The 72,089-nt window shown below is 34.1% G+C and overlaps 5 protein-coding genes across 7 annotated transcripts in view; 2 read left to right on the forward strand and 3 right to left on the reverse strand.

Annotated features, from left to right (window-relative positions):
- Positions 1-10,956: 10,956 nt before the first annotated feature.
- On the reverse strand, positions 10,957-21,238 carry LOC147388702 (ABC transporter G family member 42-like). Its single transcript, XM_086417760.1, has 19 exons — positions 21,079-21,238; positions 20,910-20,986; positions 20,740-20,793; positions 19,888-19,978; positions 18,850-19,151; positions 16,882-17,480; positions 16,233-16,393; positions 16,043-16,152; positions 15,354-15,507; positions 15,100-15,252; positions 14,817-14,992; positions 14,350-14,682; positions 13,478-13,768; positions 13,316-13,399; positions 13,074-13,207; positions 12,396-12,623; positions 12,125-12,296; positions 11,606-11,860; positions 10,957-11,481 (listed from the first exon to the last, which is right to left on the reverse strand). The coding sequence occupies exons 1-19, from the start codon at positions 21,137-21,139 to the stop codon at positions 11,212-11,214; spliced, it is 3,705 nt and encodes a 1,234-aa protein (XP_086273886.1). The 5' UTR covers positions 21,140-21,238; the 3' UTR covers positions 10,957-11,211.
- LOC147388703 (ABC transporter G family member 35-like) lies at positions 21,100-26,562 on the reverse strand. The gene is made up of 4 exons (XM_086417761.1): positions 25,905-26,562; positions 22,589-22,798; positions 21,844-21,927; positions 21,100-21,238 (listed from the first exon to the last, which is right to left on the reverse strand). The coding sequence occupies exons 1-3, from the start codon at positions 26,249-26,251 to the stop codon at positions 21,846-21,848; spliced, it is 639 nt and encodes a 212-aa protein (XP_086273887.1). The 5' UTR covers positions 26,252-26,562; the 3' UTR covers positions 21,100-21,238; positions 21,844-21,845.
- Positions 26,563-35,540: 8,978 nt separating this feature from the next.
- Positions 35,541-40,766, forward strand: DTA4 (downstream target of AGL15-4). Its single transcript, XM_086418794.1, has 3 exons — positions 35,541-36,218; positions 39,265-39,607; positions 40,171-40,766. Exons 1-3 carry the CDS (start codon positions 35,683-35,685, stop codon positions 40,390-40,392), a joined length of 1,101 nt encoding a protein of 366 aa, XP_086274920.1. The 5' UTR covers positions 35,541-35,682; the 3' UTR covers positions 40,393-40,766.
- Positions 40,767-46,554: 5,788 nt separating this feature from the next.
- On the forward strand, positions 46,555-55,686 carry LOC147388705 (aspartyl protease family protein At5g10770-like). Of its 2 annotated transcripts, none has more exons than XM_086418098.1 (2): positions 46,555-46,841; positions 54,265-55,686. In XM_086418098.1, exons 1-2 carry the CDS (start codon positions 46,649-46,651, stop codon positions 55,545-55,547), a joined length of 1,476 nt encoding a protein of 491 aa, XP_086274224.1. In that variant the 5' UTR covers positions 46,555-46,648; the 3' UTR covers positions 55,548-55,686. The 2 variants fall into 2 exon arrangements, with proteins under 2 accessions (XP_086274224.1, XP_086274225.1); XM_086418099.1 differs by lacking the exon at positions 46,555-46,841 and adding an exon at positions 51,156-51,427.
- An 11,612-nt stretch (positions 55,687-67,298) lies between these two features.
- The window catches only part of LOC147388706 (Protein kinase family protein), a 5,737-nt gene continuing 946 nt past the window's right edge, over positions 67,299-72,089 (reverse strand). Inside the window, exons 2-16 of one of the 2 annotated variants that reach the window (XM_086418097.1) lie at positions 71,346-71,480; positions 71,181-71,254; positions 70,985-71,054; positions 70,821-70,876; positions 70,646-70,717; positions 70,403-70,497; positions 70,239-70,305; positions 69,964-70,093; positions 69,661-69,879; positions 69,412-69,554; positions 68,874-69,048; positions 68,671-68,761; positions 68,426-68,583; positions 67,753-67,941; positions 67,299-67,660 (exon numbers count right to left, since the gene is read on the reverse strand). In XM_086418097.1, the coding sequence (XP_086274223.1) occupies positions 67,601-67,660; positions 67,753-67,941; positions 68,426-68,583; positions 68,671-68,761; positions 68,874-69,048; positions 69,412-69,554; positions 69,661-69,879; positions 69,964-70,093; positions 70,239-70,305; positions 70,403-70,497; positions 70,646-70,717; positions 70,821-70,876; positions 70,985-71,054; positions 71,181-71,254; positions 71,346-71,480 (1,734 nt within the window). In that variant the 3' untranslated portion in view covers positions 67,299-67,600. Of the gene's footprint in view, positions 67,661-67,752; positions 67,942-68,425; positions 68,762-68,873; positions 69,049-69,411; positions 69,555-69,660; positions 69,880-69,963; positions 70,094-70,238; positions 70,306-70,402; positions 70,498-70,645; positions 70,718-70,820; positions 70,877-70,984; positions 71,055-71,180; positions 71,255-71,345; positions 71,481-72,089 lie in introns of both variants that reach the window. The other variant, XM_086418096.1, reaches the window with a different exon arrangement.

The raw sequence follows: 72,089 nt of genomic DNA on the forward strand, positions 1-72,089 counted from the left end.
ATTAGTTGCTCATAGAAGACCATATGGATATATCGAATATGCACCCAAAGTCCTAAACCCAGAAGAGTATATCAAAATTAATCTAAATTTTACCAAAAAAAAAAACCTTAAAAAGAAGAAGCAGAAGAATAACAATAATTAACACTGTAACTGATACATTTGGGGGTCAAACTCAAAATCAATTGGCAATGAATGGAGAGGCCCAAAATCTTATAAGTAGAAAGACAAGACAATTTGTGTTCGATGTGGGACTAAACTCAATACACCCCAAAGAAAGGCCCACTCTAATACCATGATAATATTGGCGGTCCAACTCAAAACCAATTGGCAATGAGTGGAGAGGCCTAGGATCTTATAAGGAGAGAAACAAGACACTTTGTGTCTGATGTGGGACTAAACTCAACAGTAACTAATAAATATGATTCTTACAAATTACAAAAAGAAATTCAAAATTTAGTCTTCTTCAATTCCCAATTTTTCTTCTTTTGCACATACTACCGCCATTAATGGAGTACTTCTCGCGATCAAACTTGCGCAAAAGGACAAGTTGGTTTCTGTCTTACCCACTCTGAAATACAATTAGAGTGAAACGTGTGAAAACATCCCATAGCTTTGGCTTCATTCCCTTCTTCCATCTCTTACAAACAAGCAACACAACACATCTCCACCATCAATAACAAACACATTTGTTGTTAAATCTTCAACTTCTAATTCTCTTTGAAGCCGACCCATCACTGCAGGTTCAGTTGTACTCAGAAAATATTCAAAAACACCCAAAGTAGTTGTTTCTCTTAATCTCATCAACCTCATCGCCAATTCTTGCAAATATGCAAGCCGACTTCCTTCTCTGCCCAATGTTGCAGAATTCCAATAAAAACTCATGTCTCTAGCAATCAAAATCAAAACTTGAAGAAATTAAATGAATTGAAGTGAAGTGGTTTTTGGATCACTTGAGTTTTAATATCAGTAGGCGTTTGAATAGGACTCCTTGGCTACTTCTGACTCTTGCAGGGAGTTAGAAGTCGTTTGGATGCGTTTGAATGAGCAACTCCTTCGAAGAGTTACTCCGCGTAAGAGCAAGAAATTACTCTTTGTGAAGAAGTCGAGAAAACCTATTTCTCAAAACTCATCTTGCAGGGAGTCAAAATTTAACGATTTGTTTTACGAAGATACCCTTAACTTTATTAATTTTCTATGACATATCCTTAATTTATTTGTCCTAAATCAAACGAAAGAAACTCTTTCTTCTCTATCGTTCTTTCGGCCTCCAAGCCCTCCATTGCTGATTTTCACTTGTTCAACTCTTCTTCTCCATTGTTCATTCGGCCTGGTTGTGTTCTTCGCTCGTTCAACCCCTTCTTCTCCATCGATCAGCCTCCATTGTTGACTGTGTTCTTCGTTCGTTCAGCCCTCCATCGTTCGACCTCCATTGCTGTGTTCTTCACTCATTCGGCCAACCAGGACACCGTCGTCTTCTTCAATCTCTTTCTCTCTCTCCACAGACAAAAAGCCAAGGTATGAACCTTTTTCATCGATTGCTATTGCTCGTATATCTAAGGTGAACATGGCTGCTATAATTTCTGTTTGATTTTTTATCTTTATTGAGTTGAAAGAACAGGATTCAATTAAGAAAACCCATAAATTTTTTTCTTTTACTTTCATGGTGATTATTAGATCAGTCAGATACTCTGAGGTGATGAAACCCACATTTGTTCTAGCTTTTTTATTTTAGAAAATTATTCTGTTGTTGTTCTTTATTTTCATTGGGTTGAAAGAACATGATTCATTAGTAGATCAGAGACAAGTTGTGTGATGGTGAGTCTAGCAAATGAAAAATCGAGAGGGATAGAAGTTGATTGGGTGAGTGAAAAATAAAAAAGAATAGAGGTCAGTTGGGTGTTAATGGCTAATGATAGAAGCTGTTTTGGTGGTGAAAATAGAAGTGAATGTGAGTCTTTAATTTCTGCAAAACACAGTGAAGGTGAAGCTTTAATGGCTGCAAGATGAAGGGGAGGTGAGTGGATTGATGATGATCTGTAGGGCAGAAAAATCGAGAGAGATGAAAGGATTTTGTTCACAGAAAAACGAAAGAGTGAGGGGGCTTAATAGAAACTGAAAAACAGATGGAAGAGGGGTTGCTTGGGCTATAAAAACAAAGGGAAATATGAGGTTTATAAATTTAGTACTTTAATTTAAATGTTGTTAAACATTTGACTTGTTATTCATGTAAGTTATTTTAAATTTATCTATTTTGATTTTTCATGCATTTGAAATCTTTGATTATAGTTTTAATGACACTTTGTTGTTCGTGTGGTCGGGAGTTAGTTATTATTACTGTTAGAACCAAAGAAAACAAAGGTAAAATTTTTATCGGTGTCCATCTTGGAAGGTAATAATTGTTAATAAGACATACATGAACTTATCAAATTTCTACTATATATATATATATATATATATATATATATATATATATATATGTGTGTGTGTATATTTATTTATTATAACCTGATGAAATTTATTTATTCTTTAATTCTAGAATCATACTGGAGGATTTTTATGGGTTGACGAAGTTAATTCAATAGGTGATAAGTTAAAACATCCAATTTTTAAAGGATGTGCTGTCAATTTTTTATTTTTATTTTGAGTATATTGGATTAAAACATATTATATTAATATTTATTATATTATAGTATATTAATATTTATTATATTATATTATATTAATATTTATAGTTAAAATGTCAAAAATAATATAGTTTGAAGGCATATTATGACACTAAAAGACAAAAAATAGTAATTGGTATAATATTTGTATTCTGATCTTTTTTCTAGAAGTCAGTATGGTTCCCAAACAGACTTCCAGCACAAAAGTACTTCTGCCAGTACTTCACATAGTTGATTGCCAAATGCCCTTTCTGTACAGAACTACTTTTCCAGCTCCTCCACAGAGTATTCCAACAAGGTCTCTCCCTTGTTAACTAAGCAACGAAGTACAACGGCTACTAAAGTTAAACTTGACTTGAGGTTGGGACTGACTAGTTGCACACCACTAAGGGTTGGTTGCACATCAACTTTAAAAAATCATTTGTTTTTGGTATTTTATAACCTTTATTTTAATCTACTGCTTGCACTCCAATACCTAATCTTTCAAGGTTTAAGTTTTATTTTAACTTATAACTTTGTATTCTCTGCTCGTGCTCTACTTTGATTGTGTTATCTTTAGCTTCAATTTAATTAAGGCAGTAATTTTCTAATCTTTGTTTATAATTTAATCTGAACTTTTGTATTTCAAGAAAACGTAACTTTGCAAACATGGTTATGAAATGAAAAAATATTTCTTGTAAAAATGACTGAAGTAAGAATAATTTCTTATATAATTGAGGAAGAACAATTTTTTTAAAGAAAAGAGTGTAACATTTTTTTAAAATTATTTTTGAAGTGTAATTATCCAAATGAAGTGCAAAGGGGAACTTTTAAGTGGTGGAATGCAATTGATAATGGGTGATGTGCAACTAGCTGGTCCCTTTGAGGTTTTCCATCAAATAAAAAGTATGGTTAAGATTAGACATTTTGTTTTAGAGATACTCCCAATAGAATCTATCTTGTCCAATTTGGAGTTGTACTTTGTTTTTGAAGTTAAAATCAGGATTTAAAACACCCGACCAAGCCAATGGCCCGACCCAATTTTGTAATAAAATTGATCCAATTAGTGAACCAAGTTCCAAATACCTGTTTTTGTTAATGTAACTTAAGAAAAAGAAATTATAAATTGTTAAAAGTGGAAAAAAATTGTGAAATTTCTGTTCCACTGCACTTTTCATTTTATGTTATTTTATTTTTTGTTGTTGTTTATCATTGAATGGTTTTCATTTTGAGAATGAGAGATTTCCATTTTTCAAATTAAATTTTTTGATTAAAAAGTAAAAAGAAAACTGTTAAATTACTGAAATGCTCACTAGTGTTTATCATTAAATATCACATTTTTGGGGAGGGTATTTTTGTAATTTACATTAGATTTTTCTATTTCGTGAAATATTTTACTTTTAAATGAATAGTGCTCTGAAATAGCTAGAGAATATAACAAATTTCAATAATTATTTTACTAAAGTAATAAAGGAAATTTTAGAAATCCCTGTTTCAATGCAAAATTCTTATTATTAATTCCAAAATGGGTAAATTACCATTTCTGGATTAATTTTTTTACCAAATAGCAATTTAAAAAAAATAAATTATTATACATCCATCAGGGTTTATTATTAAATGACACATTTTTGAGAGGGGTATTTTTATAATTTCACTTTAAAATAAATAGTACCCTAATGCTTGGGAATATCAGACATTTTTTAATTTTTAATCAATACCAATTGGTCCAACCAAAATTAATAAAGGTTCGATCATGATTGGATCAATTTGATAAACTTTTGGCCCTTTGGCTCACTTTCTAAAACAATTGGTTCAAAATTAATCCATTTTTCCAAAGAGAACTGCTATTGGCACCCCAACTTTTACTTAGTACACTCTAATTTCTTAAATTATTTCACTCCCCAATTATTTATTAAAACACACCATTCAACTATTACAAAGGCTTGACTCAAATTATTACCTGAACGTTAGAAAAGATTATAACACTTGGTTAAACAATTTCTGTAGTTGTTTACAATATGATCTGGGGTGGAGTTAGGATTTTTTTTTAGTGGGGATAAACTTATAGTTAAATGGGAGGGGGGCAAACATTGGTTGGAAGATGAGGGAGTGGGGGCGACAGGGTCAAATGGGGCATGTCAGTAGTTCAAAATATAAGGGTATCTCAAATTTAAGCATAAATTCAAGGGATCTAAAATGCCCAAAATAGTTGAGATGTCTCCTTACTGGCTCCGCCCCTGATTATGATTAGGTTCATATAAAATCTCCACTCAAAAGAAAAAAAAAAAATGAAACATAATTTGTTTTGGCACCCCAACTTTTACTTATTCTCAATTGTATATTTATTTTCTTGGTTGAATCTCCAAATTGTGCATTGCATGTACAGAATTTCCAATTTCAGTACATTGTTCATTTTAATTCTAAAACATGCATGAGTACATTATTCACTTTTTATGTGTCTATGAACTCATAAGTTCATCAATTTTAATATCTACAAAGTCGTAAGTTCATCACTTTTAAACTTAAGAGTTCGTAGATGTGTAAAAGTGAATAGTGTACCGTTAGCATATTTTTGTAAATAAAATGAACAATGTATTGAAACTGTAATTAGAACAAAAGTCGTGCATGTTTTCGTAAATACCTCTATTTTCTTTATTTTTAATTGAGGTGGAATAAGTAAGAATTGGAGTGCCAATAGCAGCTCTTTTAACTTGGTCTTTTCGTCCCATCCGAATTAGAAACAATCCGTTATAATAGGTAAAACTAAAACCATATGTAACAACTCTTAAGTGAGAACAAGACGGCTTCAACTTATTAACAAAGCAACTCAAACTCTCCCAACATTAATGGATTCACTCCAGGAAGAAAGAAGTCGGGTTGACCGAGTTCTTGAAAGCTTACAACACGATTCAATGGTGGAGGCAACAATGGAAGAACCCAGGACAAGTAATCACTCGAACTTCACGGGTACACGACAATTACGACTCATCAATTTACAAATGATGGCATGGTTAGCAGGAGCAATGGAATATGGTTTGCTGAATCCAACAACAACAACACAACAACAACAACAACAACAACAACAAAGGTGTTTATGATCGATGGAGGGGAAGTTTGTTCGATTTGTTTAGAAGAGATGGAGGAAGGAGAAGAGGCCAAAGCCATGGGGTGTCACCACACGTATCACTCACATTGTATCTCTAAGTGGATGACACACAAAACTACTTGTCCTCTATGTAGGTATAATAATTCTAATCCCTAGTTGAGATCTCTGTGAAGAGAAGAAGATTAGACTCCTAGAAATTCTGTCTTGTAATATATTTTTAAAATATGACTAATTATTATTTTCAGTTTATTTACCATAATAGTACTGTTTCTTTCTTGGATCTCCTTCGTTATAGTTAAAACCTAAAAAAGGCAGATTTCTAGTAATTTTACCGATTTAGAAATATGAAATTGGGAATGGGTGATGTTGGGGAGGGAATTTTGTTAATTTAAAAGGGGCATTTTGGTCCCCAATGTTACTACTTGCGTGGTAAGTATTCTTGCTTGGCAAGTAATTTGCTATAAAAATCTCACTCCAAAGGAATGAGAATGTTAAGGGTGGATAATAGAGAAGACTTCTAATGCTAGTCATGACAGATGGTATCTGAAAAGAATCGAAAACTTTTTTGGAAAATTATTAAAATATTAGTTTATTTCGTCCAAATTATTAAATTAGTTATATTTTATAATGAGAAACGCTTTCCTTTACTCGTTAAGAATTTGAGTCTTACAAGAGGGTAGTGGATTACCAAATCAGCAATTAATCCAACACCATAGCTCTCCAGATTTCTTGAAAAAACTCAAATTAAAAAAAATAATATTAATAAATAAAAAAAATCTTTTTCTAAGTTTGATCTAAAATATATTTTAAAAATGGATGGCCATGAACTTTCAAATTTAAAATTAAAATTTAATTGAGAAAAATAATTTTTTTTTAAGTTCATATAATTTTATCCTCTAAATCCTATGGCACCGAATTATGTTTTTAGATGCCACGAGGTAAGGCTAGATTTACTCTTTTCTAATCAGTCATTTCTTGATTTAATTCTTTGATAAAAAAAATAAAATTATGTGATGTATAATATCACGAGGACAATTTGATGAATTTATCTTTTAGGCCGTCGAGTTGAATATGCTCAATTTACTAGAAAATTAAATAGTTGCACATTACATCATCACGTAAACGAATAAGGAGTTCCATGGGAATTAAACCTTAGACAGCTAAATTTCATGGCCTAGATGGCTAGATTAGATTTAAAAAAAAATTAATCTTTTTTATCATGATCAAAGACTTTGAAATTATATAATCATTGAACTCCTGAATTTAAAATTCAAATTCAACCGTGAAAAGTTACTATTTTTAAAAATTATTAACATTTTGTACTCTACATATGACCCCTCCCATAAATGTGTAAATTAAATTAAGACTCGTGCTGGAGTGACCTCAAGTTAAAACCTCATATCGCACTTCTTGACATGAAAACGTATGGAAATGATAGATGCTTTTCATCGAGAGTTAAGAAGTGCGATATAAAGTTCCAACCTGAGATATTTCATTATTATTCTTAAATTAATTTACCAATAGAGCTTAAAGATGATTGGTCTTATTAAAAAAAAGGGTCAAAGGCAACAAGGGGTGGTGGGGGATGAGCTTGGACAAAATTGGGCCAAGTAAGGCACGGCCACGGGCTCACATGGCAAATTTGCATTCCTAAAAATGACCAAAATACCCCTATTAGGGTATACTCCTATTTCTGAACCAAAACCTTTTGAAATACATGAAATGATCATTTTTAGTTAAAGATTGGGAAAAATCATTTTGGAATATTTGAAAACCCTAGAAAGCATTCTCGGATTAAAAAACAAACGTTTCCCCCCAAAACCAGTGGATATTAAAAAAATGAAACACCCTAAATCTAATTGTATTAAAACTCCTAAACTTTCTTTGTTGAGTGGTGTTATTGTAAATATTTCAGATACTTTATAATGTTTTCAAACTGATGACACCTCCACCTTGACCTCAGTCTTTGTTGAGTGGTGTACTTGCCAAGTCAACCGAGTACAGACCCTTACGTATTTTCGAGAGATTTACTGGGCGTCTCTATTTGTTGCAATTCTGTTACAAAAACTCCCTTAATTTATCATGTTTGTTACTTTAACAAACTGCTGCCATGACTAACTTAGTAAGATTTTAAATCTTACTAACAATCATTGGGTCCACATGGATTATCAAATTAACAATCCAACGACACATCCTTCTAAATTTCATGGAAAAACTCAGATTCAAAGGAAAAAGTTCATATCTTTTTAGCTTTATCTTAAGTATTGAAAATAGATGGCTACCAAACTCTCAAATTTAAAATTAAAATTCAAGGTTGAAAATTAACTTTTTTTTTTTTAAATATATATATATTTAATATTTCTTAGAATTTTATCCTTTATAACCTTGTGGCATTGTTTGGTTGTCAAAATTAAATATGGTTAGAATCTACTCCAATGTAACAAATTAACAGTATAAATTTAAATGTTATGGCTTGGATCCCACCTTAGGGTTTGCCGAGAACAAACTTGATAAAGTGAGGTTTGGTGGGTAATAATCTTCACAAAGTAAGGTTGTTTGGAGTCGTCAGAACTCCTAGTGAGTTTTTGTAATAAAAATGTAACCGTTAAGTCTACCGGGTAAGAGTCATGTTGTAGTAACATCGAAACATTGTACATCACGGGGAACATTTCTTACGTGGATATGTTAGAACCATAGATACTTTTCATCGAAATATGAGTGGGATTTCGATGAAAGCATCTATGATTCTAACAGACATCCATGTTATAAATTCCCCCCACGGCCTACATTTTAATGTTGAGTCGTGTTGGGGTGACATAGTATTTATTGTGATTCTCACAATTCTGACGTGGACATGCATATATAATCGTAGATGGATTTTACTCGTATCACGAGGAAATACATCTATGATTATGATTATGTGCACATCCCACATCAGACTTGTGAGTAAATAATTTATGTCATTTCAGCATTTTCCTTTAATGTTATTACTTCACCATTATCCACCGGGTAAATCTCTCTTCTGTTTTCTAGTGAATCCTCGACCCTCCAAAGAGAAGTAGGACTTCTCCTAGAGATTCTCAATTGGATCCCTAGTATGCTATTCTTCCGTAGAAGAGCAAAACTTATCCTTACGAAATTACAGGCCTTCTCTACTCGATTGAACCAACATCACCACCAAAAATCAATTAAACTTAGATTGAAAGAGAGAGAGAGAGAGACCAACTAAATAATAATGAGTAATATTGAGGAAGAACAACAAGTTGGTCGATTTCATGAGAGAGAACGACACCAAATAATAAGGAACTTTGTTCAGGTAGAGGAGGCCGTCATTGGTGCTGAGATTGAAAGAGGTAGAGAACCAATTCTCGAAGCCTCGTCACAATATAATATAATCATGGAGAGCTTCAATTACACAATATCATTAACAAGAAGAAGAGATTACAACCAATTCTATTATATGATGCAACAATATTATCTTAGAATGGATAGACCAATAGAATATACAATTAATCATCGACGACGTGCGAGCGAGTACTTAAAGCAAATCGAAGACGAATTAATGAGAGAGGTGTTTATCTTAGATGGTGGGGAAGTATGTGCCATTTGCTTGGAAGAGATGGAGGCAGGACATGATGGTAAAGCCATGGGATGTTACCACACCTTTCACTCAAATTGTATCTCTAAGTGGGTGAGACGAAAATCTACATGTCCTATTTGTAGGTATGACAAATCTATTAATGGTGGTAGATCCAAGAGAAGAAAAAGTAGGCAATTGAAGACTTACAATTTGTAAAAGAAAAACATGATTTCATAGATAGGCATTATTTATTTACAAGAGTTAAAGGTTTTTTTTTTTTTTTTCCTTCAAGGTTTTCTAATTCTTTTTCAATCTTGGATATTTGTTGGATTCAATTTTTGCTCCAAGGGTTTCATAATCAAAATTGAAACCAAGGTTTGATTTACGTTCCAATTCTAGGTATATGTGGAACCGAACTGAACCAAAATCGACCCATTGACCACCCTAGTCATACCTAGGGCTGCAAATTGGGCGGACTGGCCCCAGCTCAATGAGATTGATGGTCGAGTATGGGTTGAGTTACGTAGAAATTGAGTTGAGCCTGGGTTAGAATAACTCAACGCGACCTTAATTCGAGTTGAACTTAGGTTGAGGGTTCAGGCAATCCAACTTAAACTGAAGTCAAGGCTATATGGTTCTGTGCACATAAATTAATTTGAGCTTAATTTATGTTCGCAATCTGTATAACTGTCTTAAGATAGATGGAAAAAAAAAAAAATCTATGGCTCTGTGCACAATACCACGTCAATGCAGCGTCGAACTCAATGTCATAAGAAGTTCGTTAATTTTTCAATTAAAATTAATAAAATATTCTTCCAATTTTTATTCCTTGTAAAGAACGGTTTAGATTCAATCTCGCATGCATCTTGATGAATAATTTCAATTTTATTCCCTTTTCCTTCCTCCCTTTATAAGTATATCCTCCAATTTTGTTACATTTTCTCTTCTAATCCCTTTTTAATAATACCCTTCTAATTTTATTATCTTTCCTCTTTTACTATCTTAATCTCTCAAAAGAAGATGGCCTAAGACATGGCCTAACTCTAGTCTACTAAACATAGGATTACATACCCTTCACTGGATTGACCCGAATGTGATCAGTTGGGTTTAGGTCCAACTGATTGATCATTTTGACCAAGTCTGGATCCTTCTTTTCGGAAATAATTTCAAATTTGTTGCCTTCCAAACACAGAAAAGTTTGCTGTGTACTGTCTCGTGGAATACTTTCAGAGCTAACATTTGGTTTGATATCTTTATGATCAGTATCTTATCGGATAAAAAAATTGGAACTAAATTGAAATCGATCCAATAAGAAATTTATTAGACCCAGACTTGATCCATACTCAATCGAATATGTCATTTTAAGTTTAGACTCGATCCAATATAATATTTGTTGATCTCATCCAAATCAATCCGAATTCAATCTGACTGGATTTGATTATATATATATATATATATATATATATATATATATATATATATATATATATATATATATATATGTAACACACATTATAAATTTAAATAGAATATATAACCTAAGTTATCAAATCTTTTATGAAATTCTTGTACCAGACCTATTGCATTCCAAAGGAACCATATATATGAAAAGAAAAAAGACAAACAGAGAGTTTCACTTCCTTTGATCAGAAGCAAATTTTGGCAGAACTTTATATATGTACAAATATACTCTTCTAAGCTCATTATTTCAAAGTATGTAACACATCTGTTTATATCCTCTAATAGTAATCCACAACTATAAACCCAAAACATCATCTTGTTTCCTAAAAAGACTAATGCAAGACTGAATCCCAATTTTTTTTTCCCGAAATATTCAAATGTACGTCGTAGAATTACATTGTTCAAAATAAGCCAATGTAAGTCTACCTCTGTTGGAAGTTCAATACCTTGATACAAAATGCAAACAAGAATGCAAAGAAGACGGTGAAGCCAACCAAAACTCCTGCGACTGGCCCCATGAAACTAGTGTGGTACCCGAAGTGATCTTCCACGAAAAATTTAATGCTCTGATCTTCTGATCCAGGCACCTTGATTATGTCCTCTACGTCTCCGTACTGTGACACTATGAGCCCGTAAAGTGTCCATGACACCGGGCAAATCCAGTAATACCATATCCACCACTTGGGTATTTTCTGCAATTTTAACAATGAACTATTAGCCCAACGTGTTATAACTCGTTAAATCAAATATATTTGTTAGAACAAATTGGTCTCTTTTAGTAGAATTATATGATGCCCATTGAAGAGATGAACTTACAGGTATAGGAATGAAGAAGCCCGAGAAGAGGTTGAAGATTCCATAGAAAGCGGCGGCTAAGATAGATGCAACTTGGTGATTAGGTGTTAAGGAAACAGTCATCATTCCGTAGTAAGTGAAGTAGAGGAAGGTGAAGAAGCTTATGAAGAAGAACCAGAAGAACTTAGCTGCCGTCAATTCGAAACCCACCATGACATACACGATAATTGAATAATATGTTGTTTGGATGAACACATACGGTATCTCCATGATCACCTGCACCACAATGTAAATTAATGTTCACAAACAGAAGCTTTACTATAATGTTTTGCCCATCTTTATAAATTCTTGGATCTATAACGGATTGATGAGCTCTGGAAGTACACAACTAAGTCAATTTGGAAATTGAAAAAAATCAAATTGAGTCCCATAAGAGTCCCAATTTTATAACATTGGATTGATTTTAATCAAACCCATGTCATGACTTATTTAGCCTTTGTTTTTATCGATATTATTTAGTAAAATCAGTTCTCTTCAAACCTGTGCTATGGCATACGGTAAGGCTGAGTACATCCCAGCTGCTTTTTCTCGATAAAATACCGTTCTTTCAACGGCAACAATTGGTTGCACAGATGAGCAATTGTTGATGCCAATGAACAGGACAGCAGCATTCAAGGCTCCGAGCATGATTGACAGATCATTTGAGGTCTCCCTGAACCATAACGAAAACGCGCTTTTAACTCAAAGATTCACGTGCATCATACGAAGATAAAGTTGGATTAGTCCCATAAGTAGAAGAATCGACACAGACCTTTTTTGGCCCACCCTCCAAAAGATTGTCCCAAGCAAGAGGCCAGCAGCCAAAGTGAAGAAGAATCTTACAAGGTTGTAATTGGGGCTTCTCCAATAAGTCCACCATTGCTTCCAAAGGCAAGACTTAAACTGCCCCCATGTTGGTTGAGAGTATTTTGTAGCAAAATAGAGATCTTTTGATCCTGGAGCCGGCGAGCTCAGTTCCTTAACTAGCTCCTTGTTTTGCCTGGTTTATAATCACATTGACACATTTCTACTCAAATACAAAAGATGAAAATAAAAGGCAAGAGCAACTCCAATGGAGCCATTAAAAAACAGCCACTAAAAGGTGTCACGTAGGCATGTTTAACACCCACTAACAAACAATTCCCCCCCTAAATAAATATGAGCTCCATCGTACATGTTAAAACCCCCACTTCTTCTACACCAGTCCCACACCCTCACCCCCCAAATTATTATTGTATTTTTTAAATTTCGTGGCTAGCTAAATTGCTAACCGCAGTTAACGTCTATGAAGCCTGAAAGGTATTTTTGGTGAGTCCATTGGAGCTGAAAAAAAAAACGTTAGTGGGTCTGATACAAGCAAACCCACAAATAGCTCCATTGTAAATGCTTTAAAGGAGTAACCGGTTATTGTTATAACATTTTCATCTGAAAGGAGTTACTTTTCACTTACATATACAAAGATGACGATCTGTAGTACTCAGCAAAATCTATGCCAAGTCTAATTTCGGCTGAGATTGTGCTCTCTTCTAGCATCCACGTCGCTGGGTTGTATTTTTCTCTAATTTTATTTATACCAGGAATTGCCTACAAAGAATTTTAAACCAATGGTAGTAAGAATTGGAAAAAGAAAACGAAATCGTACAATGAGTATATTTACTATTAACAGAAAGGAAAATGAAATTAATTGAATACCTCAAAGTATTCTATAATCTTGTGAGAATTACGACCCAATGGTCCCAAGTATATAATTTGTCCCCCTCTTTTCATTAGTAAAAGCTGGTGAACAACCATTTCAACATATTAACTCCATCACAATTAGAGATTTAGAGATTTTGAGAAAGTGAGAGTAGTAACCTCATCGAAAGCTTCGAAGATATCGATGCTAGGTTGATGAATTGTGCAGATGACAGTTCTTCCAGTATCAACTGTGTTCCTCACAGTTCTCATGACAATAGCAGCGGCCCTTGCATCAAGACCCGATGTTGGTTCATCCATGAAGATAATTGAAGGATTAGCAACGAGTTCCACAGCAATTGTTAACCTCTTTCGCTGTTCTGTTGATAGCCCAGTAATCCCTGGAAGCCCCACTATAGCATCCTTCAAGTTGTCAAGCTCTACAAGTTCCATAACTTCCTCCACAAAAGTCTGAAAATCAATTTCAAATTCAAGTTAGTTTTGAGAAAAAACCATTGTTTTTTTTACATGTTGAATGTTTATTTTCCTCCACTCTTGTGTGTGTCACTCCAGTTAAGCCCCGTGATCCTCTTATATTCATAGTTCTCCCCCTCTCCAAAAGATCGGTCTTTTGGATTAGTTGGTTGGTTAACATGGCATTATAGCGCTAGGTTCGTATAGGTCACGGGTTCGATTCTTTCTACCCTTATGGGTGAGGGGGAGTGTTGAGTGTATATTTTCCTCCACTTTTGGGTGCATCATACCCCCGTTTAAGCCCCGTGACCCTCTCATATTCATTGTTCTCTCCATCTCCAAAAGTTCGGTCTTTTTTAGTAGTTGATTGGTTAACATTGAATCAGAGCGCTAGGTTCTTATAGGTCACGGGTTCCAATCTCAGGTGTGTCATACCTCCATTATGCCCCATGACCCTCTTACATTCATAGTTCTCCTCCTCTCCAAATGATTGTTCTTTTGGATTAGTTGGTTGATTAACATTACACTTCATGCTGCAATGTTGAAAGTAAAAAAATAGAAAAGTCATAGTTATATACCATCTTTTCCTTGTTGCTGACTTCTTTGGGCAGTCGAAGGAAGGCGGAGTAGATCAATGATTCCTTTACAGTGACTTGGGGAGAATGGATATCGTTCTGTTCACAGTAACCTGAAATTCTTGCAAAGGTCTCTTGGTTTTTGGGGAACCCAGAGATTCTAATATCTCCTTCGATGTATCCTCCTGTCTTTCTTCCAGCAAGAACATCCATGAGTGTTGTTTTTCCAGCTCCACTAACTCCCATCAATGCTGTTAGTACACCGGGCCTAAAAGCCCCCGTCACTTCCTTTAGTAATTTGAGTTTGTTCTCTTGCACGCCTTGCGCTTTCATTTCCTATTAGATTCAACAGAATTGGTTTCTTTTAGCCCTTACTACTTCATACTACTTAAGTTTTTTTTCTATAAATTTATCAAGATTCAAGATCAAATAAAAACAGCAAAGTAAACAAACAAAAAAAATAATCTTACCGGAGGCATGTCGACAGAGTAAGTTACGTGATCAAAGGACATTGCTAGAGGTGTGAAAGGAAGAACCATTCCTCTCTTGGGAGCAATCCCACTTGCTAACTCAAGAGCCGAATCAGCATTTTTATCAAGTCTGTTAGGATTACCTCGACTACTTATTCGTTGTATTGCCATTTCTCCTGAAGGATCCGAAGCCCATGTCAAGATCACTCTAAATGCTTCATTAACCACTCTATAATGGAAAATCGAGGCAACATTAAAAAGTGTATAGTGTCATAATTCTTACTTGTATTGTTTCCATCAGCAGCCGATAAAGATCGAGGAAGCTCTCTTTTAGACCTTGATGTGCGTCTTGGCAGCTGTTCCATAGTTTCGTCATGGGTATCTTCCATCTCTCGTGCTGCTTCTTTGGATATGACCGCTTGTTGTTTTTCAATAGCTATTATAAAGTAGAAAAAAATTAATAATTTGTGCCCCAACTTAATACGAAGAGGATTTACAAAGTCCCCTTAACACAAAAGAATGGAACCGAGTACTTACGGTTTAAATACATAAGTGCAAAGGTGAAGAGAACATTGAAGAGGATAGTGAAACCAAAAAGGGCTGCAGCCCCTATCCAAAACCAGTGACTCTCAGGGAAGACACCAAAATTTTCAAGCACGGCAACTCCCAACCTTGTAGAATTATCAGATGCCTGTAAATTCAACAAAATCATGTTAGAAACTCGATTATTGTTACTATGCAAACATATACCCACCTCAATTTTTAGCCACCAACAAACATGTAAAATGGTGTTTTTTGGAACATTTTATTGTGTTTATGAAACAAAAGTGTAAAGCCACCACCCTTGACTGGGTAATATTATTGTCCACTTGGGTTTCCCCTTCACGAATTTAAAATGTGTTGTTATCGGGTAAGGGAGTTGTACTACCAATAGACAATAATCTCAAACATTTCATGGTCAGTATGGGACTAACTTCACCCCCCTCCCTGCTATTCCACCCTGCAACCACGACCCTAGCCACACATGCCTGATCGACCATGGGTCAAGCCTGTAGCACACTGGCGAGGGTATGCCAATCTATATGATTAAGCAGGATGGATTTCTATCACATTGTAGAGAAACAATGTTGTTTTTTTTACTTTTTATATTTATTTTCATGCTTTTTGCAAAAGATGGTCAGGAATGTTTTCCATTGAAAAAAGGAAGAACAATAAATGTAACACACCAATTTGTTCGTCCACCTTGGAGCGAGCATCTCATTGACGGTTATAGCATTGAAACTATATGATAAAGGAGAAATCCAGTAACCCCATGTCCACCAATTTGGAATTTGACCTGTTAAAGATATATACCTCTTTAAATACATATTAGAACTGAAAATTCTTGATGTAGTAGAGTATAGAAATTATGCTAACCTCGAGGGAGGGTGAAACCACCGAGTGTAAACACGACAAGAAGAACAAGAGCTCCACCAGTGTTGGCAATGGTCAGGGTCCTACTCACTCCAGCTGTGAGCCTAAAGAGCCCAGCTGCCATTTGTTGGATCAAAAATATCAACAAGAATTGCTTGAAAAACCTGTACAAAAGAGTTAAAAAAAAAAAAGGAAGATAAAATCATTCCCATTTCTTCAAGTAGTCCAAACTGAGAGAAAACTATGTAGTATGTAATAGTTAAAAATTTGTCATAATTGTACTGTTTATGCTACCACTTTAACTTGTAACCTTTCATAACTAAGGACTTCATCATCATTGTTCAATGGCATTTTTGTTGAAGTTTTGTAGTATTTACAAAAACAGTAATGATAAACCAATTAAAAAAAAAAACTCAAGTGACTTGGAATGTGCACATAACAAAATCTACGGTTTTGTGCACATGCCATGTCAATTGAGTATGTTTTTTTTAGTCATTTTATCACGACTCTTACAAAAATGCTATTGCATAATGACAATAAAACACATTAGAAAATGATAGTTTTTTCTGAAAAAGACACGGTATTGGAGGTTGTTAACCTATCGTGCTTCAATTGAACGTTAGTATATATATAAACAAATAACTAAGTTTACCTGCTCGCTTCCGGGGCAAATCCAATGGCATAATAGGAGACTACTATCCAAGCTAGGGACTCAAGGATTGATATCGGAATCCGAAGTAGAAAGTTGGGAAGTGTGAAGGTCCATACAGGATGGAAAAGGAGATCTCTTTGCTTATAAAACACAGGAAGCCTTGAAATAGTGATAGAAACCTCCGCCATCCCATTAAACATGTTAGTGATTAAGGTGAAGATAAGTGCGCCAATGTAGAGGCCCGCATCTTTTTCATTCCTTTGATGCAATTCAGTCCTCAAGAATACTGTCGCTCCGATAATTGCCACGATGATGATCTGAACAGTCTTGAAAATGTAGACAAATGAGTTCCTCTTGAGGAGTAGCCACTCCCTAGCAAAGTTAGCCTTAAGAAGCTCCATTGTTGGGACTGAATACTTGGTGAATACTAGAGCTGCTTTGTGGCTCTTTCTCTTGTTGTATGGGTGAGTTAACTCATTACTTAGCTGTAGCCCGACATGGAACCTCTTGAACCGATTTGCAAACTCAGTAACTGATATGTAACGGTATGGCTTGCTCTTGTCTACCCAGTATTGCTCTTGATCCTTCCTCGACGTTACCTGGACCCATACATACGTGAAGCTTTGCATTATGGATGAATGAAATTGCTTGCATATGTGCTACATTTGGTTTGGATTCTAAAATCTGATTCTTGCTCATACTCAGCAGAAATCATCTAAGTAAAAAAAAAACAAGATAGGATCCTTTTCTTGCATTTTTCGGGTACTACATTAACTTCTTGGATTTGGCTATTCCAAGGTTTAAAATATCGTATCGATTGAATGTTTCATTTCATTAAAAAACCAATGTGGTATCGGCTGATACATTCGGCACAAACCGATACATTCTGTAACATTCCTGAAACATTCAATGATTCGAGGTCAATGAATTGACCGATACATTCCAATTTTTAAACTATGGGCTATACCAATGAAAATAGATTCTGATTCTAGATTTTAAAATCAGTTTTTTGGAAATAGTGAAGCAATGAAAATCATTTCTATAGTCTGATTCTCACAATCCAAAAGTAGAATTTGAAATCACAATCTAAAGTGCCAAACAAAAAGCCAATGCATCATATCTGTCTTAAGCGAAACAATGCCATAAGGTCTGAGTGGTTTAAACTTTGAAGTTGCTTCACTAAAATGTGACCTAGGCACATTTTACCTATATTTTCAAGTTCCTTAAAATAGCCTAATCATAGTTTAGGAGCCTCTATAACAGTTACGGTCACGATTTAGGCTTAAAAATAAATGCTCAAATCGGACATCTAAGAGTTATCAATCAGATTTAGTTTTGTTGTGCAAATGTGCACAAAGAATGTGCCATCTGGCATTTTGGATCTGAGTTAGCTCGGTTGGTAAAAAAAAAACATTTGATCTAGTTATGAGGCTATCTTAATATTGAACGAACTTAACATAATTATTGATTTTAAAATTTTAAATGACTATTTTGTTATAATTTATAAACTGTAACATACATTTATTTGACTCATCTAGATTGCTCATGATTAATCGACTTGTCTTGACTCGATGAACTTACAACTCAATTTGAGTTTATGGGTTTTAATTTTAAAGTTGTTGACAGGGGAGAAAAGGAAAGCCAATAAATACACTTTGGAAATTCGATAGTGTATAAAAAATGCCTTTAAAAAAATATTTTTTACTAAAATACCCTCAGATTCCAATTTCCAAAGTGTATTTATTGCACTTTAACACGACCCTATTATTATTATTATTACGTTGAATCTGATATTATTGGAGTGGATATTTTTATATTCTCATCCGGTGATGATTAAAATATAAAATTTTATTAAAATTCAAATCCAATATTTAATTTTTTAAATAATATTTGATTAATTGAATATGAATTCGGAATATCGACTATCCATTAACAAGCCTAATTCCAAGAAGTTGAATGGTTTATTACCTCTTGCAAGAAATCAGCTGTGCCCTTCCTCTCAGGGCACTGGAAACCACATCTCTCAAAGAACTCAAGTACATGCTCTCGTGGGCCCACATAAACAATCTGACCCTCTGAAATGAGGATGATATCATCAAAGAGATCAAATGTCTCTGGTGCAGGTTGTAGGAGGGACATTAAGATAGTGGACTCTGTGAAGTGGACGATCTGTTGCAAACACTTCACTATCTGATATGTCGTGGAGCTGTCTAGGCCCGTTGATATCTCATCCATAAACAATGTATTTGTAGGACCAACAATCATCTCCCCTACATATATAAATCATAATGTGTTAATTATAATATGAATAATGATTTTCTAACCCCCCCCCCCCTTCTGACACACGCCCACATACACCACCTGATGTGGCATGTGTTGGAACCATAGATTCTTTTCCTCAGAATACACAACTGCACATATTTATGAAGATGTACAGTTGTGTATCCTGAAGGGAAAAATCTATGGTTCTAACACATGTCATGTCAGGGGACGTGTGTCAGAAAATCACGACTCTTATAAGATACTTCTATAACAATTTATATGGACAGTCAATGGGTCAGGCCATTAGGCTCAAAAATCCTATCCCAAGCTCAACCCGTTATATTAAGGCCTATTCAACAGGACTGCAAAATATATACAACAAACATGAGTACGGCCCCAAATAGGAATCAGGCAGAGGTGGATTTACAATGGGGGCAATCACCCCTTTTAAAACTTTTAAGATTTATATGCTATTGCGGTGGATAACAGCGACGGAAAACAAAATTCGTAGCTATTGCCCCCACAAAAAATTTAAATATTTTAAGTCTTAGTTTGCCTCACGTAAATAAAATCATGGCCCCACCCCTGGAATCGGGTATGATGTGGCTCTGTACTAAACATGCCTAATAACACTACCCAAGCGAGGTCGACAATGGGCCAATATAATTCTCTTAAAATGTGTTTTTTTTAAACCAAAACATCCTCAAAAAGTTTCAATGATTTGAAAATGAAAATCAGTTATACCTGTGGTAACTCGCTTTCTTTGGCCACCAGATATTCCTCTCTGCATTTGGTCTCCAACGATTGTATCCTTACATATATCGAGTCCGAGTATCTGTTCATCCAACATGACAATACACAATGAACGTAAGTCATGGACTCATGGTCATTAAGAACGTTTCTATCATTTAGTCAATTTTTTCTTCAATAATTAATACCCCTTTATGTTTTGGTGAATATTTGAGATACCAATGTTTTCAAATTGATGACATACCACTAGACCTTGATCTATTATAGAAGAGTAACAAAAAATGACCTAAGCGCTCTCATCTTCAACTTCTAGCTAAAAAGCCTTGATTTTTATCCTTAAAAGAAATCATCTCTAACCCTTAAAGGTGAATTGTTTCCCCTCATCTTCAACTTTTAGATTTTATCTCTAACGTTCGAACACCAAAAACATTAAATGTATTTTAGGAAGTAGAATATGATGGATTCTTGGGTAGAAAAATCAATTAAGGATTTTTTACAAGAGGTTGAAGATGAAGAATAAAAGATGCAGTTAAAAAATAGATAATCCCAAAGGTTGTATATGAAGCAATTTAGGTCATTTTTTATTATTTACAAGTGGTTCAAGGGACATATACCATCAATTTTAAAACACAGTGGGTATCTCAAATATTCAGAAATATGTCGAGGGTTATGTCTAGTTCACCCAATGTGAACATACTTCATTTAGCAAAATACATGACTTTAGAAAGAATTCAATGGTATGGGATTTTTCCAACTTATTCTAAACTTTTAAAAAGAAAAAAAAAAAAAAGAAAAAGAAAAAGACTTTGATAGTGAATTGGTGATGATCATGAGAATGTAACTAACCCTTAGAGTGTAGTCAGTCAAGAGGCTACTTTCAAGTCCTTCCATTGCAGTGGCCTAAAATCAAGAAAAAAAAAAAAAAACAATCCGAATAATAATTAGGAGCTTTTCAGATCATGCATTGAAGTACATTTTGCAATTTTCTAGTAAGAAAATTATGTTTTTATTCTTACCTTCATGAATAGATCAAGTTCGGCCTCAGGGAATATGTTCGCATCCTTTTCTCTCCTTGCAAGCTCGGTTAGGAGATCTGCGATCGAATACATTTTAATCAAATTTTGAGAATTTAAAAAGCAATAATAATAAAAATAGATAATTTATAATAAAATGTAAGTAAATCACCATATCTTGATCCAACCCCTTGGCATCTTGCAGAAAAATCTAGAGTTTCTTTAACAGTCATTTGTCCTATATGAACATCATTTTGACTAATGTAGGCTGAGGTCTTCCTGGGTACGAATTCATCAAGTTTGTGCCCATTATAAGTTATTTCTCCCTTCACCTGTCACAATAAATAAGATTAGTTGAATTGAGTCGATTGAGTTATAGCCCCAAGATTCAAAAAATTGTTGAAGCCAATTTGGAGCACGACTTTAAAACTTGATCAAGAGTGATGGAATTAGAGGGCACCAATAATTTTTTATTTTTTATTTTTTATTTCAAATTTTGATCAAGACCCCCTTTGAATTATCCAAAATCTGGCTCAAATCAGTGTTTGAGAAGCAAGGCAGGTTTTCTAAAAATTCGCCAAATTAATCAATTTTGATGTTTTTTTTCTTTTGGAAATGCTAATGTCTGATGCAAGCATTGGAAACATTTGTTTACAACCTTGTGTCAAATTGATCTGAATTGGTTTGAAAGGATTAGACTTGAATCGGTCGGTTCAAACCAGACCTCAAAGGTACCCATCCAATCCCAAATCTTAAACAATGTGTTAGCTATAAACCTGTCCCATATCTTAAATTTGGTGCATAAGTTGGACTTCAACTCACAACCTCAAAGTTGCATTCTAAGCTATGGGACCAACCCCAACCCATAATGTAAGTGATTAGTTAATCACTAATATAATAGCAAGATTGTTGTTAAAATGCTAAATTGTTTACTAACCTTTAAACTGGAGTCCAGCTTTGCTGCCAATGCCAACAAAAGGTCGTCTTCCCGGATGATGGAGGACCTAACAGAAGGGCCATCCTATAACAAGTTCATAAAACATTAGATTAGTTTTAATACGAATAAGAGAAATTAAACCATTCACTTGAGCATCATATTATTGAACATAAAAATCAATGGGAAAATGCAATTTTGTTGAGTTTAGTCCCCACGTCGGACGCTCATTGCATTCTCTATCTCCTTACAAGCTCCCGGGCCTCCCATTCATTGTCATTTGGTTTTGAGTTGGCCCCCCAAATTTATCATGGTATGCCTTTCCCAGTACTTTGACCCAGTCCGGCCCACATGTGCAGGGGCGTGCTGAGTTTAGTCCCACATCGGACACTCATTATCTTGTCTCTCTCCTTATAAGTTCCTGGGCCTCTCTACTTATTGTCAATTGGTTTTGAGTTGGACCCCCAAATTTATCAAATTTAGATGTATGCTTAAGTATTTTTAGGAAATTTTTGCATAAAAATAATTTTTCCGTCTTTGTGGGAAAATAATCTTCAATCCAACACCCTATCAAAATGATTTTTTACATGATGGATTGGGGGGAATCCATTCCCAAAAATGATTGTTTTCTATCCAATCCGTCTGAAATTAAATGACATTCTACATATAGTTTGGTGTGTTATAAGTAAAAAAAACTGGTGTGTTAATAGAAGTTTATTTGTTGCTTTTTAAGAAGTCAGGAATTTACCTTGAAGGTTTTATAATTCCAGAGGCATCTTTGAGGATGGTGAACTTTGTTCTCTTAGCTAGCCTGATTCCTATCACCTCTAGAATCGATTCTGCAATGTTTCTTGCTGTGTTTAGAAGGGTAGGAAGAGCTCTAGCTCCAATGCTGCACTTCGCTTCCACTGTTAGATGCTCGAACCTAACTTCTACTGTTGGAAGTGTAATTCCGACCCTGTAATTGAAATCAAAATCATTTAATTAAAGCATAGTCATTCTCATGTAAAAAAGATCTAAAATATGTAGTATAGGATAATGGTTTAATCCAGATTGGTTTTATTTAGTAAATGTTACTACCTTAAACCATATCAAAAACAGATATATGGAGAATGGTTTTAAACCCCGTTTTGATGTCTCGTCTCGTCCATGAACGAGACCGAGTCGTCTCGGATGAGAGTTTTCCGTTACGTTTGAGTCGTCTCGTTCACCAATAAAAAAAAATAAATCGTGTTTTTAAATCTTGTCTAATACGTTTCACTTGTCTATCCGTATCGTTGGTGGACGATACGAGACATATTAGACGAGTCTATCTCGGACAAGATTTAAAACCATGATAAGGAGGGGTAGTTTATCATGGTTTAAGAAATATAATGTATTTAAATTGGATAGTTATGCTACTAGCTACCTATTATTTCTTTAATTAACATATAATTGTGATTTTCGGACTCCCCCCACTTACTCTCTCAACATAGCATGTGCACATCCCCATAAACATGTGAAGTTGTGTATCTCGAGGAAGAAAATCTATAGTTCTGTCACATCCCAGGTCAGGAGAGTAGAGGGGGAGTATGTCAGAGGGTGGGAGTCAGAAAATCATTATTCTTTAATATAACCTCATGGATGATCATATTCCACTTGGTTATTTGGTTTAATTAGAAGTCTGACATCATCAAAGCGCTATCAATTTTCACCATTCAATTTTATCTAAAATTGTATCTTTTATTATAATTAAATAAAAAATTAATATTTTAAAAGAAATATTCCAAGTTAAAGGTCTTTACAAGCACAAGATAAATATTTAAAAGAAATTAGATGGAGATAGTAAAAGTAGATATAGACTTACTCTCAACAATAATAGACTTTATTATAGGTGTTATAGTGTTGAAAAAATTGGATCAAACGATTTTTGTAATAAAGTTAGTCTAATAAATGAGTTGGGATTTTAAAAAGAATTGTCGATTTCTACCAAATCGGTGGTTCAACCATTGAATTGAGTGGACCTAGGGGTTTTATGAAGTATGAACCATTTAAAATACTATTTTAAATATTTTGAAATTTTCTCATTTCTAGATAAGAGTTGTGGAAAAGAGTATAATTTCATTAATGAGAAGATATTTTAACAATTACATCATAAAATTGAGGAAAATGTAGATATATCTCCCACACATGATGAACGAAGAAAAAGTTGACTAAGATGATTTGGGAATGTTCAACGAAGGTTAATTACCTTCTCATATAGAAGAAATACTAAAGTTGAAAGTCTTAAAAGAAACAAAAAAAATAAAAATAAAAATAACAAATATGAAAATAATGTGGACCGGAAGAACATGCTTCATTTAGATGACTCCAAATCTTTGTGATAAGGCTCTGTTAATGGAATTCAAATCCTCAGCCCATTGGAACATATTGGCTCATTGACATTCCTCAGTACAAGCTGGGCTGCCAACGGTTTGATGTCAATTTGGACTATTCAATAGTATTGGATCGGATCCAAAATTAATCCAATAATTATGAATTGGATGAGATCCTTGTCCACACGATTTATTTATTTTTTTGTGAAGTCCTTTCTTTACTAAGATAGTGGGTGGAAAGGCCTTAAGAAGCCCCATCAACCGTAAAAAAGAACTCGAGATGCATAAAACAAGACCTCGAGATTTGTTATGAATCTTGAGGACTTGTTTTACAAATCTCTGAGTTCTTTTTTTTTTTTTTGTGAAGTCCTTTCTTTACTAAGATAGTGGGTGGAAAGGCCTTAAGAAGTCCCATCAACAGTAAAAAAGAACTCAAGATGCATAAAACAAGACCTCGAGATTTGTTATGAATCTTGAGGACTTGTTTTACAAATCTCTGAGTTCTTTTTTTTTTTTTTTTTTTGTGAAGTCCTTTCTTTACTAAGATAGTGGGTGGAAAGGCCTTAAGAAGCCCCATCAACCGAAAAAAGAACTCGAGATGCGTAAACAAACCTCGAGATTTGTTATGAATCTTGAGGACTTGTTTTACAAATCTCTGAGTTCTATTTTTAGGGTTTTGTTAACATGTACCCTAGGGCACAAATTAAAGTGCCATAACTACACTTCAATAATGAATTTTTGATGCCCCCCCTCCCCTCTCCCCTCTCTCTCCCTCTCCCTCTCTGACATGTACCCCTAGCACAAAATCATAGATCATTTGCCTCGGGATACATAGAATCATAAGTCTTTTCTTACGTATTCGAGAGGAATGATCTACGGTTATGTGATGGGGGTGTATGTCAGAGGGGGGTGTCAGATTATCACAACTCAATACCTTTTGGAAATAAGCATATGAAGGCATTTTGATTATATAAAAAAAAAATTTCTAACAGAATTTTAAATAAAAAAAGTATCCCAAGAATATTTTACAGATCTCTAAGATAAGTCTTAACTGTTGGAGCTTACATATACACGGTAGAGATTGTGTGTGAAGATATGAGTTCACCGTCATGAGTGCACGGATCTCAACCCTTTTTTTATACCGCCTCAATGGTAGGGACCAAATTCGATCTGACTACAAAAGGGTCGGGATTGGACTTGATATACAAAACATAAATGAAATATATAGATTTAAAATAATATATAATATAATTTATCGGGTCAGGATCCTATTAAATCCAGACATGGTTGACGCAAAACGGATCTCATAAACAATCAATTCGGATCATTATAAAAATGATCGGATTTGGGGACTGAACCGATCCATTGACAGCCCTAATTCACATTGACCGTACAACTAAAAAAAAAAAAAGGGGCAGAAAACACATGTTTCCCAACTATGAAAACGACTGTTTAGATATTTGCTCTTCTTAGAATTTTTTTTCAAAACTACTTTTCTATCAAACGGACGGTTTAGATTAGAGGAAAAAAATCACAATTTTCCTAGGATTAGTATTTATCACCTTTGCTAGGGATTTATCCCTACCATCTCAACCATTTGTTTGATGAACAGAACAGCCTATTATGACACACGGCCGAGTCAAATAAAAATCGTCCGAGTCATAAAACCGTGTTAAAAAAAAAAAAATCTAAATTAAAGAAAAAACATACTTGTCAATCCGATCTCTGAACTTTCGCAAGAACTTCTCATTATCTTCTTCAGCAACCTTGAAAACTCTCTCAATAAATTCTTTCTTCTCCTTCATATCAAGCTCTCGAACATCAACTTCTTTGTGTACAAATTTATATTCTTCACTCTCATTCTCTACAAAAGATTTCATGATCCCAATTCTTAATCTATTATAAGTTGGCAATTTTTCCAAAGCAGCCCATTTAAGTGCTTCTTCGTCTTCATCAACATTTCGATTACTTCTTCTCGAACTCGATGATCTTACAAACACCTCCTCCGTTCCCCAGTTTCTGCTTATGTTTCTACTCAAGTTTTCCAAACCCTCCATCTTACAAAAAAAAAAAAAAAAAATCTTAAAGAAAGTAACAAAGAAGAAATAATTTTGGTTTTTGGTGAGATTTGGGTTACAAAGAAGAACACACTTTGAAAAAAATAATGTGTCTTCCTCTCTTTGGGAACTTGGGTTGGAAAATAAGTTTCTTGGGATTGAATTTATAACTTAGGAAACTCGCTTTGTAACAAAATCTCTCTCTTTGGGAATTTGGGTTGTAGAAGATTTCATTTAAACACCAAATCTCTAAACTGATTCTTTGGATAGAAAGAGACAAATAATTTGGGTTGTTGGAGGTTGCGGTAATAAGCCGACCATTTGAAAAAAGAGAGATTTAGCGAGCTGACCTATTTGTTGCAATTTATTACAAATCTCCCTTACTTTATATATTTGTTACCTGCACAAATCTTACTTTATAGAACTTAAAATGGGTCGGATTTTATCCAAAATTTGAGTGATTCAAATCCGATTTTTAGCGGATTTGATTTCTTCAAGCATATTTGAATTAAAATATGAGTCGAATATGGATTGATGTCCATTGACCCGAGTCGAATACGGACCCATCTTATATTCGTCTATATTCAAATGATATATTATTTTGTATATGTATATTTTATTTTTATATTTGTTTAATCTATCAATTATCCACAAATGAGTTGTAGGTGTAGTGGTCAAATCATATTTAAATAACATTTTTTAATAAATTACTTTGTAATGATTTGAAATTATTCGATCCGACTAACTCGAATCAATTAATTCGATCGGATTGGATCCGGATATGGGTTTAATGGGAAAAAAATCGGATATGGTTTGAGCTAGTAAGATCCGAATCCAAATTAAAAATTCGGATATGAATATGGGTAGACACATATCAGACTCGAACCTAACTCGTTTAAGCCCCATTACTTTATGAATCCAACTACCATGACTAACTTGATAAGATTTTAAATCTTATGAAGGGTTGCCAGGCCCACATGGATTATCAAATTAGCAATCCAACATCTAAGTCTTCTAGATTTAATGGAAAAACTCATACTCGAAAACATAAATCTTTTTGAGCTTGACGTTAGATGTTGAAAATGGATGGCTATTGAACTCCCCAATTTAAAACTAAAATTCACGGTGAAAAAACTCATTTTTTAAAGTTTTTAGAAATTTGTCCTTTATTATTATGTGAATCAAATCATGTTTTGGATGCCTAAAAACGACGTGCTTAGAATCCACTCCAAGGTTTGTTAAAGTAACAAATTAACCGCATAAATTTGAAATTTATGTCGTGGATTCCACTCTAGGGTTTGCTTGGTAACAAACTCGATGAAGTGAGGTTTGGTGGGTAACAAACTTCATAAAGAAAGGTTCCCTTGGAGTTGTCAAAACTCCAAGGTAGTTTTTTTGTAATAAAAATACAATAATTAGGTCTGTTGAGTAAATCTCTCTTTGAAAAATTGGATTTTATTAACGTGTGTTCCTACGACTACACATTTAGGTGCATTGAATACAGAAGTGGATCCTTCGTGGCACACTTTCAACGATTGAAAGAGTGTTACATCAATGATAGAATTAAATTTCAAACTTAAAATGTTGGGAGTTTAGTAGCCGTTCATACTAATTAATGGATTTGGAGAAAAATACTAATTTTTTTTAAACCAAATATAAGTTATGATAACAAGAGGGCCGAGGTGTTAATTTTTTTCCTAATATAACTCTCTCTTATCTTTTGAAAGTGTGTTACAAGGATCCCTTTCCATTTAATACACCTTGGAAATTGAATATTCTATCAAAAATACCTTTAAAAAAAAAAATTTTGGTTTTGATGCACCAAAACGTGTTCCCTTGAAATTTTTCTCTCTTATTTTCAAAGTGGTTTTAATGCACTTAAATTGGTGCCTTGAAAGGATGTAGTTCTTTTTTTTTTTCTTTCTAGTAGGGTTCCCCGCCCAAAACAAAAAAAAACAAAAAAAAAAAATCTTAAAAAATAATAATAATAAAAAATAAAGGATAAAAGGAAAAAATTCTCTCTTTTCAAACAGCTCTTGAAAGCCTTCTCCATCTTTCATAGAAGTATTGTACCAGTTCCCGGAGTAGGTTTGCAATGCAACTTTTTATCTACTTTTGCGTGACGTGTGGCATTAATATGGCTGAATGGTGATTACTAGCGGCTAGATATCACAGTGTGTCACATATTAACGATCGTAAAAAACGTGTAGCACTTTACGTGCAGGATTTTAACTAACTCCCAGATGTACAAGATCCAGCTTTTATTATTTGTGGTACCTAATTTTTTTTCCTTTTACGTAGAAACACACGCAACGTTGCCGAATTCTAACATTTATTACCCGGTAACCGCCAACGTGAAGGGTGGCATATGTGCCAAGTGAATTTACTGCAATACCCTTCTGCTGCTACCAAATAAATGAAATCTCTCGTCTCAATGACAGGTGTCAAATGAAATAAATGCGACCATTTTTGTACTACATCCTTGGTGATGAAGTTAATTAGAAATAGCTCCTTTTACTTTATGGTATTAAGTTGGATATTCTTTGAGGTCCTAGGATTGATCAATAGGTGATGCCAAATCCGTCAACTACCAACCGCTTTATATTGTTAGGCAAGTTGGGAAACTTTTTCTTTCTTAATGACCTTCACTACCCTTTCAATCGTTGACAATGATGAATTAAATCTTCAACTTAAATCATTGAGATCAACCTTTGCTCCAATCGTCGAGATCAACATTTATAATCCTTGAGATCGATGAGTTTAAATTGTCGATCTCAGTGCTTGAACATGAATTATCGATATAAATGATTTAAATTGTCGATATTAATAACTTAAATTTTCAAGATCGATAAATTGAATTATAGATCTCAATTATTCGAGTTCATCGTCTTATCTTGCATTTAGAAACATATCTCTATCGTAGTGTCTATTAAGTATTTTTTTTCTTAAAAATTATCATTTGGTAATTGATATTCAAATTAATTGCTTCCCCTAGAAATAATTAGTTAAAAAAATGGGTTGTAGACATTAAGAATTTAGACCGCTCACAACTTTTAATTTTGAAAATTTGAAAGAATGTTACATTACATTTTTTTAGCGTTAACAATCTCCATGCTTTTAGAGCCGTGCTAGAGTGACCTCAAGCTGGAACCTCATATCACACTTCTTGACACGAAAGTGGATAATAACCATAGATGCTTTTTCAATTGTATCTCAATGAAAAGCATATATGGTTCTCATACACTTTCATGTCAAGAGGTGCAGTATGAGGTTTCAACTTTAGGTCACTTCAGCATTATTCTTTTAATTAATGACAAATACTACTCAAATTTTGAAGATATGAATTGAACAATCAAAATATTTAACGTTGTTAACATAATTTATCAAAGAACCGTTCTACACTAACTTTCTTGGACACAACATACAACATTGAGCTAACGATGTGTACAAGACCATTGATTTTTTCACTTGTATCTCGAGGAAAAGCATCGATCTATGGTTTTGCATACATTGTCATGTCAACGTAGTGTTAAACGCAGTGTCCAAGGAAGTCGGTTCAACATTTTCTTATATCAAAATATGTTCACCAAATGCCCCCCTATAACTTTTCAAAATTTCTTAAAAAATCTTACTAAAAATGGTAAATTTTGTAATAATAATTCTTATGAAAATGATCCAAAGAAAATAGTTCTAAAAGATAAACTTTGGTTGAATGTCCCTCCTTTTCAAACAAGGTTTTAGCACTGCCATGAACTATACCACCACAAGGAAATACAAATTGAATCGTGCAGGGGTGATAAAAATGATATTTTGATGTGATGACGTGCATATAATCATACATGCATTTTTACTTGTATCTCGAGAAAAGCATTTATGGTTGTGTATGCACCACCACGTAAAAATGTCATTTTTGTCACCCCAAAAATGTCACTTCAGCATTAGTGATACAAATTTGGAGGGGTAAATTTGGTCTTCGGTAGTTGATCGATTTTATGCTCATTAAGTTTTGGTTAGAGTCGACAAATACTGACAACCACTGGACAGGATGTCATGCAAATTTTCATAAAGTTAAGGGATGACCCACTAATTATCCTTGGATTCTTGATATCTTCTTGGACTTCTAGAAGGGAAGGTGACAGGACAGAAGATTATGCCACGTTATTTTGGATTTTTTCCTAAATGAACGAATATCGGCCAATATGGATCATGAGAGGGTCTTTGAAGATTTTGTATTAATGCCTTTGAATCTCCAAATCTCTGATCTTCTTGCAAATATGGTAACAAAGTCCGGTTAGGTAATTATTGGTGGAGGTTCAGTTGGCTAAATTCATTAAATTTTCATTTAAGAAAAATGAAAATTTTCAAGAATATATGAATGATGTTTTCAGTTTTTTTTTTCTTCCAAAAGCCCCATCATCTCTAACCATTTTCTAGACCAATTCTTACCAAAGCCCATCATCTTCAAACATTTTATAAACCTTATACCTTATTTTTGACAATATTTATTTTGATGACGGGGTTTTGGATCCATAGACCCAACTAATATGGGTGAGGCAATGGGCCGCCCAAAGCTCCATATCTAGCTCAAATCCCCCGAGTACAAGGGAGAAGCTACATGGGACTAGTGGGGCCATAGCCCCCACTGAAATTTTTGTCAAAAATCAAGATAGGTGCTTATACCCTTTATATTTTGATTATTATTTAGAAATGCCCTTAATTTTGTCAATTAGCCCCCAATGAATTTTTTGGAAAAATTAAAATTAGTGTTTGGCTCCTTACATTTTGATTAATACTTAAAAGTACCTCTGTTCGTTTTCAAATTGATGATATGCATATTCATAGAAGTTTAAAAAAAGAAAAATACTTTACTTACTAACTTAGTAAGATTTTAAACCTTACTAAGGGTTGTTGAGCTAAAATGGATCGCAAAATTGACAATCTAACACCACAACCTTCTATATTTCAAGGAAAAACGTTGATAAAAAAAAAAAAAATTGTTTTGGACTTAACCCAATGTTTTGAATATGGACGGTTACCAAACTCTCAAACTTAAAATTAAATTTCAACGATGAAAATTAGGGTATGTTTGATTGCACATGAAAAATGGGGTGAAAAATCAATTTCTATGGAAAATAGTATTTTTCATGTGTTTGATTACATTTTTCCATGGAAATTGATTTTCCACTCCAATCAAAAAGTCCACCAAAACATTGATTTCACTTTTCCACTCATATGGATGATAAAGTGAAATCAACTCATATTTGTCATCCCCAAAATATCATCTTCTTCTTCCCCACTCATATCTTCTTCTTCTCTATCACCATCACCACTATAGCCACCATCACACTAACCTTGCAGTCATCACCATCACCGTCGCTGTCACCGTCACCATCATCTCCGATCACCCTCTCTCTCTTTCTCTTCGTCTTCTTCTCCTTCCTTTACCTCTGTCACCACCACCATTACCACCACGTTCTCCCATCTTTTTCCTCATTTACCTTTGCCACCACCACTACCATGTCCTCCCCTTTCCCTCTTATCATTTTTCAAACCTCTTCTTCTCCATCCCAAACCTCTCTCTCTCTCCTCTCATATTCTTTTTCCTTATCTTCCTCCACATCCTTTTCTTCTTCTTCTTCATCATTTGTCTTAGTTAATTTTCCTATGATTTTATTCAAGTAAAATCAAACAATAAAATTTGATTTTCCAACATTATTTTTCATAGATTTCAAATTTCATAAAAAGTCATTTTCCATGCAATCAAACATACCTTTATTGTTTTTCAAAATATTTTTGTTCAAAGTTTATAAAAAAATTTCCTCTACATCATTGTGGCATTGGATCATGTTTTTGAATGCCACAAAGCGGGCATAACGACCTTTTGTAAGATTTGAAATCTACTAAGTTAATAAGGCTAGTCTTACTTTTTTAAAAGAATAAAAAAAAAGATATTTAACACAATGCAGATTGCGTTTTTATTATAAATAAAAACTTCCTAGAAGTTCTAACAACGCTAAGGGAACCTTACTTTTTCAAGTTTGTTTCCCAAAAAACCTTGAATAGGATCCACATCATTTTAAAATATTGAATATCTATAATATCTATTATAACATCTTCATTTCCTCTCAACACCTATATATTATACTCTGAAGCTAACAATCAATTTTTATTTATTTATTTATTTTTTGAAATATCTAAGTTTAATCATGAAATGTATAAGGTTCTAGTGTTGGATTGCTAATGCAGTCATGTGGGCCGAGTGATGATTTTGGGAGATATAATTATGTTGAAAGAAGAGAAGATATAATAAATATATGATTTAAATAATGAAGGTATTACAGATATTTAATCTTTTAAAAGAATATGGGTCGTATCCCATTCCAAAGTTTGTTGGGTAACAAACTTGATAAATTAAGATTCTCTTAGAGTTATCAATACTCCAAGGGAGTTTATATAATAAAAATGCTATAATGACGTCTACTTGATAAATCTTTGTTAAATCCCTCACCAAGGTCTTCTAGTAATTCACCATTTCTTTCAATCTTGACTCAAAGTACTTCTTGGTCCTTACTTGAATTGAATTACCTCCTTAACCCCATAATGTTAGAGTTAATTTGAGATGATTTACTCTTGTGCCCATCAATCTTATCCTCAATTCAAAAGAGCTTAATGTAAATTGACCATTTTTCAATAATCATGACTCTTTTACCATACTAAGATAATGCTCTAGAATTTGTGTGCAAATACTCTCTTAGCCCTAGGTTGTTGGAAGCCTAGCTAGATAAAATATCTAAAAAGTTCAAAAATCAAGTATCAAATTACATGCCATTTTCCCTAAGTTTCTAGAGTTTAACCCAAGTTTCTAGAGTTTGACACAAAGTCAAGGGAATAGGACACTTTTATCCCTCATTTATCTCTAGAAATTTGTTATATTTTACAATCCTATCATTTGATTATCATGATTGTCAAAACTCATAGGAGTGTAAAAAATAATCAAAGACAATGTGATAGAGGATATTTGGAGTCTTTCTTTGAGGTTTTGTTGGGAATATTGGAAACTCTAAAAATTTGGATAAGGTTATCCCCAATGATCTCCAAAAAGTTTATAAATAGGACTCTTATCCAAGACAAATAAAGAGAGCTCAATCCATCTAAAATTTTATCTATTTTCCTCTTCAAAGTTATTTCGCATCCTAAAACATTGTCCAAATCTTTTCTTAAACATCAAAGAAGTTAATATAAAAAAAAAGAAGACCCATGGTAGGGAGTAGGTTTAATTTTTTGTAATAATCCCTTCTCATTCCCTACTTCTATCTTACCTTTTATTTACTTTCACGCACTTTTACTTTCAAGTACTTTTACTGTTAAACAATGTAAAAAATCTAAGTTTCTTAATTTAAAGGCTTAGGTGGTAGAGAGTAAACCTTCCTTGTGAGGTAATCTCCTCCTATAAGTCCTTAATGAGTTCCATAGAGAACATTTTAATTTTCAATAGTGTTTTTTTAGTTTATTTTATTTTCTATGCATTTTAAATTTCTAGTTGTTTTTTTTTTCTCAATAGCTTAAGAGGTAGAGAGTAAATCCTCTATGCATACACAACTTGCATGCAGTACATTTCTAAAAGACTTCATGCATACACAACTTGCATGCAGTACATTTCTAAAAGACTATGAGCTAAGGTATGGATCCTTATGAATTCAAATTCAATTCCTAAACCAACAAAAATAGTCTCATTGGGACACAAAACATATATAAAAAACGAAAAATACGATGAACTGTTGTGAGATGGGTAAGACGATGAGCATGCATGAACTAACTAACCATACTCACAGCAAAGGCAATATCTGGTCGGGTGAGGGTGAGATAAATCAGCCGGCCTACAAGTCGCTGATAGGTATGTGGATCAGGAAGAAGATCATCCTCAATCTCATGTAGAGATAGCTTCGGATCCATAGGTGAAGTAGCCGGTTTGCAACCAATCATACCAGTATCGCGTAAGAGATCCAAGGCATACTTCCTTTATAAGAGAAAAATGCCTTTCCTGGAACGAGCAACCTCAAGCCTAAGGAAGTCCCTAGCTTTACTATCTAGTGTCCAATCCATGGATGTTCTCTAAGGACTAACCCAATAAAAAGAGGCTCCCAAAAGAACTTAAGGACTCAAGAGAGTAAAATCCATGTGAATTTTCACCCTAGTCCCAAGCGCACAAAAAATCCTGTAAACACCTATTTCTTGTTTAAGCTTGCTCATCATCTTTATTTCTCCATTTTACAAAGCAAAATTATAGTTGATTTTCTTTAATCTCTTTATAATCCATCTATCTTTAAAATCTTAAAAAATGAGGTTCTTACTTAATCTATGCTCAATCTATGGTAACCATTACTTGGTGTGTGGGATAAGGTGTCTATCACCTTATTTGTCCCTCACACCCAAATTCTTTGAACGGTGACATCTCTTTAACCTACATAGATGAGATCAAAATTCTGAAATTTTTTAAACCTCACTTGTACACAGTGTCTATGAGTTGATTTTGGTGACAATTACCAAATTAATGGAATCAAAACTCGAACTGTCAAAAAAATTATCCTTAAAGTTTTTTCATTGCTATCTATTTTGATTCTCAAATCGATTCAATTTTTTTGGACCTGATTATAATTTGCTCCAATAAAAAGGGATTCGGAAATGAGATTATTGACTCATATTCGAATTTAGTTCTGGTCAAGATGGTTCCATTGAGATCCCTATTTAGAAGATCTGATAGGCTAATTGGTCAAGTGGCTTTGAAAATCAATGCAATATATGATTGATGGTGAATGGGCTAACTTGAATGGAACATATAAAGTAAATCAAACCATGATTTTAAATCTCGCCCGAGAGACTGAGTGTATCGTTCATGAACGAAAGTGATAGATGTGGTGCTTCACATGTGCAAAATCTCATGAGACAAATAAGATGACTCAACCGATATTTTGAAAATCTTGGTAAGTCAATAAAACTCATCTAAATCAATTGAAATTTTGTATATTTTAATTAAAATAATATTATTTTTAAATTAAAACATTTACTATCTAAATAAAATATGATTTTATCACTTAACATGTTCTAATTTATCTTATTTTCTATAATAAAAAATATATAATTATTCTCGTATTTAAATATTAATGAATAAATAATTACAAATCAAGTTAAATGGTTTATCTCGTACGAGACAACTCAGTTTCATTTATCAAACTCCAAATAAAGCAAGAAAAAAAAAAAAAAGTATGAAGGCCTTTAAAAAGGAAAATAAACAATGTGATGATTCTTCTCGCAATGTCGGAATTGTTAAAGACATGCAATCATCACACTCCTATCTCCTACTCTCACTCTTTATCACCAAAGCAATAGATAATTAGATACAGAATTCCTCTGAAATTCTCTCTCTCTCTCTCATGGAGATTTCTTCAGAAACTTTTCCAGAAATACCCCTCGACTTCAGAGCTCCACCTCCTTCACCTATAGCTAATGCATCAAGCTGTCGATCATCAATTGTAAACGATGAAGAACTCTCCGAATTTCTCCAACACTCTCTTCGTATACCTGATCTCGTCTTACCAGATCGGATCTTCCCTAAAGAAACCCTACTGAGAAATCCACCCGAAATCGACTTCCCTTCCTTAATCTCTTCTGAGATCGATTCCATCACAAAAGTATTGGAATCGATTTCTGAAATCGGTTGTTTTCAGATCGTGAATCATGGAATTTCAAGCGATCTTATCCGATCCGGTACGACTTCTGCGGCCGGAATCTTTCGATTGTCGACGGAGAGTAAGGAGATTCTGTTGAGATCGCCAGAGAAACGATATGGTTTCGAGGATTATTTCGATGAGGAGGAGATGCAGAAGAATGAGGAGTTCGTTTGGTGTGAAGATGAAGGTTTGAAGTCTGTGATGGAGGGAATCTGGCCTCAAGGATATTTAAATTTCAGGTAATTTTATTTTTTTATCTATGCTAAAATGCGCCATTATTTTTGTTTTTTTAATTTAACTGAACGCCGACTTAAAACACGTCGTCTTATGGAAATTGATTATGCATACATTCTACATGCACAAACATTCACAGATGTTTTTCATCGAGATTTGTAGAAAAGTACTTAGGTATGTGTGTGCACCTCCACATTAGAACGTTAGAATGGATGTACATGTCAATGTTACTCTAGCACGACTGACATGTTTCTTTTTTAGAAAAGTAGTGCTGGAGTCACCTCAAACTCGAACCACAGATCATACCTCTTGATGTGAAAGTGAATAGAAATCATAGATGCTTTTTCACTCGTTTCTCGATGAAAAACATATATAATTCTCATGCGCTTTCACATCAAGATGTGTGATATAAGATTCTAGTTTGAAGTCACTTCAGCCTTATACAAGAAATAAAGAAGCCTGTTTAGAGGGGACTTTGTTTTTTCACTGTGTTTCACACTGCGCTGATGAGGAAGTGCACACATAATCATAGATACTTTTCACTCGTATTCGAGGAAACACATCAATGTAATGTGAAAAACAAAATCCCTTTAGGATTTTCCTTAATGCTAATCCAACAAGCATGCGACCATCATATTGTCTTACAGCTAGATATTGAACTTTATCAACTCCTATATTCACCTTTTAAGTACACACGTGCTAATAATTATTTTAGAGAGTTACTATTGCCACATCTACTTTTCTTAAATGCCATACCAATTCCTTTGTAAATCATCAAAGAATTCCTCACAATAGTTGTGGCGTTAATAAAATTGGTGTGGCAATAGCAACTCTCTTATTTTATTTTATTTTCACTTTTTTACTAACTTAAAATAAGCATGTCGTTGGTCTCTCAAATGAGATATGTTATATATAAGGACGAAAAGATTGAGGAAGATATTGTCCATGAGATTGCGTACTATGTGGCAAATGTATCAATCAAAATTCAAAAAAATAAATAAATTATAAGTGACAATAAGACTAACTATGTTCCACAGAGTTGAATATTAGATAGTCAAAAAACATCATAATATTAAATTGAGTAGATAAGTAGAATGAAGGAACATGAATCATTAATGGAATTACAAATCTTTAGGATCAGGCTTTTGCTTAGAAAATGAGATTTATCATTTATTTTTAGACATCCCCTTTACCAATCAATCTGGTGGGGATAAGGCTTATGCTTATTTGGAGGTATTTGTAACACATATGAATAATTGAATCGAAGCCATGTCACGTTATCGTTGGTCACTGAAAATAGGAAAGGCCCAAAATTCATCATCGTCAATGTTACTAGAATGATCACGATGATATGCACTCCTTGGAAACTATAATTGTTATTAGAAACATAGAGAACACCTTGCATGCCTAGGGAGCAGAAAGGGAAAAGAGAAGATACTCTAAAAATCTAAGAAAGGGTTAGGATCCCTTGACTCCTAAGAATGACTCATGAAAAAAACACATGATCCCAACTCTTTAAATGCAAAATCCAATGGTTGAGATTTATCCTTGGGATAAGTATCTCTGAGATTTGTGTTATCAAGATATTCATAAATCTCAACCATTCAATTTTGCATTTAAAGGGTTGGGATCATGTGTTTTTTTCATGAGTCATTCTTAGTAGTCAACGGATCCCAACCCTCTAAAAAGTTATGATTCTTTTATACTCTCTCAGTCTCATTTAATAGAGATTTAGTTTATTAATGCACATTTCTTTTAATGCAATAATCTTCTGTGTAGATACGTGAGAGTTTAATGGTCTGAACCTCGATTCTACTTGGGGTTGAGAGTGATTATCATTTAAAGAGTTTAAGGTGTTAATGGACACTATAAAAAAAAAATTAAATTCACTTTGGGATGAAGTTGGTGACTCAAAACTAGTCCAATCAAGAGATTGAGTAAGGAGGTTTGGTTAAAAGACAGGGAATGTGTTAGGCACCCCATCTTACCCACCAAGTTAGTAATTACCATGATATTAACCAAAATAGAAGACTAAGACTATTTTTTGAATTAGTAGATGATAAAGATACATGGATTTATATGCATGATACCCAAATGTGCATGTGTGTGTATGATGTGATGTAAATGGAATGTTCTACTTGCTTTTATATTTTGTTAGCTTAGAGTTGGAAGGTGATGATCTAGGAAGATCATACCTAATGACTAGCATTTTTGTGATGATAATGCATGAGAATGTGCTCAAGAACTAGTTTGTTTTGGTAGGTTTGGTGTTAAGGAATTCACCACTAAAGAAGGTATCCTTTTTTACAATTTCCCCCATTTTTTAATGCCTAGCCTATATGGATGCATGAAGTGGGTGCGAGCACATGTGAATGCATGCAAAATGTCCTCAAGGGACTTATTGTGGACTTAAAAGGTGGAGATTACCCTCTCATGGATGGATTGCACTCTAACCAACCTTGCCATTTAAAAATGCTTATAATACATGATATTGAGATCAATGCACTTCATAGATGTTTGAATGATTACTCTACACGGATGATATTTACATTTTTGAAGCAATGAAATGTGAAAAGAAATGCTCTCAAAGAACTAATTAAGAACTCAAAGGGAAGGGGATCACCTCCAAGAGGGTATACTCCATATTTCACCTTGTCCTTATTGGGAAGTTAGACTACTTGATGATATTAAACTTGAAATTACAAGGTTACAAATCTGAAAAATAAAAGAATTGGAGAGATAGAAGTGGAATTGGGTGAGTACAAATAAGGAATGCAGTTACACTATGTCCCATCTTGGTCTTCTTTTGAGGACAATTTTGGTACAAAATTCAGATCCCAAGGTGTATTTAATGCACTATAACATGTGCCCTTAGGACACATGTTAACAAAACCCATATTATATTCTTATTCACATAAATTACTTAAGTTACTTTCAATAGTTTTCTTTAATTCGTGCACTGATTTCAAGATCTGAAATATCGTTCAGATCACAAAACTTTGTATAAATGTAATTTACATTAACTGACATTGAAATTGTCAAAAATTTCAGTCAAAAAATGGAAATTCTTTCTCTGAAGATCGAGAAGATTGCTCGTAAACTTCTACAAGTACTGTTGAAAAATGCTCAAGGAACGTCATCCAAGGGGCAAGAATTGGTTGGCTTAATTTGTTGTCTCTGCAAGCATTATCGAAATTCATCGGTCAGCCAATCGGACAACTCCATAAAATCTGACATTTTTCGAATGTTAATAAGGGGATCAGACTACTCTCATGCCTTATGTTTGCATATATGTGATGGCTCGTCGGAATTTCATGTTTATTCCAAGAAAGGTTGGATTTCATTTTCCCCAAATAAGGATGCTATAGTGATAACTGCAGGAGATCAAATACAGGTTTGTCTTGTTTTGCTTTGTGATTTATACAATTTTATGAATTTTTCACCAAATGTTAAATATGAGTTACATTTAAGGTTTAAAATCTTGTCTGGATAAAATCAATCAGGAGAAAAATCAAGATATTCTCGACTAAAACATTCTGGGACATTTCAAAATATTTCAAGGCGATATGAAACGTTGAATGTTTTCAGGTCAATGTTACATTCTAATCATTAGAATCTCTCACACAATATTTTGAAACGGTACGAAATTTTAAACCATGAATATGATTATGATGGGGCCATCTGTCATTATTTAAATAATTTTTATGAATAATTATGTAGTATTATTTTGTTTTCAAACCTTAATAATCCCATAGTATTTTTGTTTTTAATAAATAAAAGCTATCACTTATAATAATCTCTGCCATTTATGTTCAAACTTCAAATTTAATTTCATATATTCTTTAAGCGTTTTAATTTCCTTTTTTAAAATAATTTATTTAAACATATTTTAACAAGGCACCCTTTTAATAACCAATGACCATGATACCCTTGTAATGCATTTTCTCTTCTACTCAGGCATGGAGTGGTGGGCAATACAAAAGTGTAATTGGAAGGCCAATTTTCAAAGTTGAAGATGAAGACTATATATCAATGGCTTTCCTGTACTCTCCTTCAGCCACAACACAAAGGTTCCAAGGAAACAAAGAGAAGACCATTTCACTTAGACAACAAGTCATACTGGCATTATTCTTGACACTTATATACAACTTCTCACTCTTCATTTACAAGAAATTTTGATTCTGTTAAATGTTTTGCAATCAATTTATTGCTCAGGATATCAAGAAGCACATATATTGAGATTGTTTCGGCCGGGCAATGAAGCACCCTGTGAGACCATATTGTGCTTCAAATCACATATTCCAAGCTTTGAGAGCTAGAAGAAATCAGATGGTCAGAAAATCCAAAATTCCATATAAGTTTGGTCTTATTATTATTATTTTTTTTTTTCTTGTTAATTTTGGTGAATTTTTCAAAAAGAAGTTGTAGAACATGGCTAATTGAGAAATTAATAGGAGATGTAATTGTGTGTGTGCAATCATGGTTGGATTTGTAGATTTTTACTATGTCAAAGTGATAAGGGCTTAACTTTCCATACTATTAATACTTAGGTGTTTTTTGATGCAGTTGTTTGGATTCATATTGTTGGGGAATAAGGTGAACCTTCTCAACTATTTGTGAAGTAAATAGAAATTAACTAAATAGGGAAGAAGCAATAACCATGCCAAACCACAAGCATAAATAAGCAAAACAAGTGTATCAGATAATTAGTCAAACATGTAAAATGCAAATCATTTGACACCATGATCTACGTGGAAAACCCTCCCTATGAGAGGGGAAAATCACATGTCAACTCTAACAATAATCTAGTATTCCAAAGAGAATATGATACAAAAATTTTATAATCAAGCTATTATAATATTATCTAAAACTTGAGGAACTACATGTGAGATTTAAATCATTCTAAATCTTTATCCACATAACTATAAATCTATAATTTATCAAGATCAAGAACCATTCATATATCTCAAAAAATCTATTCATGTTCCTAAAGATCAAAAGTTTAGGATACTTACATTGTGCACAAATCCCAAAGTCATGAACCTTTTTTCACGTGTTTTCTAATTTTCTAAACTCACCTTCTTTTTTTGTTTATGTAGGTTCGGCCTAGGACTTTAGTAATTGATGAAGATCACCACACTTCAAAATTCGATCTCTTCTCACGTTTTATGTGTGCCTATTATGGGGTGCCGATCCACTTAAATAGATAGAAATAGAGGACTTAGAGATTCTCTTTTAGTAGGATTCCTATCCATAAAGGTTTGCTTTTAATACGTAAAAAGTATTTTCTAATTTTAAATTTATTGAGATTTTTCATTAATTATTGATGTTTTTAATTGCATAGAATCCTTATGCAAATCAATACTCAAAACGTGTAGGCCAATTAGAACCGTACGATATTGGGTTCTAACATTCTCCCACTTAGCCCATTAGACCGATTGTATTAAAGTGAATTTTCTTTTACAGAATAATTTACTTTTGAAAAATACTCAATTTAAGATTTTATAACTAAAATATTTTTACACGTGATCACGGATTTAAGATATCTTGTCAATAATTTAAATATTCAATTAGATACTATACTACTCTATTCCGGTTAGATACTAATGTGAGTCATTATAGTTGTGTATCATCTATGTCATACTTCCTTTCATATACTATACCATCAATACCCTTTTCTAATATAACTTTTAAGTGCTCCCCTGTCATTTGTCTTATCAAGATATTTTCTATATTACTTAAATCTAAAATAAAATATAATCATAATATAAATAAAAACAAGAAATAAGTATAAACAAAATTTTATTTAATACTAACATTAATTGTCAATTACATAATCACTATAAAATAACTTATTCTAAATACATAAGAGATTTCTCCAAAATACTCATTATGATAACATGTTTTTGTAAACTTTTCGTGATAATCCATTTATCAATGGATCAATTATCATTTGAGTGGTACTAATGTTCTCTATTAACATAAATTATTTCTGGACTCTTTATCTAACTAACAAGTACTTGACTTTCATGTGTTTTGTATCATTTAAGTACTTTTCATTCTTAGAGAAGAATACAACCACGATATTATCACAATATATCTTCAACGACCTGGATAGAGTCAACAATCCTAAGTCCTAAGATAAAATTTTACAATCACAAAACATGACTCGTGGTCTCAAAGCATATTACAAACTCAACCTCCATAATTAATGAAATAGTAATACTCTACTTCACACCCTTTTACAAGATAGCTCCATCGACTAACGAAAATACAAATTTGATGTAGACTTTCTACTATCAGAACATCCGATAAAATCTAAATATGGGTACCCAATCACATCTAGATAATTTGATCTCCTGTAAGTAAACACATAATCTTTTGTCACTTGCAAATATCTCATAATTGTTTTTGCAATTTTCCAATGGTCCATTCTTGGGTCCTAAGAGAAAAATTAAGTGGTTTTGAGTTTTGATTTGAGCTTGAAAACAAGTGCATTAATTAAGTCATTAATTTTGTGTTAGTCTCTCGATCCAACAAACAGTGAGAGTTTGGTTGTGATCGATACCCAATATGAGTAGTAGCTCCTCGAGGCCATTCGCGAGGGTGTACTCTCACTTACTTGTGTGTGTGATGTTCGGGCGTTACATGTGCTCGGGGGAGGGACCCAAATGCCTTGGTCCCATTAGTCAGACATAAATTTGGATACCCCTGCTAAAAAGAAAAAAAAATCTAAATTATCACCTACTGTTATTAGTGTTACAAACGTTTTCCCTATATCCTACTTTGCATAAATTGGAAAAATAATGTGCCACAAATTGGGAAATTGGGTCAAGATGTGAAAGTTCAACGAATTGGGAAATTGGGTCTAGATGTGAAAGTTCATGGACCTGTTGTCCTTCCTATTGTTATTAATAGGGTTCGTACTTCTATTTCAAACTATGAATCATTTTGTGATACAATCCGTTATGGTTCAAGAAATCCAGTAAATCAGGCAACAATAATTTAATAAATTCAATTATTATGGTTTGCCAAATTGTTTAGTAGAATCGACCAAGTCAATATAATACTTTTTTATTTTTATTTTTATATTTTTGTAAACCATATTAAATATAATGTGCATGGTTTCTTTGTCTTGTTTTCTTGGCACCCATCTAGAATGAATATTTCTTTTTTTTTATTATTATGAAAAATCGACTTGTACGAGTCATCATCTCATTAAACTTGAATTAAATACTTTTGTATGAATGTGTCTTTATATTAAAAAGTATTATTATTATATTTCATTAATAGATATAATCATAAAATATTTGTTTAATAGAAATTATAAATTTAAATTATTAAAAACTAATTATTTATAGAAAATATTAAATTCATAGGCCAAGTTTTCATGAGCAATTCACATTGACTGTTCTTTTATTCATTTTCCCCCATTGATAGAGATGATTCATCGACCTAAATCATCTAGGATTGTTTAACTTTTAAAACCATGTTGGGATGATTTAAAATACAATGATACAACGTATTCGCCTGAAAATTTATATTGCATCTTTCATATTAAATGTGTGATAAAAAAACGATACAATAAAAAGAACAAAAATCACACACAATACAAGAATTTTCATGGTTTAACAGTGTACCTACATCGAAGGATTAGATCAAGAACAATTATTATTTTCTTTTCTTGGTTTTACAGTCCTAAAGATCTCTATGTATAAAATCGAGAGTTGCCAAACACATCTCTCTCCAAAAATCAGAAACCACCATAGATGACTCAATAAACCATTTTTCATTTTTTGATTAGTAAGTTGGAGTTGAAGGGGCGCCTCTATTTATTTATTTAGAATTCACGAATATCATCCATAATATTCATCAGTTTCTGAGGAATAGAATTAACATCCTTAGCTAAAAATAAAAAATAAAAATCTCTTCCGCATAAAGGCATGCCTAAAAATCAATCGCCTTATTTGTTTCTCTGATCCATTGAAAATCAAAGGCGAAATTTATTGATCCTAACAAATAAAATTAAAATTAAAATTTGTCAATTTTGCATAGCCGGCTCTAGCTAAGAATAGGTGTTTACTCTCAATAAAATTAAAATGAGTTGATATTCATTTTCAATATCTCCTTCAACATTTTCTTTATTCTTCCTCACAACCTTTTCATTGATCCTAACAAATAAATGAACCAAATCTTTATATTTTCTCGATTGCAGCTTTCATCCACCCAACTAAAAAAAACTTGTGGTCCAACCTCTATGTCAAGAGAAGGGGCCCAAGAGTCCAATTGTGGAGTTGAATAACATTACTCAACTACAAGGACATCACCCACCATTATAGTTTTTCCACTTGAGTCAGGCTAACCTGACTAACTTAGTAAGATTCTAAGTCTTACTAAGGGTCTTAAGTTCACATTATGGCATCCAAAAACATGATACGATGCTATTTAGAGGGAAAAATTATAAGAATTCTTTTTTAAAAATTTTTCAAAAATGTGTTATATTTCATAATCGATTTTTAATTTTAAAATTGGGAGTTCAGTAGGCATCCACTTTAAACACCTTTGATGAAAGCCCAAAACAGATTTTTTTTTTTTTTTTTTTTTTTTTTTAAATCTGATTTTTTCCATGAATCAAGAAGACTGTAGTGTTGGATTGCCAATGTGATAATCCATGTAGGTTCAACTACTAAGAAATGTTACTAAGTTAGTAAGAAAAGTTTTTTTTTTCTTTTTTCTTCTTAGGTTAGTGGAATCTAGGCGTGCTATTTTATTTTAAAATTTTAAAATTTTTAATTTTGTATCGTTGCTTTCGTGGACTCAATTATTTGTTGCCTTCGGAGTGGACGCTGCAACGAGATTCCAAGCATTATCTTAAGCCATCAGAAATTTTAGACATACCCCTCTGCATTTTTTAAGTGGCAAATATTTTAGATTGCCCCTATGTCTTCAAAACTGATTTCAATACCCCTTTACCATGGTCTTCTATGAGAGACTTATTATAGAAGATGACCGAAATATCCTATCTTCAACCTCTTACCCAAAGCCCCTTCACTTTTTCCCCTAAAACAACGTATTCAACTTTGGGTTTTAGTGACAATATCAACACTTATTCCCTACATGATTTTATTAATAACTCGTTTTTCTCTAATATTCGTAGTTTAAATCAATAAGAAGAAAAGTTTTTACTCTAGATGATTATACTTAATAAATCATGATTTGGGCTTTTATCGACAGATTGAATGCATGAGATTTCGTTTTCAAGAGAATATAAATTTTTCAAAAATAAAATAAAAAGGGTATGAAAATGATCTCCACTTTCTTATTGCACCTAGGAAAATGTCAAAAAGAGAATTATTTTTTAGTTCTTTTAGGGTGGAGAGAATCATGAAAATGAAAAATTAACATTCGGCGGTTTGAAAATCATTTTCCTAAGAGGGAGTTCGAGAAACATTTTCTTGCTTAGGGTGGAAAATTACTTTGGGCACAGGAAAATGTACAATCATACATAGGGCTGCAACTTGCGCAGCCAAACCCAAACCAACTATGGTGAACCCAACTCGGACTTTGGTTCATCAGGCAAAAAAAAAAAAAAAGACCAAATCAAATCGGGTTGGGTTTGGAAGTAAGCATCGGTTGTCCAATTGCAAAATCCGAATTTAACATGACTATAATTTAAAAATATTTTATTATGTCTTGTTAAAAATTATGATTAACAATAAACAGAGGTAATTACTGTAGTTAATCATCATCATCATCTTCTTCTTCTTTAAATTTACTTATAATGTCATGTATGTAAATTTTAAAATACATTTTTAGAACAAATAATTGTAAATTTTATATTCTTGTACATACCAATACTTATCTTAACATAAGCCGTTATCATTAATAAATTCTCTAGTATTAATGAGAAATGAAGTAATCCAAGTAACCCGACAAGGGTTGGGCTCGGATTGAGCATTTCATGCCAGAGGTCAAGTTGGGAACAAGCATGAGCTAGTGTTTGTCAAGTTTGGGTTGAGATTGGTTTGATCCTCAACTCGGCCCAACCTGCTCGAGTTGAAGCCCTAATCCTACATTTGTAAATTACATGTTCATGGAAAATCATTTAGATCTGAAGAGGATGAAGAACAAAAATATATTTTAAAGGAAAAGGAGAAAAAATTCAAGTTGTAGGTAAGAAGTTAATTAAAGAAAGAGGTATTTTGGTCATTTTATTTTGTATCTCATAGAAGTTCAAGGACAGGGGTACATCATAAATTTTCAATCCCAAGAGGACCTAAACTATTTATCAAAACCAGGAGATATGTATCTCCAAATAACCCCATGACCATCCAATGTAACCAACTATATATAACCATGCATTGTATGTGGTGCTTCCTGCAAGACTGGAATGTGTAAAGTTAGAGTTAAGGCAGCAAAGCTTGCATAAAACCCCATGGCCATTACTAATCCCTCCTCCATCTTCCTATGTTTTCTCCTATCCACGTGTCTTCTTCTGTGCTGCTCGGCCTACCGAGAAGTAGAAACTACTGTTGATCATCACCATCAATACCATGTCATCAAAGTCAGCTCTCTACTACCATCAACAATCTGCTCCACCCCCACCTCCACCTCCACCTCCATCAATGGTTAGTAATCCGAATTTCTGCTTAGAAACGAGGCTGCTAAGTTGCTAAAATAATAATTTTTTTATTTTTTATAATTATCTTTTAACCCACATCTTTAATCATATCTAAATCTAACCCATTTAGAAAGGGAGAGAAAGAATGAGAGAGTTTAAGAAACACGTTTGGAGACAAATGTTTCAGATATTTTAGAGAAACCTTTGTGTTTCAAATTGGTGACATACCTCTTGGCCACGTGTCCATGTTCTTTTATGAGAAATTAATACAAATGACTAAATTAAATAACTTCCACAGTGTTTGAATAGAGTTTCTTGATGACTTCTGCTTCTATAGGAAACTAGCAAACGTTTGGATAGATTTTTACTCTTGTACGAAAAAGTTTTTTTGCTCTTCGTTGAGAAATTTCAAAAACCTCCTCTTGCACGGAGAGATTAGACTTATGTTCTTGTGCAGAGAGGTGTATCCTCACAGGACCTTCATCTCCAACACATCTAGCCTAATAAATCTTGATTTTTCTTAAAAATTCCATCATCTTCAATCTCAAAAAACATAAAAACAAAAAAGGCTTGATTTGTTGTTTGACAACCTTTGCTTTTTGTTATTTTTTATTTTCTAAAATTCTCTTGATTTTTTTGTATAGAAAAAGATATCTTCTTCCACCCTTAGTTTATTAGGCAAAGTCATTTGGAATAAAAGAAATTATTATGTTTTTCTTCTAATTAGTTAAAGATGAAAAACATAGAGAAAAATCAAGTAATTATTCAAATTGCATGGAGAATAAGTGGAGATCTTATATCCAAAATCAAGGATTAAAGATGGAGAGGGTGGGAATAAATTAAAGATTTCTCTAAAGAGAATAAAGAGGAGTCATAATCTCACTCACTTTTTTGTATGCTCCCTTCACAAATTTGTAGATCCTTTGCTTCAGGATATACAAGGACAAATATTTATAATTTTGTGAATTGTCAGGTCAAGAGCATACAAAAAAGAGTGTCAAATTATCACAATTCTAAAAAAAAATGTATTTATATCATTTTTCATTAATCTCGCATACGAGATCATGGTCAAGTGGGTATGTCATCAATTTAAATATATATACCAAATGAGATACCTAAATAGAGTTGTAATTTTTGACTCAAAATCTTACTTAGTTTGCACTCCATTGACATGGCAAGTACACAAAACTATAGATCTCTATCTTCGGGATAAACAAGGAAAAAGTCTAAAAGTCTATAGTTCTGTACACATGCCATGTCAACTCAGTACTATCTTCAATCATCCCAAATATTCACCAAAACCTAGAAAGATATGTTTAAATTAGCTTTTATTTATAAAGTATTTTTAGATGAGTCAGGAGCAAGATTCCTAAGAGGGAATTATTATAAATAAGTAAAAAATCCCAACATGTAAATACAAAATCTAATGATTTGGATGGAACACAAAATTCTTTTTTTATATTTTTTTTTATCACTTTCTCAATCTAATTGTGTAAACAAGAAATAATCCAATGGTTGGGATGAAATATGAAGTTAATGTTTTTTCACAAGTCGAGATCAGTACTTTATGGAAGAACTATATATAGTAAATTAGTATACACAAGGTCACCCACCCTTTAGTCTAGAGTCTAGACGGATACACTTCGTGATTCACACCGTACACATCTCGGAGAAATCCAATAACATTTCCCTAGCATTAATTGAATATTGACTTCCCACAAAAAAGGTGATAAGCTTGAATATCTTTGTTGGAGATATCAAGAGCTAGGGCTGTCAAATGGGTCTGGTATGTCAAAATTACCCTTAAGATTTGCCCTTCATCGAAAGTCAACATACTTTTTTCTTGTTGATGAATTAAGGGGAAAATTTTATTTTATTAAATAATATTATAATAAATAAAATTAAAAAAAATTAAAATAGTCTCTAGCTTCATGTTCAATGTTTTGGATGAATGATGGCTAATTATATCTACTTATCACAACATGTGTAATGTTTTCTTATTTAAACTTCCATGAGATGGTGTAACATACCATTTTAGGCCCATCAACCCACGTTTATTGATGGTGTTTGATGGGTATCCCTTTATCCAATGTTTCTAAAATCAATTAGTCGATTTTGAGACTACCATCATCAACTCGTTTATTTTTTTTATTCAGCTCTAATTAACCATCTTAGGGATCTTATTAGAAGTAAATATATGTTAATTAAAATTAGAATCTTAAGTGACTATGGTCTTTGAATTTATTCATTTATATTTCATATTACTTCTCAATCTCAATTACAAATAGATGGGAGTATCAAATATTGAAGAGTAGATTTTTTTTTTTTATAATTATTTTTATGTTTTATTGGCTCATGATATTAGTATAATATTTAAGAATAATTTGATAAGTAAAGTTATATTTTATAATTGATTTTTAATTTTAATTTTAGGAGTTCAATAGCCATCCTCTTTAAACACCTTAGATCAAGTTCAAGACAATTTTTTTTTTCTTTTTATAGCTGAGTTTTTCCATGATTCAAGAAGATTGTAGTGTTGGATTGCCATTGTGGTAATTCATGTGGGCCTAGTTACTCTTAGTAAGATTTCAATCCTTACTAAGTTAGTAAGGAAAGTTTAATTTTTCCTCTTTGTTTGGTTAGTGGCATCTACGCGTTTGCTATTTTAATTTTCAATTTTCAATCATTGCTTACGTGGACTCAATTATTTGTTCCCTTCGGAGTGGACACTGCAACACGATCCCAAGCGTTATCCTAAGCCACCGGATATTTTAGACATACCCCTCTAGTGGCAAATATTTTAGATTGCCCCTATGTTTTCAAAACTAATGTAAACACCCCCTTCTCTTTACCATAGTCTTCTATGAAGGACTAATTATAGAAGATGACCAAAATATCCCATCTTCAACCTCTTACCCAAAACCCTTCACTTTTTCCCCTAAAACAACGTATTCAACTTTGGGGTTTTAGTGACAATATTAGCACTTATTCCCTATATGATTTTATTAATAACTCATTTTTCTCTAATATTCATAGTTTAAATCAATAAGAAGAAAAGTTTTTACTCTAGATATAACTCATTTTTCTCTAATATTCATAGTTTAAATCAATAAGAAGAAAAGCTTTTACTCTAGATAATTATATTAATGAATCATGATTTGGGCTTTTATCGAAAGATTGATTGCATGATATGCATGAGATTCGTTTTCAAGAAAATATGAATTTTTCAAAAATCATACAAAAATGAGTTCCACTTTCTGGTTACACTTAGGAAAATGTCCAGAAGAGAATTGTTTTTTAATTCGTTAAGGGTGGAGATAATCATGAAAATGATAGATTAATATTTGAAGGTTTGAAAATCATTTTCCTAAGGGGGAGTTCGGGGAATATTCTCTTGCTTAGGGTGGAAAATTGCTTTGGGCACAGGAAAATGTACAATCATACGTGGGCTGCAACTTGCGCAGCTAAACCCAAACCCCACTATGTTGAGCCTAACTTTGGGTTAGGCCTGAGTATAGTTAGCTTGGTTTCAAACTTTTGTTCATCAGGCTAAAAAAATGACCAAATCAAATCGGGTTGGGTTCAGAAGTAAGCATCGGTTGCCCGATTTGCAAAATCCAAATTTAACATGGCTATAATTTAAAAATATTTTACCATGTATTGTTAAAAATTATGATTAATAATAAACAGAGATAATTACTGTAGTTAATCATCATCATCTTCTTCTTCTTCTTCAAATTTACTTATAATGTCATGTATATAAACTTTAAAATACATTTTTAGAACAAATAGTGGTAAATTTTATATTCTTGTACATACCGATACTTATCTTAACATAAGCCGTTATGATTACTAAATTATCTAATATTAATGAGAAATGGAGTAATCCAAGTAACCCGACTCGGGTCTGGTTAGGATTGAGCATTTCATGTCAGAGGTCAAGTTGGGAACGATCATGAGCTAGTGTTTGTGAAGGTTGGGTTGAGATCAGTTCGATCCTCAACTCGGCCCAACCTTCCCGAGTTGGAGCCCTAATCCTACATTTGTAAATTACATTTTCATGGAAAATCATTTAGATCCGAAGAGGATGAGAAAAAAAAAAAGATTTTTAAGGAAAAAGGAAAAAAAAAACTCAAGTTCTAGGTAAGAAGTTAATTAAAGAAAGGGGTATTTTGGTCATTTTAGTTTGTCTCTCATAGAAGCTGAAGGTCGGGGGTACATCATAAGTTTTCAATCCCAATAGGACCTAAAATATTTACCAAAATCATGAGAGGTGTATCTCTAAATAACCATCCAATGTAACCAAGAATATATAACCATGTATTGTATGTTGTGCTCCCTCCAAAGCTGGAATGTGTAAAGTTAGAGGTAAGGCAGCAAAGTAGAGAATAGAAAAGCTTGCATAAAACCCCATGGCCATTTCTAATCCTTCCTCCATCTTCCTATGTTTTCTCCTCTCCACGTGTCTTCTTCTGTGCTGCTCGGCCTACCGAGAAGTAGAAACTACTGTTGATCATCATCATCAAAACCATGTCATCAAAGTCAGCTCTCTACTACCATCAACAATCTGCTCCACCTCCACCTCCACCAATGGTTAGTAATCCGAATTTCTGCTTAGAAACGAGGCTGCTAAGCTGCTAAAATAAGCAACATACCGCCACGTGTATAAGTTTTTTATTTTTTATTTTTTATAATTAACTTTTAACCCACATCTTTAATCTTATCTAAATCTAACCCATTTATTGGAGACAAATGTTTCAGATATTTGAGAGATACCTTTGTGTTTCAAATTCATGACATACCCCTTGGCCACGTGTCCATGTTCTTTTATGAGAGACTAATACGAATGACTGAATTAAATAACTTCATCTCCAGCACATCTTATCTAATAACCTCTAGCCTGATGGTCAATGTTTTGAATCTCGATGAAAAGCATCTATGGTTCCCATACACTTTCAGGTCAAGAAGTACAATATGAGGTTCTAGCTTGTGGTCACTCCAGCACGACTCTTGTTGATTATATCTATTTATCACTGCATTTGTAAAGTTTCCTTCTTATTTAAAGTTCCATTAGTTGGTGTCACATGCCGTTTTAGGCCCATCAACCCACGTTTATTAAGTGTGTCTAATGGGTACCCACTTATCTAATGTTTCTATAACCGATTAGTTGATTTTGGGACTACCATCATCAACTCGATTATTTTTTGATTCAGCTCTAAATAACCATCTTATGGATCTTATTAGAAGGTAATATATGTTAATTAAAATTAGAATCTTAAGTGAATGTGATCATTGATTTTTTTCACTTACCCTTTATATAAATATTCATTTATATTTCTTATTACTTTTCAATCTCAATTATAAATATATGGAGATATCAAATATTGAAAAGTATTTTTAATTTTTTATCTTATGATTTTTCTTTTTTTATAGTTTAATTTCATGTTTTATTGACTCATGATCTTAGTATAATATTTAGGGGTAGTTTGATAATTTTAAATTCTTAAAATCTACAAATATCAACCCTTAATCATTTATCTGTTCTCTTAATCTGTAATTATCACCCTATAAATCTTAACATTTAACCATTTTCTTTACCCTACAATAAATGTAAAAAAAATCATTTAATATTTTGGACTTATCCTATCTTAAATTAAATTACCTAACCCACAAATTTTCTCTTCTTCTCTCACCGTCCTGCATCATAGACACTCTTATCCTAATTCTCTAAGTTAATTTTTTTATTTTTAATTTGGAATTCCTATCAACTAGTGAGGATTGCTTATTAGTTTTTTTTTTTTTTTTTTCTTTTTGTTGTTGTTGTTGTTGGTGTTAATTCTTCATTCAAAAATATTATCTATTTAATTAGGTACTCGACAGGAACCAAATGGATAATGGTTGTGTAAGGTTGGTTTTGATTCCGAAGGTTTCGTACTAATAATCAATGAGAACTACAACCCATATTTTATTTAGGTTTCGATGATGGATTTATAAATAAAAACCGGCTTGTTGACACCCCTACGGACATTCACACTCACGCATGCACACACACACACACACACACACACACACACACACACACACAAACATAATAATTTAGTCATAATTTGAGCATTTTTAATGAGTGATTTTAACTACTAGGTATGATTATTTCTAAAGTATTCAAATTTAAAAAAAAAAAAAAAAAAAATTAATGGGTGAGCTGTTTCACGGGCGCATGTATTGCTATGTTACGATTTTTGGCAATTAGTGGCTACATTTCCCTTTTCTATTTGAATAATGAGACCACTATGGTATTGGGTTTTAACTATTGTTTATAATAGAAGAAAAAATTAAATGTCTTCCATTCCTCAAGATTCTCCTTAGGATCTCAGTCGAAGATGTAAAATATTCTATCTTTAAGGTAGGACTGCAACTCGGGGGAGCTAACCTGATCTCAACCCAATTGATGGGCGCACCTGGGTTGGGTTATATGGAAAATGAGTTGAGTCCAGGTTTAAGAAATCTCAACCCAAATTGAATTCAGGTTGAGGCTTTGGGCAACCCGAACCTGATGCTATATATATATATTTTAAAATAATAACTTTCTCTTCCAAGATATATTCATAAAATTATGAAAAAAATATATATAACATAAAAATTAATGGATTTGGAGATTGTGTGTAAATTTATTTACTAGTGATTTTGTATTTTATTTTTTTTATATTGTATTTATTTTTATAAGATATAAAATAAAATTTACGTGCAGATCAAAATGAAATTAGACTTGCTCATTGAGTTCAACCCGTCCAAAATTCCCTAACTTGGAATAACCCGAACTCAACCCAAGATTGATTAGAAGTTCAATCTCAGGTTGAGCTTGGGTTAATGAACTCTAAGCCGATGGTCAGGTTGAGGGTTCTACAACTTGGATTGAGCCTAGGTTGACCAGCCCTACTTTAAAGATGACTGGTTTGAGAGAGAAAATCAAGGGTTTTTTAGACACAGGTTGAAAATGAGGGCATTTAGACCATTCATGTTAAATCTTTCAAGAAAGACCTGGGTCAAGAAACATGTCATTAGTTTGAAATCATAGGGCATTTCTAATATTCCCAAAATATATGATGTATCACATATCAAACTATCAAATAAACTCAAGCGATGCATGTACTGACCGAGCACATTTTGTTACTTGTCAAGAAAAATTTAAAGGATATAAATAGTATTTTATTTTATATTTTATATTATTATAAAAATAAATTCATGAATATATGAAAAAGATTGTTTATAATTTAAATTAAAAAAAAAATTATATATATATATATATGCATTTTGGTCAGCAATGCTGACCTTTCTTTCATTGTAACGATATATAGATTTGTCAGTCTCATATTCATGAAGCCTTGCATCAACTCAATTATGGTCCCCTTCCCTGCTTCTTGTGCCATCAGGTCCGAATGGAAGATCACCCTTGAAAATAGCTCACCGACATGGGCCTTGTTCACAGCTTCATCGAGGTAGAAAGAAAACAAAAACACGCGATCGAATGCTGAAACAAATCCTCCTCGAAGATCGACTCCGAGTTAACTCAATTCAACAAATATTTTGGAATGATACTAAAGTAATTCAAGCAAAGAACTCTAAAGTTAAACTCCCAGCAAGTCCAGGGGCCTCACTAGGTACGGGCAACTACTTCGTTAGCATTGGATTTGGGACTCCAAAGAAAGATTTTTCAGTCATCTTCGACACGGGTAGTGCCTTCACTTGGATTCAATGTAAGCCATGCGCTGGATCATGCTATCAACAACAAGAACCAATCTTCGATCCATCTCAGTCAACATCGTATTCCGACATCTCATGCAAAACTACCGAGTGCTCTCAACTTAGATCGGCCACAAGCACCACTCCTCAGTGTTCTAAATCCACATCTACTTGCATTTACGGTATCCAATATGGCGATCAATCATACTCTTTAGGATACTTTGCACAAGAAACACTAACCCTATCTCCATCGGATGTGTTCCCGAAATTCCAATTTGGTTGCGGGCAACAGAACAAAGGGCTCTTCGGGTTGGCAGCCGGGTTGCTTGGCCTTGGCCGTGACAAATTGTCCGTGGTGTCTCAGACAACTAAAAAATATGGAGGGATTTTCTCATACTGTCTTCCGACCGCGTCAAGCTCAACAGGATACCTTTCTTTTGGAGAGAAGGGTGTGTCTTCTAAGGTGAAATTTACTCCACTTTTGACAGATCCTCGAGGCCCCTCATTCTATTTTCTTGACTTGATGGATATAGGCGTTGGTGGGACTAAATTAGGTATATCAGCTTCGGTGTTTGCATCTTCAGGCACAATCATAGACTCTGGAACCGTCATAACACGCTTACCTCCAGCAGCCTATGAAGCCCTCAGAACATCTTTTCGGAAATCCTTGTTGAAATACCCGTTGGGTCAGCCCGTTTCCTTGTTGGATACGTGCTATGATTTTAGGGGATTTGAGACAATAAACGTGCCAACTATAACACTATTTTTTCGGGGAGGCACTACGGTGAACATAGACTTATCAGGTATCTTTATCATTGCAAGCAAGGATGTATCACAAGTTTGCTTGGCTTTCGCTGGAAACAATGATCCCAATGATATTGCAATCCTTGGAAACTTGCAGCAGCAGACTTTGGAGGTGATCTATGATGTTGCAAAGGGAAGGTTGGGGTTCAGTCCTGGAAGTTGCGGCTGACTTGGCTGATGAGAGTGATTATTAAGCATAAATGAATTATAATAAGTAAATCCAAATGTAAAAGAAAGAAGAATCCTTATGCTTTAGATTAATGAAGCCTTAGCCAAAAAAAACTTAAAATATAGAAAAACTAGTGAGTCTTTGTAGTTTGTACTAAATTAATAAGCAAGAAGGAGACAGTAAAATATATAATCCTTCAATAAACAAAACAGAGTTCCAAAACCAGACAAATTCATCAACTTGATCTATTAAAACCAATTCACTAAACTCTGACCAAGGCCTACCCTTTGGAAAGAAGGCTATAACTTGATGAAGTCAAATGAGAGGAGTGTGGAAATAGCATGGACAATGCAAGATGACTTCAAGGAATATGAATACGTTATCAAAGAAATGCTCCAAAGAAACCAAGCCATGCCTCAAAATATATCAAGTTATAGATGTATACTCGGATGATAACATGATAGAAACCATTCTTAATCATTCCTCAAAATCTTTTGGCTCAAATTAAAGAGATCCGAATGTAACATTGAAGGACTAAGGTTGGATCAACCGCCCTAACTATTTTTCCAAAAAAATGGTATAAATATCCACATCACCAATCCTATTGATGTGCTCAAAAAACACTTTCATAACTTATTTATATTTGGATATAAATAGACAATTGGTCTGCAAGACATGGGTTAAATGCCATTTTAGTGCTCTGAAATTTTCAAAACAATACTCTTTAATGTATTTTAAATTCATTTTACGGCATTTTGATAAAGGTGAAATTTTTCAATCAACCCACCAATAAAGGTGAAAAAGATACTTTTTTGAAGATGTTTTTTGAAGGGGCTGGTTGGAGATGCTCTAAACAAATTCTAGTCCTTTTTGTTCTCAAAAAAACAACGTAAATGAAATTAGAAACTTTATATAAAACCTTCCCAAGTACTAGCAATGATATTCGAGCTACATCAAGGATGAAGAAACTGATAATATAAAAAAAAAAAAGGATGAAGAAATGTAACCAAGCTATGGGTATGAGTTCGATCAAAAAAAGCTATGGGCATGAGATTAGTGGAAATATAGTTGAGCTATTGAACAGAGTGGATACATGATTGACTTTTTCAAGGCACAATCTAGTGAATAGAACTGGTCTACTTTCTTCCGTAAATTGTCAAATTTAAATTGCAAAAAAACAACTAAAAAAGATTTAATTTTTTTTTAGTATGAGAAAGTAGTAACAGAATAGGTAAAGTGGCAAAATACAAAAAGGCCAAGTTGATACTCGGGTAGGCTTCGGATGCTTAAGATTCCATGCATTAGAGTCAACACGTATCATTTACATGGTGGTCTTAAACACAATGCAAGAACATGTACCCATATATCTAGAATCTTTCATACAGAACAAAAGTAACTAGGGAAAATCACTCCTATGAACTGAAAAAAGATGGCCCAAGGTTTTTGGGTTAAGGCCTTGATGATGAGGATGACGACGACTATTAATTAAAAGCGGTCATTGAAAAAAATGGAAGAACTAAAAACATCTATATGCATCAAAAAGACAAATGGGTTGGTTGCTCTATATCATATAGAGCAATGATTTCCATGAGTCCAATAATATAGAATTCCCATGAAGAGGCACATGAACAAGTTCACAAAGGTAGCTGTAAACTTGTAAAAACAATCAATAGCTTCAAAATACAAACAAGAAAGCATTCAGTCCTCTCATATATAGAATATATATAGTTTTTTGCCCAGTAATCTGTCTTGGGGTAAATGATAAGTACAGTATCTAATAAGATAGGAATAAAATCTGCAGTAGTGGTAACTGTAATTCTACATCAATAATGGTCTTTGTGAAGTTTTTGTTTTCAAAGTAGACTCATAAAATCACCAAAAAACAAAAATGTTACCATTGTTGTATTTGAAATGGGTGACAATTGAGAAATGGTTGCACCCATCAAAATTTCTCTAACTCAAAATTAGCAGTTTGGCTTTCTAAAAGGAAGGGTTCTGAGCTTTACAACCAATGGGGTTAAGATATAAGAGATGGGGGGTTATACAAAGTTATATATGACAATCTTCATAATAACGTCAGAAGCATCCTAGAAAAAAGAGGGTTGCTAATGAAACTACCTGATCATAGCAAACAAAGACTTAAATAAAGACTTTTAACCCATTTCTCATGCAAGAAATAACCACAAACTACTGCAGTACCCAAGGCCCAATGGTAACGATTTAGCAGAAAGAAAACAATTGACAAAAAAGATTGTACCTTAACATATGTGCTTGGAAAAGCTGATGTCCGAAGTGTCTCCTGTGTTTCGTCTGCAGGATTTCTGCTTGGTTTCAGTGTGTATGGAAAATCAAGTTCAACAAACTGAAATTGAAAAGAAAAGAAAAAAAAACCATCCGTTTAACCTAATTTCTTCCATATCATAAATGATGCATAGCAATAACAGACCCAAAAAAACAAAAATAAAAAAGTAAAACGTTGTTTGGATTAAGAAGAATAAAAATCAATAATTAAGGCATTCATTCTCCTAGATAATCTGTAATAAATAATTCAGAAATTTTAATTTATTTTATTTTCTATTTTTTTTCTTTCTTTCATACCTGATAGGCAATAAAGATATGACAACTACATGATTCAAGCCCTCTGTGTTCGTGTTCAGATCAATCATGCTTTGTTACTGGAGATCTTTCCTGCATGGAAATTTAGATTAATATTTAGGGTTGCTATTACCACACCAATTTTTACTAATCCCACACCAACTGTGTGCATTTCTTTGCGTGATTTATATAGGAATTGGTGTGGCATTAGTAAATTTTGGTGTGGCAATAGTAACTCTCATAATTTTTCATAAAAAATATTTTCCTTCAAATTTTCAAGATCTTACCTATTCCACTGCCATGCCAGCTCCACAATTTAGTAACTTAATAATCCAGTTAATAAATTTTTTCGACTAATAGCTTAAAAGAAAAGGTAAAATATACAAAATACTAATATATATAATTATATATCCACTATTTTCTCTCTTGAATTATCAAAGATTTCCAATAGTGAACCACGAAAAGGTGAAGTGTGGTGTCTCATTCTTCGTAAAGATAAGTTAGTAATCGACTATTTTTCTAAAACTGTCTTATTATCCACAAAAATAAGTCATAACCATGAACCAGTAGCAAATTATCTACTTCTATTTATAAAATGACATACTTTTGTGAAGAATGAGATATTTTTAGAAAAAATAATAAATACCTCACCTTTTTGGAGAATGAGACATTGTGTTTCACCGTGGAAAACTACATCTTCAAAGCAACAAATATGTTGTTCACCATTCGTCATTACAAATCACCCAAGTGCTATTGCAATGGCCATTAGAAATTTCAAGTATGTTAAGAGAGTTAGTCCTGGATGAGTGAACTTTTATATATGCCTCAAATGTTTTCAAAATGATGAATATTCTGATACTTCAAATGTTTTTATAGATTGGTCTCATGAAACAACAAACCAATGATCGTAAAAGGAGTTAGAGCAATGAGACCGTACCTTAGAGGCAATGATAGAGCAATGACCAACCATTGCTCTTTCCCTTCAAAGATTCAGTTACAGCAATGAGACCGTGCCTTAAAGGCAAACCAATGATAGAGCAATGACCAACCATTGCTCTTTCCCTTCAAAGATTCAGTTCTTCCTTTCTTTCCAAAGGCTCCAACAGACAAAAAAGGGGTTAGGAACCATGGTATTCTCTCTTAAAAAAAGAATCTAGAATGCCAACTTTCAAATAAGGACAAAACCGATGTATGAAAACATCTGAAGTATCAAAACAAAGATATAAAATAATCATACCTTGGAGGAAAATGATTAGTCAGTGTTGTCATATGTGATTGCATTATCCCATCACAGCATATGCAATTATGTCATTATGCCATCGATACATAAGTATGCCATGGCATATGCGAGTACTGCAATATGCAATACTTACCATTGGAAAGAAACTAATGTTTTTTTCACAGATACCCCGTTATCACCCTCCTCCCATTCCTATACACTCAAACCTATTTTTATTCTAATAATAACTCAGTTCTACTCTCATTTTCAGCTCCCTTCCAAACAAAATTTTAATAATCTAATTATATTTTCTACATATTTTGCTGCTCAAATCATCTGCATTAAGCTCAAATAGCAAGAATCAAGATTCAAAAGCAAGATTGAAGGACTTCGCAATATTCAAGAACCAAGAATTCATCATCCAAATAGAAAGATTTCATTTTTTATTTTTTTTCAAAATTTTTAATATGCATTCTTACATGCTTGTTAAACCTACAAATATAATTAAAATGAAAATATAAAAATGCAGAAAAAAAAATGCTTGATATGCAACCCCATATGCTAATGTGTGATCACTTATGCTAGTCGCACATCACCTTTTATGCTATTTGAAAACACTATGAATAATGAACAAGAACATCAACCGATTCACCAGAAACTTTGCACATGATATATTGATTAACAACTATAATGCCACAAACCATGACATTATTGAGGGTCTAAATTCTGTTCAAGGTTGTTGACCACGAAAAAAATGCAACCTTCGATGGAATTATCCAATTCCAAATCATGTCTACCAAAGATTTTGATTGAGAATTATTGATGTGAGATAATGAGGGGAGATAAGAAAATATGGGGGTGTAAGAAAATCTAGTTGGGTATTGGGTTAAGGATTAAGGATTTGAGATTGGTTTTACAATTTGGGTTGGGATAGATAAACCCAAAAGTAAAATCTTTTTTTTTTTTTTTTTTCGCAATTACAACAAATTAAGTAGTGTTAGATTAGTACGTTGTTATTAGGTTTTTCTTAGTATGTAGGTCCTTTTAGTCTTTTCCTTATTTTAATCTTTGTAATGCTTTAAAGCCTAATTAGGGCTAATAATTGAAATAATACAATTCTCTAACTTTCAATTTGGTATCAGAGCCAAACTCTCTACCTCCATCGAAATCCACTGCTACAAACTCCATCGACTGATTCTTCTTTAAATCATCACCCAACTTCTCTCGTTTTTTCAATTCATATCACCCCTACGGGGGTTCTCTGTCACTACAGACCCTAATCGCATCATGCGATAGGGAGTTAATAACTATCCAAAGCCTGCGATCAGGCTGTTCTCACAGCAATGATGTTGTTTGGTGCCTGCAACATCCAAGGTAGCAGTTTTAATCTTGTGCGATCATCGTAGGTGGTTGTATGAGACCTACGATCACAGCAGGTAACCTTTTTGAGTATTTTTAACCATCGCAAGTGGCTACTCAGTCTTGTGCGACTGTCGTAAGTGAGTTTTGAGACCTGCGATCCCAGCAGTAGGCTGTTTTGAAGCCCACGATCATAGCAGATCTGTGTCATGACCTCTGCGACACTTCCACAGGGCCTTACGACCACAGTAGATTGTTATTTTGAGGTCTGCAACACTCTACGATCATAATAAAAAGCTCACGACCACAGCAGATTGCTGTATTGAGGTCTGCGATACCTGTAGTCAATGCAGAAATGCAGTTTTGAAGCCTGTGATCCTTTTTTGAGTTTGGTTGGAGACCTACGATCACCGCAGAGGTGCAATCAGAGGTCTACAACCACTCCAGACCTTGTTTTTTTGGAGGTTTCGATCACTGCAGAGGTGTAGTCGAGTGGCTGTGATCAGAGAATATCCTTGTTTGAAAGCTACAACTGTTTTTTTGGAGGTTGTGATCCGAGTAGCCTTGGTATTTGCGGGTTACAACAGCCGCAGATTTTTTTGTTTTTTCTTTTATTTTGACCTCCCTTCAAACCAAAGTACATAGTTTTAGTTGTTATGGTCTCCGAGATGTCTTGTTCCTCGATCACTGGTGATAGTGCTAGATCAAGAGGTCTTCCCTCTCATTCGACTGATTTTCCAAGCCTTCAAATTACCACCGTAAAATTAGATGGTCCTAATTACCTTCTCTGAGCTCGTTCGATTGAAATGTTTATTGGTGGAAAAGGGAAGATTGGTTACCTCACAGGGGCAGAAAAACAGCTGGCACCAACGGATACTACTTATCCCCAATGGTTTGCTAATGACTCTATGGTCCGTTCTTGGCTCCTTACATCTATGCAACCACACATTGCCGCTGGTTTCATGTTCTCCAAGACTGCAAAACAGATATGGGATTCCGCAAAAAATATCTACTCGCAACGTCAAAACAATGTTCGATTTTTAACTTGGAGCGTGAGATTTCCCGTCTTTCGCAAGGAGACTCTTCATTCACCTCCTATATCTCACAATTACGGGCTAGATGGGAAGAGTTGACCTTCTACTCCTCCTCCTATGCTTGGAAGGACCCTGATGATAAGGCATTGTATGCGTCGATACTGGATAAGAATCGAATTTTTCAGTTCCTAACCGGACTTCGGGATGAGTTTGAGTATGCGAGAGTTCATTTATTGGGTATGGATAAGACCTTCCGTTCTGATCATGGTACTGAGTACACCTATAGTGAGGTCTTGAAACTTTGTTTAGAATCTGGTATTGAGCATCAAATGTCCAATGTTAAAATCCCTCAGCAGAATGGTCGATCCGAACGTAAAAATCGTCATATTCTAGAGTTAGCTCGTGCCATCTCTATTGGCATGAACGTGCCCCAATCCTATTGGGCTGATGCAGTACTTACTGCCGTCTATCTTATTAATCGAACCCCCTCCCGGGTTCTTCAGTTTGCCACGCCCCTTTCTAAGCTCTGTCCGGATCATCCCCTTTTTCCACTTCCTCCGCGTATTTTTGGATGCTTCTGTTTTGTTCAAATTCTTGATCAAACTCGTACTAAACTTGACCCTAGGGCCGTAAAATGTATTTTTTTGGGTTATTCTTCAACCCAGAAAGGATACAGGTGTTACCATCCTCCTCGACGGCGTTTCATTTCAAGGGATGTTTCCTTTTTTGAGCATACTCCGTACTACAATGGGTCCGTTGTCATTCAATCTGAGTTGTTTCCCCTAAAGTCATCTACTGATCCTTTCCCTCCTTTATTTCCTCTTCCTATGCCTGTTCCTCCTTTTCCACCCCATGTCAGTTCGTTACCTCCTCCTTTGCAGGTTTACTCTCAACGTTCCCGCGATACTACCATCACTCCTATGCCAGACCAGCTCACCTCCTCGCCTCCGGCTCCGCCTCCTGTTCCCTGTGATGATCGTCATATTGCCATTCTTAAGGGTAAGCGCACTTGTACTTATCCAATTTCTAATTATCTATCTGATTCAGCCCTCTCACCCTCCTATCAGAGTTTTCTTGCTTCGGTTTCCGCAGTTTCTCTTCTAATTATTGTTGCAGATGCTATTACCCACTCTGAGTGGCGCACAGCTATGATTGATGAGTTCAATGCCCTTGAAAAAACTCAGACTTGGGAAATTATACCTCTTCCACCTGGTAGGAAGGCTGTGGGATGTCGTTGGATTTTCAATCTTAAGCATAATCTAGATGGCTCTATTGCTCGTTATAAGGCCCGTCTAGTAGCCATTGGTTATGCTCAGACCTATCGCGTTCTTATCAGGAGACGTTTGCTCTTGTTGCCAAGATGACCACCATTCGCGTTCTTCTGTCTGTTGCGACTATCAGAGGTTGATCTCTCTTTCAGTTGGATGTCAAAAATGCGTTTCTCAATGATGATCTTCAGGAAGAAGTCTATATGGTCCAACCTCCTGGGTTTCTTCCATCTGCTTCTCCGACACATGTCTGTCGCCTTCGTCGTTATCTTTATGGCTTGAAACAGTCGTCTCACGCATGGTCTGAGCGCTTTACCAAAGTCATGCATCAGTTTGATTTTCATCAGAGTTCTGCTGATCACACTCTCTTCTTGCGTCACTCCCAAGGCAAAATTGTAGCTCTGATTGTTTATGTAGATGATATTGTTCTTACTGGAGATGATGATGTTGGCATTGTTGAGGTTAAAACTTACTTAGACCATCAATTTGAGATAAAAGACCTTGGGCATCTTCGTTATTTTTTGGGTATTGAGGTTGCACGGTCTCACTCCGGTATATTTATTTCTCAGCAAAAGTATGTTCTTGATTTACTCAGTGACTCTGGTTAGCTTGGTTCTCATCCCGCTAATACTCCTATTGAGCAGAATCACAAGTTGGCTGATTCTGAGGGGGAGTGTTTGGAGGATATTGGTCAGTATCAGCGTCTTATTGGAAAATTGATCTACTTGTCTATGACTCGCCCTGACATTGCCCATGCTGTTAGTATTGTAAGTCAGTTTATGCACTCGCCTCGAACATCTCATCTTACTGTTGTCTATCATATTCTTAGATATCCTAAGGAATGTCCTGGTTGAGGTATCTTGTTTAGTAATCATAGTCATCTTCGCATTGAGGCATGGACTGATGCAAATTATGCTGATTCAGTGACTGATAAACGGTCTACTTCTTGGTATTTAACTAAGGTTGGTGGTAACTTGGTAACTTAGCGCAGTAAGAAACAGGATGTGGTTTATCGGTCCAGTGTTGAGTCAGAATACCGAGCTATGGCACTTGGAATGTGTGAGTTATTGTGGCTGAAGATCTTACTAGCAGACTTGCGTCTTCCTGTGCCAGTCCCATTCTTACTTTATTGCGATAATAAATCAGCTATTAGCATAGTGGCAAATCCGGTTCAGTATGACAAAACGAAACATATCGAAGTTGATCGTCATTTTATTAGAGAAAAGATCGTTTCTGGACAGATTTGTACTCCATTTGTACCTGCATCTCAACAACTTGCTGATATTCTTACTAAAGGTGTTGGCAAAATAGTCTTTGAAGGTGTCTTGTCCAAGTTGGGTGTGGTTGACATCCACGCGCCAACTTGAGGGAGAGTGTTAGATTAGTACGTGTTTATTAGGTTTCTTAGTATGTAGGTCTTTTTTAGTCTTTTCCTTATTTTAATCTTCGTAATGCTTTAAAGCCTAATTAGGGCTAATAATTGAAATAATACAATTCTCTAACTTTCAATTAGTAGGATAGATGAAAAGTGTTAAAGAATGGTTAAAGGTTAAGAGAAAGAATTATGGATTAAGATTTCTAGGTTTCAAGAATCAAGAATTAAGAAAATCAAGAAAAACAAAAGAATAGAAAAGAAAAATAAATATTAGAAGAAAAAAACGAGAAAGGGATAGAAAAATAGAACCTTGGAATCACACCAAGGGTTTCTTGGAATTACACCAAGAATGGTGGAGAACTCACTTCACTCTATGAAAGAAACTCATTCTTTATTCATCAAAATCTTCATTATCATTATTAAAAAAAACCTTAATACAACCTATGTAAAGAAAATAAATCAAGAATCCTAATCAAACTAAAATACCAAATAAATAAACCTAATTTTCATAACTGCCTCTCATAATTTTCAAACCCTAATAAACTTAAATAAAAAACAAGCTAAAGTTATTAAACTGTTCCTAAATATTATACTAAGACTATGAGCCAATAAAACATCAAAATAAACTCAAAAAACGTAAAATTAAAGGCCTAAAACAATCTAAAATAATCCCGAACAACAAAATGATAAATCTAGACCCAAATAAGAAAAAAAAAACCTAAATAATTACAATTTTTTTCTCGGAACCCTCGACCGTTGACTTGATTTGCGTTCCGCATTAGTGACGCTACCTTAAACTTTAGTAAAAGAACGCCTTATAACAAGCACCTTCCCACAACATGCAATCCTCATCTGATAGAAAAATAGATATCTTTGAAAGTTGGCATATGAGGTCTGCTACCAATAGATATCTTTGAAAGTTGGCATATTAGGCATGGATATTTGTTTCCAACTAACCAAGTGAATTTTTTTCTTTCTAATCCCATCACACTAAAGAAACTTCTGGATCATTCTACTTAGCATCAATTCTAAGTTCTACAAACAATGAACAATGATATATAGTACATTGAGATACTAGCAAGAGTACTTTTTTATAGATCAAACATTTTATAAAAAGAAAATAAAGTGGAAGCCAAGATGGTCATCTAACAAAGCAACAAGAAGAAAGGAAAGAAGAAAAAAAAACACAAATTATCAACATGCAAAAGCACTCAATCATAACACAAGAGATCTCACTTGAACAAAAAATATTCAAACATAGCTCCTCCAAACACAGTGATGATCCTTGTCTAGTAAAAGATTAACTCCATTATAAATATAGGAACCTCGTGCAAAGGATGCTCATTCCCTTCAAAGATCCTACTATTCAACTCCAACCAGATACCCAACATACGGTAAATGGGTTTAAAGACCAAAGGATTCTCATTTAATAGGAATTTACATTAAGATGCCAACGTTGAAAGAGATACAATATTGAGACCAAAAAACACAAAAGAGATTTGAAATAACGAGAGAAAATGAACCCACCACCTCACTTAAGAAAGCGCAAGGATAAGCTGGTGATTGAATGATTCCAGATGATATAAATAAAATACAATACCTTCTCCCTTTGGACAAAAGCTTACATTTCCACAAACTGAGCCGGTGACTTATTCTCTCGATGCCAAGGTCCCAAATAGTTTTACTTTTATAGGGCAACCCAAGGGGAAGACCAAGATAACTAGTTGAAAAGTAACCTACATAAAGATCCCTTCCATAAGCTCGATACTAGGTGTGGAACCTATCCCCAAAGACCATTCATTTTTTGTATTGGTAGTTTTATTCCTATAAATGGCCATCCCTAAAACCACTTCTAAACATTGTAAGCCTAAAGAACCTCATGTGTTGTATTGAAGAATCAAAAAGCACAAATACACCATTTGCAAACTGAAAATGAGAATTACATGGTCTTTCAATGCCTACTCTAAAGCCTGCACGATACCAATTTGCCACTGCCCCCCTTACTAATCTTCCCCTTGCTTCCACCACAATGTTCAAAAGAAAAAAATGAATGGATCTCCTTGCCTAAGGCCTCTCAAGCTCCTAAAGAAATCAGTCGGGTTGCCATTAACCAATATCGACAATGTAGCCGTTGATACTCACTTCATAATCCACCCCATCCATCTGCACCTGAAGCCCATCCTACCTAGCATGTATACAAAGATCTACGAGCTTATGTAATTGAATGCCTTCTCCAAGTCCAACTTACACACCACCATCGGTATCCCTTCTCGTTTTCTCGAATTTATGCATTCATTGGCAATTAATACCCCCATCAATAATTTTGTGGCCTTTGACAAACGCCCTTTGTTCTGCCCTAATAATAGCTACAATGGCCCGTTATAGTCCTGATCCTAGGAATTTTTAGATCCTTTTATATGTAGCCCCTACAAGACCACTTGGACGAAGATTTGATATGTCTCTATCCTCAACACAAGGGATAAGCATAACAAAAGTGGCATTTGAGCAATAACCAAGATAACCACATTATCAAAATGCTTGTAGTGCAAGAGACAATTGGCTTGGAACAGGTAAACTTATCCAAGGCTATGTTCTGAGGTACTAAGCAACCAATGAGACTTTATCACAAGACATGTTTTACCAGTCAATTGGCTTGTGCAGGAGTCAACTAGCTTGAAAAAATGTTGTACTCCAATCCCACTCGTATCTTTCTATCCTTTTTTTTTTCAAGTTTTACCATTAAAAAAATTTGGGGAAAGAAAAGTGTGGTGCTTGTGCAGACTGCTTGAGTGGACATGAAGAGACATAAAAGGATCACCCAATGCCCAAACCAGCAATCAGGTTACATACAATCACATATTCAACAAAGAAATCAATTAGGAAGTGTACAACGCCATGAGATATAGAATGCAGACTTTTCCAATATAGTAATCATTATTCAAGACTACAAAAACTTAACAATAAGAAACAATGCCAACCATCCCTTTGGTCTTGATAAATAATGGATATTAATGAAAGCCATTTCCACAAAAATGGCAAAGACACTGCACAAGGTATTAGTAAAAGCTCATTTGTTACTGAGTGACAATTGAGAAATGGTTGCAGAAATAATAAAAAAATTCTAGCCCATATCTCATAATGATCAGTTTGGCTTCACAAACTGAAGGGTATGCAGCTTCACAACCAAAGAAAAAAAAAGTTGCTCATGAAACTGTCCGACCATAGCAAACAGAAGCAATATAAAGACTTTTAGCCCATTTCTCCTGCAAGATATCATCACAAGTAAATTTAGTACCAGGCATCTAATGCTAAAGATTTAGCAGCAAAGAAAACAAAATGTACATAAAGAATCAACCTTAACATGTGTGCTTGGAAAAGCTGATGTCCGAATAGTCTCCTGTGTTTCATCTGGAGGCTTTCTTCTTGGTACACTAAGAATGAAAGCAGCCTGGTCCCCAGTAGCTGCAGTTGCCGTGATGCGATAACCACTATCCCACCTATGATGAATACCTTCACTTGGGTATAGAAAATCAAGTTCAACAACCTGAAATTAAAACAACGTTATCAGTTTAAATGAATTTCTTCCGTAGCACAAATTAGGGCTGTCAATGGATCGGGACCGTTCGGATCAGGGTCAATTTGGTACTAATCCAATAAGGAACAGATTGGATTCAGGACTGATCCAATAAGAATCAGATCAGGTCCTCATCAGATCAGATTTTTATCAGATTGGACCAAACCCGATTTTATATGCAAAATTTAAATAAACTATATAAATCTCAACAAATAAATGATATAATTGATGTACTTTCTAACATATTATCGGATCGGGACATGGTAGATCCATATCCGATCCAATAAAATATCGGATTGATACCGTCTCTGATTGGATCCTTATTGGAATCCAAAAAATCAATCCAAACCAAAAGTTATCGGAACCAATTGGATTTCGGGTCTGATCCGATCCATTGACAGATCTAGCACAAATGATGCATCGGAATAGACAACACAAAAAGACCCAAGAAAACCTGGTCCGAATATCCTGCACCACGAGACATAACGATACCCCATCTACTTCCTGCAGTAGCCATGGATGTAACAAAGAATCCCTCCCGCCACTTTTTGTTTATCCATTTGAACGGAAATGAATCGCTGACCTTATAGGATTGCTGTGCATACTGCGTACCTAGATTCAAGAAATCAAAGTAGGAAGTTAGAGAAGTACATATGAAAATTGCAAAATCTAAATAATTACAGTGAATGACTAACGAACCCTTAGACATTACTACTAAAGAGCTCCCATTATTAGCCCCCGCTATAGCACTAATATAATAGTTCCTCTCCCACTGCTCCATAATCCAATCCTTGAAACAAAACCAGGAAAAAGGGTGAATTTGTTAATGCAAGCATCAATGTTAACAGATCCAAAGACTATTAATTGGATTTGTTTGAGTGTGGATATAAACAAGAACACACTTTGTGAAGAAAACTATTTGAGATTTTGTAAACTTGATTATCGAAACCCGTGCCAGCATCCATAATAAGGGCCCACAGATTTGCACAAGATGCCACGCTACTGATAAATAGTCCATCTTCATTTCCTTTCTCAATGTGCTGGGCAAGCCTCCCATCTGTCACATTATAATGGTACCTAAAACAGGAAAATAAAATATGAACTTTTTTTTATTCACAAGCAAAGTGGATAGAACATAGTGTCATTTTAGGTTACTAGAAGGTGGCATGAGCAAAGGCACATGTATTAGAAGGGCTTATTTGTAATTTAAAACATCAATTTAAGCAGTTTTGGAGATCACATAGTAAAAAAGGAATTTTTATAATTTTCAAAACTAACAACATGATTACAGAGCTGTGGGATTCACTTTTCTTGGTTTTTGATTAGAATGACCCAATTCCATTATATTTAAATATAAAAGTGGTGACATTTACGGCCACTCAAATTTTGGTGTCGAACCACTTCTACTCCTTCTCTCATTATAATAGTAAAGATATTTACCTTTGCTTCATAGGTCGGCGAGCATTGTATACACTAATCCATTGTGTTGCAGGCATCCCCATCCGTACCTTCTTTTTTGGTTGCTCTTCATCTTCTTCTTCCATACTTAACCGGCCTCTCTTATGACCGACCTGGTATATAAGCTTTACATCAAAGCAGTTGCTCATTAGCTGTATTCTAGGATGAGATTAAGAATGTATCGATCGCAATCAACCAAAAAAATTAAAATGAAGAAGAAAAAAACAGTACCTTTTGTGCACCATCCGTGTTAATTGGCCTAATATTCGGATTGGGACCTACAACCCCATCAAAGAGGGAAATATATTTTGCATAATTAGGCTCCTCATCAAATTTCAAGTTCACCACATACTCAACAAACAGTCTGAATGGAAGTGGACAAAAGTAACACAATGCCTCTGGAGATGTTGCCATCTTCTTCTTGCAGACAAGGAAGCCCTTATTCTCTCCCTGTGGTAGAAGAATGTAGAAGTCTGATGAAGCATATGAAAGATAACACATGGTGTCCACTAAAATAATTTGAAAAGAGCTTACTTGGTATCCTTGCCAAGGAAGACGACCGCGTAGAAGAAAAATGAGTGTGTAAGCAAGAGATTCTAAGTCATCTCTCCTGCTTCCAGTTCTTCCCAGGTGAGCATGAACGCTAGCATAACGCATTGTTCCTCTGCAGACCAAAAGGGTTATAAATGAAAGTGCAACAATGTTGAATGAGGGAAGAATGATTTAGGCTAATGAAAGCCACCTAGCCAACTTTGAAACAGAGAGGGAAGAAAAGAAAAGATAATTCGATAAATGGTTCAAAAGAGTACCTGAAAATGTCTGGTCGCTGGTCATACTCAACATGCTGACCAGTTGAATTATCTCGCCACTTAGTGGCTGATACCCGGGAAAAAAAAAACAATTATAACTAATGAGATACACAAGATACTATGCTGTCTAGTATATCAAATCTGCACGCAAGAATATAATTTACCTAATCCAAGATCGACTAGAAACAGCTTTTTCTCTTCAGGAGTCCCTGGGGGGCCAAGCAAAAAATTCTCCGGCTTTACATCCCCATGCACATACCTGTCATAGATTGTGGAACTCATAATGATTTTGTGGACAAAAAAACACCAAATAATTCACAATACTAGAAAACTACAAGTTAGTATGAACTTTTATTGAAAAAAATGAAAGAAAAATAATCAGATCTCATAAGAGAAAATTTTATCACCCTCTAGCATGCATCTTCTCCAGTATAGAAATTGCTTCGATTGCAATACATGCAACCATGTCAATGGACATCCTGCAGACAAAAAAAAATGAAAAAATAGAAGTACGACAATATCAAGTTACTTGGTAACCTAGCAATAAATATAGCCTTGTGTTAATTTATAACAGAAACTCACGTATGAGAGTTGCTATTCCAAAAATCCCACAAACTTGGTCCCAACATATCCATAACCTGTAGGATTGAAGAGCATTCACACAATCATACAAAATCAGATGGAGAGGAAAACCATCGAAATACTGTAAAATTAAAATATGTGAGCACTAACAAATGTGAACTTACCATGACATAATAGTCCCCTTGCCGGCCCTTGTAGTGGACTCGTGGCACACCATGACTACCACCAAGTGTGCTGCAAAAGGCCACAAATAACAGACGATATGGGTGACATGGTCATGCTCGTTTAAAAACCTGATAACAAATATAAAATATCCACAACACAAGCAAATCTATGACAAGATAACAGAAAGTGACGTACTTGTAGACTTGCCACTCGAATGGGGGTCCATAGTTGCATCCCTTACTACTTCTATGCTCGAATTTCAACGCCACCTAAACACACATATTGCAGGCATTTTAACCAAATGAAATCCAAAAGAACGTCTGTAATCAATGATTAAAAATGGGTATACATATATATCACCTCTACAGCCCCGGGTCCACTAGTCCTATCATTTACGCTTGCATTTGAAATACGACGCCCAACATATACTTGCCCAAAGCCTCCTTTGCCCAGCTTTCTTTCAAGTCTGTACACAGGGGAACCACCAACTTGGACCTGTAGCAAAAACAAAAGGATGAAAATATGACTCAAATATAGGTAGAATCATTGAAATGCAAAAGAGTTAACACAAGCATGAAAAACAACAAATAAACCACTACACGACAGTGATGCCAGCAGTGAATGGGAGGTCCCCATACACTACCATGAGACAAAACCCATCAGTAACTCTTCTTGAGGCTTGTAAATACTCAAAAACTTGGATCCCAACAAGCAATCCCGCGACGAATACAGGCATTGCTAGGAAAATGCCATGTTCATATATATCGGCAATTCAATGTTTTTGGTAGCAATGAGTGGAAAAGTACCTAAATGCAGTGTTTCTTACATCACATTTAAAGAAGAAGAAAACCTGACTAAGGAAAAACATCAAAAACTACTAAATTAACATAGAAAAAACAAAATTGAAACCCACCCACTATTCTGTCCGTTCCATTAACAATTGGCACGAAAGAAATCCAAACAGAATTATTTTTCCTAATCCCATTCTTTCTCTTCGAAATGCACCAAAACTGTGCTTATAAAATTCTAGACTTAAATCAAAATACCGATCAAAGAAATCCCAAGCTTCCATCCCCCAAACTGGTTTTCAGAATCTCACATACA

The sequence above is a fragment of the Akebia trifoliata genome, chromosome 12, assembly GCF_017979445.1.
Source record: "Akebia trifoliata isolate Shusen 1 chromosome 12, ASM1797944v1, whole genome shotgun sequence".
Lineage (NCBI taxonomy): Eukaryota > Viridiplantae > Streptophyta > Magnoliopsida > Ranunculales > Lardizabalaceae > Akebia > Akebia trifoliata.

Bases quoted from the DNA above. Each gene is read 5' to 3' on its own strand.
- DTA4 (XM_086418794.1), top strand. From the start codon at position 35,683: ATGGAGATTTCTTCAGAAACTTTTCCAGAAATACCCCTCGACTTCAGA. The intron at 36,219-39,264 runs GTAATTTTATTT...CAAAAATTTCAG, and splicing joins CAAGGATATTTAAATTTCAG to TCAAAAAATGGAAATTCTTT. The intron at 39,608-40,170 runs GTTTGTCTTGTT...TCTTCTACTCAG, and splicing joins CTGCAGGAGATCAAATACAG to GCATGGAGTGGTGGGCAATA.
- LOC147388703 (XM_086417761.1), bottom strand. From the start codon at position 26,251: ATGGAGGGTTTGGAAAACTTGAGTAGAAACATAAGCAGAAACTGGGGA. The intron at 22,799-25,904 runs GTATGTTTTTTC...TTTCAATTACAG, and splicing joins TTCAGAGATCGGATTGACAA to GGTCGGAATTACACTTCCAA. The intron at 21,928-22,588 runs GTAAATTCCTGA...AACTTGTTATAG, and splicing joins GGAATTATAAAACCTTCAAG to GATGGCCCTTCTGTTAGGTC.
- LOC147388702 (XM_086417760.1), bottom strand. From the start codon at position 21,139: ATGACTGTTAAAGAAACTCTAGATTTTTCTGCAAGATGCCAAGGGGTT. The intron at 17,481-18,849 runs GTAATAAACCAT...GTATGGGTCCAG, and splicing joins CAGCTGATTTCTTGCAAGAG to GTAACGTCGAGGAAGGATCA. The intron at 11,861-12,124 runs GTTTGAAGAGAA...ATTGTGGTGCAG, and splicing joins TACCGTATGCCATAGCACAG to GTGATCATGGAGATACCGTA.
- LOC147388705 (XM_086418098.1), top strand. From the start codon at position 46,649: ATGGCCATTACTAATCCCTCCTCCATCTTCCTATGTTTTCTCCTATCC. The intron at 46,842-54,264 runs GTTAGTAATCCG...TTGTGCCATCAG, and splicing joins CACCTCCACCTCCATCAATG to GTCCGAATGGAAGATCACCC.